The following is a 72,089-nucleotide window of genomic DNA, read 5'->3' on the forward strand; positions in this document are numbered from 1 at the left end:
TACAGGAAAATGGATTAGATAATTAGAAATTTGAAGGAGATAAGAAATTGTGACACTTTTAAAATGATATAGGGAGAAGAAGCTAAGATTAGAATTTATTAATCCCTCCACATGATTTACCTCAAAATTCATTGTTATAGGTATGGTATTTACTTTCATTTTACATCTAACATGTGTAATGAATTTAAATACCATGAGTAGCAGCTTCATGTTTAAATACATATTATAGTTGGAACAGTTATGCTAAGGCCAGAAACCAATTTGATGAAAGGAAAACGTGATGGAAAGCTAAACATTATGATGTTGAGAGATTTAGAGAGAAAGACATAATATTTCCAAAAAGGAAAACTTAATATAATGAGATGGTAAAATAAGGAAAATCTTACCTTACAAAAGGATAAGAAAAAATTGGAAGACAATGTATTATTCAAAACCAGAAAATAGTTATGCTAAGGAGATGAAAAATCTGGAAGAACTTTTTGATAAATATAGGAGGCAAATTCCCTAGACAGGGAAAAGAAAGTGGCATACATAAGGATAGAAGTATCTAGAAATACTGATTAAATAGCAAAGTTAAAAATCACTACAGAAAATTTGGGAATTTGAAATAAATAATCTACCTGCATGTGTACTACAAGGGTTAATGAGCACAGGAAGGAAATGTTTTATTCATTGTTTCATTTGAGTTATTGCATGGACAAAGTTAAGCTGGCCGACTTGATGTATAGATTTATTATTACCCACTCCATTCCAAAGAATTATGAATTGATAGAATGTTGCGATTATAAATAAGATAATTTTAAGCACATACATCATATACAGGGTAGTGCTAAAATTAATGACAATAAATTGAAACAGCATGAAAGAACCCTATGGGGAGCTGAACAAGTCAATTAGATTTAGGGTTAATGATGCCCAGTAATCAGCCACACAACAAACTATAGAATTAAATTATTTTGATTATTGAATTGCTTTCAAAAATTATTTGGTAAGTTCATAGCTTCAATAAAAACTGATAGATTTTTTAAAGTCAATGTAATGCATAAGGATGGACAGATGGCATTGGAAAAGCCTTTTATCTACAGCTAACATGCTTGGGAGAAATTTCATGACTTCCAAAAATTCTATTTTTATAAATTTCACTTTACCTGCATGTTTTATCCCAGTCTTACAAATGTTGGGTGGGTTGCAGTCAATAAAATGGACTTAAAAATATAAAAGCAAACAGTATCTCTTTTAGGAAAACCAAAATTAAACTTTTTTATGAATGAGTGTATAGGTAACGGTAAATGTGGAAATTATGGGTAAACGAGGTCAAAGACCTTACAAGTAGCTAATAAAAAATATATCATGGCCGAGTGAGAGCATATCACTGCAAGATCTTATCAGCACTTGATAGGGTTCATACCTTGCCTCTTAGGAACAGAAATAGCATGCTTGAGTAATTTCATTTAAGGAGATGAAGCAAATTGACCATAAATTTGATAATTAACCCTGTTGTGCACATTAAAAACCAGTATGAACAATATGCAATTATGATTAATCATGAGAGGATTACAATAATTAAAGAAATAGGTTTATGATAGTGGAGGAAATTTAATTTTATTTTTGAAGTTGGAAGGAATTAATGATGAAATACATAAGGGACTTTACAATATTTTGAATAAATTGGGTATAGGAGCAATGGCATCAAGAAAATATATAAAAAACTAAAAGAATCCTTTGCAAAAAATTATTGGCAAAAGCAATCCTTTACAATGGAAATAAGACATGGACAAGCTAAGCAGAGCATAGCTATGGCTATAAATGCACTATATATACACTTTACTCTATATCTAGAGCTATATACTATATAGCTATAGATACTGTGGTTATAAAATTTGGTCTGTGGGAAAGAACATTGCTTTAGATCAGAGATTCATTATATGTGAGTTGGGAGAAGAATTGACGAACTAAGCTGGGTTTACATGAAGGCATATGCAGAAGTTTTTGATGAGATAGTTAGAAGGAGTCATCAGATGAAATCCAAAGAAGGCAGAGGGTGAAGGAGATATTGTGAGGTAGGAAGTAGGAGGTGCTAAAATCCTTAAGCGAAAGAAGAGCATTGGATAAACTGGGAGAAATAATCATATAAGAAGAAGATGCTTATAGGATGGTATGGTAGGTGTGTAAATTTAGGCATGCTAAAGAAAAAATATTTAAAATAAATGAATATTTTTAGTTGGGAGGAAGTGATTTAGTTGCCCATGGTGATTCTTTTGTGGGTAATCTACCGATTGAGGTAGGTTTTTAATGAACACATGCTATCAAACAGTATAGCAATAATTTCCTTGTCCCTCTAAACAAAACACAATCCAACATCCAAACTTACCCTAGACCCTTCTTTAATTCTGCATACTTCCCCCCTTCCTTCATTTTGTCCAATATCCCTATCCTACTGCTGCCCCTTCCTCACTTGCCTAACATTCTCCCCTCAAACACAGTCTTCAACATCCTTTTCTCAATCAAAATGCTCTGCATCTATCTTTCCTGCCTCCTTTGGATTTCTATTAACAATATCCTCTTCTCCCCAATCATACTTCCTCATTTGTTTTCCTTTTAGTCCAATTCAACTTTTCCATCCCTCTCTGCACCCACAGTTCAAAAGCCTCCATTCTATGACTATCATCCCGCTTCAATGAACGTATTACCACTCCATCTGAAACCACACTCTGTATCAAAGTTCTGACGTGCCTTTTCTTGGCATTATTACTCTAAGTTCCTGTCATCAAACCTCTTATTTTTTCACCTTATTATTATATTATTATTTCTATAAGCTGTTGTTGTTGAACCAATACTGGGAGACTAGTGCAATTAGCAAGTTTATGGCCATGTGGATACCAATGGGTAAGATATTTATGGGCTATAAGAGGGTTGAGAGAATCTCTGTGTTGGAAAGCCTACTAATAATGAAAGGTGCAACAAGGTCAATAGATTAACGCCTCACAGGGCGGATGAATTATAGAACTTGGCTGTGTTCTCTACAGCATAGCCATGGATTGGAATATCGATGCAGTGCCAAGTCAACCGAGGCTGTGCAAGACAGAGGGAGGAATATAACTTCAGTGATAAAATTATTTTACCACATTGACCATAGATGCCATAACACCATTGGCATAATTGGAAAGGAAATTTGATTAGCTATCAGTATAGTGTAGGAGAATTTGTCCGTTCATCCGTTTAATACCCTTAAATTAAAAAAAAATCAAAAGAAATATTTTTGATCATCGAAGAAATTTCGAAGAATCGCAGACCAAGTCTCAAAAGATTTGGGTCATACCCAACAGAAGGTGGCGTTTTGTCGAAGATTTGTATTTATTAAAGGGCTTTGAAAATATTCAATCCTTTCTTCTAGATGTTTTTAGAAAGATTCGGGCGTTTTATCGGTCATAAAAATTGCGTTATATTCAATTTATACGTTTCCATAATAAGGGTTTCAGGCCAAATTACCCTAAGGGATAAAATGCATGAAATTAAAAAACTTACCGTCTTTCTAATTACGTATTTGCTATTACATTTCGATCAATCTCTCACCCTTGGATTTTGGTCCGAGAGATCTCCATGGGAAACTAGTACACCCACCGCACCACCATCTCTGATCTTCCCCATCAATAAAAAAATCTGACTTTGAAACGGTCGTCAAGTTTTTACCCTCGGGAGCCATGCCACGATACAATGGATCCGCGGATGATCATGTGCGGGAGAGAACGGAATAAAACCGACAGACCGAGAAAAAGGAATCCCGGTGATGGACCATCGATATCGCGCGCATTACTCCCTGGGAAAAGTCTCTTGGGAAGTCTCTATAAGGAATCGGCGGTGAGAGAGGGAGATAGTCTGGGAAAAATCTCTTTCATTGAGTGATTTGGCCATCGCCGGGACATTGGCCTGGGAAAGTTTCCCTTCTCGCCCTCGGGCAAAGAGAAATGCCTTCCCGGAGAAAGGGATAATGGCATGTGACTCTGGACGAGGAGGATGGATGGAAGCAAATTCCGAGGGATTGGCACATAGACGGAGATATACATAAGTGCGTATGTATGTGCCTTTAACGATGGGGTAGAAGAGGGCCCTGGCAAGGTTCAGTGACTTCGGGGAGGGATAGATCGCGATGGGTTGGGAATGAGACGACCCTTTCCGCTGTCGTGGGGGGGGGACTTGGGAAAGCACTCGTTGCGGTGATTAAGTTGAGGAGAGCAACGCTTTTGAGGAGGTTTTTGGAGGAAAAATCATTATTAGCCGGGCGATCGTTTCTCCGTCTCCGAAGCGACCTCTTCCTCACCCGCTAATTCCTTTCGTAAAAAGGGTTCAGACCATTGAGATAGATTGCACGGGGGCCACGGCGTTCTGCGTGTCGGGCACGAAGAAATTCGCCCCTCGGGTATGGTCCGGACCTTAGAGTGTCTAGTCAAAGTTCCTCGGCCAAGCAGTGAGGGCGATTGATCAGGCAGGAGAGGAATAATGCTGCGATCCGCATCAAAGCACAGATTAAAACGTTTGTTTTGGGAGCAACCGCCCCTCTGTCCGTCATATTAAAACAATAAAACCATTTCAGCAACTAGTTTTTTATCACATTATTTAATACAGAAAATAGGAGGAACGTAACAGTTTAAAAAAATTATGACGCAATAGCATCATGTGGCCAGTATCTACTACAGGCTAACAAATTAAACAAATTTAAACACGCATATTTTTCTGGTAAGATACGAGTCCCTTTCCATTAAAGAACATTCTGCAAATATACATGTGTGTGTTTGTGCATATGTGTATGTATGTGTATATAGATGATTTCGTCGAAGTAACACGGAAGTGTGAAATAAAAAACTTGGACAGCAACAAAAACTATAAGAACACATAAAAAGAACACTCGCACCTTATTTCTTAACAATTTCTGCGGAATTTAGCTCCGTCTTCCTCGGAAGAAACAGAAGTACTGACATATATATATATATATATATATATATATATATATATATTTATTTATTTATTTATTTATAAATCGTGTATATATATAAATCAATAAACTCATGAATTAAATTAAACCTCTGAGAAACCCACCCTAAAGATCTTTTTAACGATCATTTTTCCCGGAATCGATTGTAATGCCGCAACGTTTGATGCATAAAATACCCATATGCAAAGATCACGTATTACCATAATTAAAGAGTACTTCAACGGTTTTTTCCGACTATTAAGCGACCGAATATGATGGAAAACGTGTGTTTTACTCAGCTTCTGAGAATCAGACCGGCCTGACTGCACCCACCACTGCTTGACATTCAGTGATAAGGAAACAATGCATACAATCGCAGGGGATAATAATCCTCTCTATAGGGTAGGTGCCCTTGCACACAGAGTTCTAGAGCTTAATCTTCTCTGCAGATATTCCGTTGAGTGTCTTCTGTACTTCCGAGAACATTATTTCTCAGAGAATAAGCGATTTTCGTGAGGTATGGACTATCGCTGTTGCTTCGTTTTTTATGCGATACATTTCACTTTAGTAGACGGTACAAGAACGGACCAAGTTTCAAAGACAACCGGCGAGCGAATTTGCTTTGTTCTGGGAAATGGGCTAAAGTTATCAAAGAACTAGATAATGGCGTGGAAAGAAACTAGGGGAATTATTCAAGTGTGGCAAAATGGGAATTTGAATCTAGAAGTGATAAGAGGTCTGTTCAAAAAGTATCGCGAATTTTCAATTTCCGCGGGTTACGCATGTTTGATTTTCGATTTTTTTGTGGCGTTATGTTGGTACTTATGTCTCTCACTTATTCCGAAAAGTTCAGCCATTTTGAATGTTCAGTTAATTATTGACAGCTGTTTTACTTGGACGTGTTCTGGCCTGTCTTCGATTTTTGCCTGTTCCAAAAAATGGATCAAAGAATCTGTATCAAATGTTGTGTGACAAACGAAATTAAGTGCGCGGACGAAATCTGAATGTTGACTGTGGCATATGGAGAAGCTACTTTGGACCGAAGCAACATTTATCGGTGGTACAAAATGTTCTCAGAGGGCCGAGAAGAGGTGAAAGACGAAGAGCGTGTCGGACGCCCGAGCACGTCAACAACAGAGGAAAACATTGATGAAGTGAAGAAAATAGTTTTGAATATCACCTTTAGAGAAGTTGCTGAGGAACTAAACATATCGATTGGCTGGTGCCATTCGATTTTTACCAATGATTTGAGAATGGCACGGGTCGCCGCGAAATTCGTAATATTACTCAATTTCGAACAAAAACAGCGACGCATTAACATTGCTAATGAGATGTGGGACTCGGTCGACGACGACCAAAATTTGCTCCAGAGGGTGGTGACGAATCATGGGCTTATGTTTATGACGGGGAAACTAAAGCTCAATCATCCCAATGGAAGTTGCAGTACGAGCCAAGACCGAAAAAAGCGCGCCAAGTTCGGTCGAATGTGAAAGTTTTGCTTAGTATTTTCTTCGATTGCAGGGGCGTTGTGCATCATGAGTTCTTGCCACAGGGTAGAACGGTAAATAAGGCATATTACCTGCAAGTTATGGACAATTTTCGCGAAGTAATCCGCCACAAACGTCCGCATTTGTGGAATAACAAAAATTGGCTTTTGCACCATGAAAACGCCCCTGCTCAAACATTGTTACTTGAATTACATCGAATTTTCGGCGAAAACCAACACACTAATGATGCCGCAGCCACCGTATTCCCCAGATCTGGCCCCCAGTGACTTTTTCTTGTTCCCGAAACAGAAGAGGCCCATGAAAGGATGACGCTACGCTACGGTTGACGAGATAAAGACCGCATCGAATGAGGAGCTGAACAAGATCACAAAAAATGATTTTTTTTAAGTGCTTAGAGGATTGGGAAAAACGTTGGCGCAAGTGTATAATATCTACTGGGGATTAATTTGAAAGGGACAAAATAGATAATCATGAATAAATAAAATTTTTTTGAAAAAACACAAAAGTTGCTATACTTTTTGAACAGAACTTGTATTTTAAACGAATGATACAATGATAACTGGAACCTTGGAATGAAAAGAAGGCGTCAAGGAAAGTACGAAGAAATCGACTCGGCAATTATTGAGTGGTTTTAAGGTGCACGATCTAAGAATATTTCTCATAAATCTCAAAATTTCAGTTCTCTATGCTCTTTCCGTGAATTGAGAGACTCCCATCAAATATTCTCCAGCATCTCCGTGACGTTTACGACCTTGCCATAGCATATTTTTGTCAGAACTAGCGGATTTTCTCTGGAGGTTATATAATTATTTAATTAACGCTTTTTCCCATGGACCTCGGATATTTACCGCGTACACTAAATAATTAACTTATTTAATCTGCTCTAATATTCTTAACCCGATCCCATCCATATTATGGAATATGCTTTGGGAATCCTTTCATTTTATTCCAAAACTACAGCAATGTTCATTTTCTGATATTTAATTCTGGCTCCTATTCTTTACACCACTCGATATTTGGTCTATATTGTTAGAGAGTAGCGCGCATATTTCACCTGACTGTTTGTCTCCATTAATCTGTGTCGCCCGTATATGTTCTAAGATTACAAATAACGTGGAAACTTAGGTCGTCAATGTATAACAAGAAGAAGAGGAGCTATATTACACTTCCCTACGACACTTCTGAAGTCACGCCTGTCTCTAATGAATTCATCTACTTCTATCTACACCTAAATAATATCCCGCATGGGAGTGTGGTGGGGGTGCCGGTTCACCAGCTAGGCATGCGAAATCATTACACAGCTACAAAGATATCAATTCTATCATGCACTCGATTAAAAATTCAAGCTGTCGACGACTACATTCTCACTATTAGGTGAAAAGTCTCTAATCCAGTTCATCACTTTCTCGTTGAAACCATAAATTTCTTAGTTTAGGTATTTATTTCTAATGAGATACTTTGCCGAAGGCTTTCTTGAAATCTAAAAATACAGCATCTTCTCGGGTTTTCACATCTCTTGATTTCAGGATATCATAAATATAAAACCCCAATAATATTTCACGTGATCTGTTTTTCCTAAACCTGTCCTGGTTGCGACATTGTTCCTGCTGTCGAAAAAGGCTATTAAACTGTTATGAACGATATATTCTCGGATTTGATAGGATATTGATGCTAAAGAAATTGATCTGTAATTACTATCGTCGTAACTTTTGAAATTTTAACCATACTTGTCCTTTTCAAGGAATTAAAGTGGATGGTTTTCCCCCTATCCCTCGCCCCTTAACACCCCCATCTCCCCTATCCCTTAACCTTGAACTGATCGTACAATAGAGGGTAAAATGTTGACTACGGCAGATCAAGTTATATATAGGGGATAGTCCTAAAATCACGCCTTTCATGGGGTGCATATATCAGGAGAATGTACGGATCCGCATTAAAGAAACTCAGCTTCATCAAACGGATGGTGGAGAAATGTCATGCGATAGTTAAAAATAGGTGTTATTTCACTTTAGTTAGTACCCATCTGAAATACGACGGAAGTATTTGGGGTCCTTGTGAGATATCTTTGACAAAAAGATCAGGTTAAGTTCAGAGAATATCCACTTTATTTTTTAAAAATTGTTGCAGTAATAAGTCGAGTGTGACAGGTCTTCCATCTAAACCATCACCATCCTTCTAAACGACCCCTTTTCAGCGGAAACTTCCATAGTATCTTAATACAGGTTTCACTGTGTGTGTATATATTCTCCCAAATAACTAAAATATTAAATAATTAGTGATCACTGCTGCTAAAATACTTTGAAACAAGTCGAAGAATAAATATGTTTTCCCTAGGACGCAAAGTCAATATTGTGTTACTTTACTTTCATAATTAATGAAATTCCATTCCAAGTTTCGGCCTCAACTATTTCTAATAGCAGGCCTGGAGGCAATTTTCTGCTGGATACTTTCACCTTTCACTCAAAGTTTTCGTCTATTTGAAAGATGACTCCTGGCTAAAAAACTCGACTGAGGGAAGGACGGCTTTATTCGATATAAAAGGCCTAACTTGAGTTCCGAAATATTATTTTAAGCTAATTAATATTTCCTTCATAAAAAGGCTCAATTCGAAAAATAAATAATAATTCAATGGGTCTGCGTATATTTCTGCTTAGAATGAAAGTGTATAGAGTTCACAGTGAGTGTCTCCAAATTAATACCTGGAAATTACTAGCGAATACAGAAAATATATTTTTTAAATTATTTTACGTATTAATATCTAGAAGCTTTTGTAATATGAATTAAAAGAGTATAGTAATTGGATATCTTACTACACACCGCGTCCTCTTCGAAGAGATATAAGTACAAAAAGGTGTATCTAATTGAAATTGAATTTGAGCTATAAATTGTATCACTCATGATAATTTAATAATTTTTTTATTTGAAAAATTTCTGAATACTTTGAAGATAGTTATTCATAATTGGGAAATAAAACTACCAATGATCTCATTGCAAGTGGAAAACTAAAAAAAATAATTTTGACTCATTATTTAAATAACTTAAAGAAATCAAAATTAGGTCACATTTTACGCTTTCAACCATCTTTATGCGCCTTAAAAATAAGACATACCTCAATTTAGGCAGTTAGTTAACCCAGTTTCCCCAACATCCACTTTTTCCACATCCGAAACTGTTATGAGAAAATTCTAATCCAAGAACTGCCATTTTTGTTACCTTTATACTATTGTAATCAAATCTCTCCATCGTCAACTAGAGCAACGAAAATTCCCAAGGGTCTTATTTTTTTCTAAATGCCTATACATGGTAGGAAATTTTAGCCTTTTGATGCATCTACCAGCGAATTAAACAGAATTTTTATTACCTTGCTGTCACAGAAGGATTTAAAGCAGTTCAGACACATAAAATTACTTTGTGAATGCCAAAAAAATAATAAAATCATGATTAGATTTAGAACTAAAGTTTCTCACATTCCTAGGGAGCTCCTCTTCGGCGATTAAAATTTTTTCCCACAAGAACATATATATATATATATATATATATATATATATATATATATATATATATATATATATATATATATATATATATATATATATTCAAAAGAAATACTCAAATCTCACTAACGATTTTAATGCCCTTAAATTGAATTCTGGTATCCCTGAATGAATTTTTAACAATTTGAATTTTCGAAAAAATTTCAGTATCTGATAAATGGTCTGCGGGGAGCTACAAAAGCATTAGAGAGATTCATGCATGAACATATCTCAAAGTTTTTCAATGAAATTGACTTACTTGATCCTCTGCAATCAGGCTTTCGGTCATCTCACTGCACAGCTACCGCTCTCCTTAAAATAACAGATGATATCGACAATCCATGGATCGCAAAGAGGTGTCAATAATGACTCTCCTAGACTTAACGAAAGCCTTCGACTCTATCGACAGAGATATTTTCTTAGCAAAACTTCAAATCCTGAATTTTTCTTTCTCTTCCTTACAATGGATTCGCTCTATGGAGAATAAAAAAATTACAGAAAATAAACCCCATCAAAAGTCAGTCCATTATAAACGGATACCATTAACTAGAACTAAAATAAGTATTGATGAACTCCAACCATTAACATTGCAAGGATCTATCATACCATACCCAAGGACAGTAAATAATTTAGGCGTGACCATCAATGAAACGTTATCTTGGACTGATCATACAATTGCTATCTGAGGAAAATAAAATCATCCCTGCATTCAATGAAATGGTTGAAATACATTGCTCCCCCGTCTCTGAAGATGCTTCTTCTTTCCTCTCTTCTCATACCCCATTTTGATAACTATAATGTGGTATACTAAGACCTTCCCGGCGAACTGAAAACCAAACGCTAGAGGACCCATAATTCCTGTGTGCGGTTCATACGCTATCATAGAAAATGCGATCAAATTTCTGACTCATTTACAAGAATATCCTGGTTAAAGAAAGAAGGTTCTAGGCATTTATATATCCTTTTTGCATGCCGTCTGCGGAACTCTCTCCCAGATAGTGGGCCTAAGATGAAGTAGATGAAAGTGACCAAAGGACCAAACAGTTTAGTGAATTAGGAAGTGGAGAAATTTGAATTTCAGGTCCTTCGAACATAAGTGTAAATCATTTCAACTGCAGTGCTCTCAACGTGTGGAACGAAATATTAATGCAAAATTTCTCCGATGCCGTATTCTGATCCTCTGACCTTATATCGGAAGGTTATTGGCAAAGAGCGTCAGATTTCCGAGTAATCAAGCTTCAACTTATCAGTCACCCAAGGAGTTACCATTATTGCTAAATTCATTGGAAAATCATCAGTGTGATAGGTATGGTGTAAATATCAGTGTAAAAAACTAAGATCATTAGGTTTTCCAGGAGGAGAAAAGATAAATTAAACGTTCAAATTCTAAAGACAAATCTAGAGCAGGTAGATCAGTTTACCTATCTTGTAACTTCCTAAGATCAAGACGGTCGTAATAGTAGGGGCATAAGCATCGACAAGAAGGAGGTAGTTGATGACAGAGATGGAAGTTAGGCTTTTAGAAATGATTAGTGAATACTTTAATATGCAGCGTTGTTTTTGGCGACGCAGAAATTTGGTCATTTAAGCAAGATGATAGGCATATACTATTGGAGATTTTTGAGAAGTGGGTGTGGAGAAGAATGGAAGCAATTAATTGGAGGGAAAGGAAAGAAAATGAAGGTTGCGCATGGAGGGGGAGGAGAGAGGATTTTTTGGAGATAACCGAAGTGGGCAAGGAAGATGGAGGGAAAAAGATTAGACTGGCTGTTTACCGTTGACACTTAAAAATACTTGTAATAAATGTGTGTTCATATCCGTTTTCCTCATATCTATATATCGTACATGTGAATGAATGTGTGTTCGCCATTTGGCGGATTTTCGTATTTGAATGTGTATTTGGCCATTATAACTCGTTTCCTTCTTCTGGCTATGCTTACCACGTAACGTACTGTTCCTATACTTTATGATGTTGTATGATTGCTTTCCCTGCTATCCTTTCCTTTGGTGTCCTCGTCCTCTTCTCATTTGGTGGGTGAAATAGCTCCCGAACGCCATTTCCTGGCCAAAGAATAGGGGCATTTGGTTGCATCATCTCCCGTAGAATCCATTATAATTTACGTTTCCTCAATAGTTCAAGTGGTTAAGAGCATTGGCCCGGAAAATCGAAGATCCGTTGGTGAAGTCGTAGTCAACGAAACTTTTTGGCGCTTGTGATCGGCTCGATTCCATCTCCTGTCCCATCCCTCCTCTGTTTGTCTTTTATATCTGTTCCAATCCATTTCCTTTTATATATATATATATATATACACACACACATATATATACAACTATGTGAATGTATGTGTTATATATATATATATATATATATATATATATATATATATATATATATATATATATATATATCAAACTTATGTAAAAGTCTCACGGATGTGAATAATAATGTATGTGAAGTCAGCACTAGCAAACAAAAACATAAAAAAAGGAAACTGATACGATTTCGAATATTCAGTAGTACAAGCCACCTTTCTCATGGAAGAGAAGGAAGGAACTGAAGAAAAGGTTACAACAGAAGAGGCTGAATACGCTGGGTATCCAGCGTCTCCAACCTCCTCTTAAATACACATATATAAATATAAATAAATAAATAAATAAATAAATATATATATATATATATATATATATATATATATATATATATATATATATATATATATATATATATATATATATATATATATATATATATATATATATACAGGGTTCGTCCGGAAAATAAGTGTACTGATTTTTTCCCGCCGCTCCAGGCGCGCCAAGCACCGCTCTGACGGGCTGCGATTGGAGGGGGGTATGTTGGCAAGCGACGCTGAAAAAGGCAGTCGGCTCTGAGCTGTGGTGTAGTGAGGAGCTCTGTTAACGCGAACCTCCACGCTCGACCCACGTCACGGAACGCGATGCCGAAGTTTTTGGAGCAGCGTTATTCCATCACATTTGCGGTAAAGCTTGGGAAATCGTCTACCGAAGCTGTCGGTATGATTAACCAGGCTTACGGGGAGTCAGCCATGTCCAGAAACATGATCTTTCGGTGGCACAAGATGTTCGTGGAGGGCAGAGAAGAGGTCGACGACGAACCACGGCCTGGACGCCCATCAACGACACTCACCAACGAAAATGTGCGAAAAGTTCGCGATTTACTGAACTCTGATCGTCGTCTTAGTGTTCGGATGATAGCAGAGCAGTGTAATGTGCCAAAAACAATAGTGCACGAGATTATTAGGGAGCAATTACAGATGCGAAAAATTTGTGCAAAGTTGGTGCCGAAAGTGCTCAGTGATGATCAAAGACTCAATCGTTTGGAAATCGCGACACAACTTGCGGATCACTGCAAAAATGATCCACATTTTTTAGAGAACGTTGTTTCGGGTGACGAGACGTGGATCTTTGAGTACGACCCGGAGTCGAAGAGACAAAGTGCGGAGTGGCACACCCCATCATCACCCCGTCAAAAGAAAGCTCGCATGAGCAAATCTCGGATCAAGGCGATGCTCATTGTCTTTTTTGACAAAAGGGGAGTCGTCCACTACGAATTTTTACCTGAACCTCAAACTGTAAATGCTGCATTTTACGTCCAAGTGCTCGACAGGCTTCGAAAACGAGTCGCCCGCGTCCGGCCAGTGATCAAAAACATCTGGCGGCTGCATCACGACAATGCGCCGTCTCACAAGGCGCTTGTCGTGTCGGACTTCTTGGCCAAGCACGGCGTGGCAACGCTGCCGCACCCGCCCTACAGCCCGGACTTGGCACCACCGGACTTCTTTCTGTTCCCGAAGATAAAGAGGAGTTTGAAAGGAACGCGATACGGGACTTTGGACGCCGTCAAAGAGGCCGTGACGACGTGTCTTCGAGAGGTTCCCGAGGATGCCTTCGCGGGAGCGTTCCAGGAATGGGAACGCCGCTGGAACAAGTGTATCGACTCACAAGGGTCCTATTTTGAGGAATATTAGCTTAAGATATGTAAAAGTATAATAAATTTTTTTTCCTGAGCTCAGTACACTTATTTTCCGGACAAACCCTGTATATTAACACACACACACACACATATATATATATATATATATATATATATATATATATATATATATATATATATATATATATATATCTATATATATATATATATATATATATATATATATATATATATATATATATATAATGTATACCCACACACACGTATATGCGCACACGGTCATTAAATAAAAGTGAAGAAACAATAGGCTATAATTTAAATACGATTTATTGGATTTTTATTAAATTGGGGCTAGTTTTCAACTTAATTGCCCTCAACTCAACAAATGCACTTTCCCCATCTTTCTTTTATTTTAGCTTTCTAATTGTTTTGGCAAAGAATTCTTTCGGTTGGCCCCGAAGCCAATTTTGCGCCACTGCCTTGACTTCCTCATTGTTGGCATGGGTTGACTTCCGCATTGCTTCCACGCATGGCATATTTGAGTGGACAGTGAGCAAACAGGTAAAAATCAGACGAGGCAAGGCCTGGACTGTACGCGGGGTGAGGTAAGGCCTCCAAACCCAAATCTTAAATAATAATGGGTCAGCTAGATTATATAATGGTGGGCTATATAAAAAATTATTCGAACAGCTGATCAGAGCTCATTCCATATGTGCCAACTAACACCCTCTGAAAAATGGTACAGATTCATTGAATAGTTTTCAAATGAGAGCATTTGTCCTTATTGAATGATTCCCGTATGTATGTATGTATATATGTATATATATATAAATACATACATATATATATATATATATATATATATATATATATATATATATATATATATATATATATATATATATATATATACACACCACGATTGTACGGAAAAACTCACACGAGCGGCACAATAATGGGCTGACACAATATAACACAAATAGAATAGAATAGCAACATTTAAAAGGACACTCACACGGATAATTGTTCGAGCTTTCGGCCCTCTCAGAGGCCTTCTTCAAGAGAGACTGAAAGCAACAGCATACTATTTTCAGTCTCTCTTGAAGAAGGCCTCTGAGAGGGCCGAAAGCTCGAACAATTATCCGTGTGAGTGTCCTTTTAAATGTTGCTATTCTATTCTATTTATGTTATATTGTGTCAGCCCATTATATATATATATATATATATATATATATATATATATATATATATATGTTCATATGTATGCATAATACGATGATACTCTAAGACCCCCCAACACAAGTCTGCAAGGAGATTTGCGGGGTATTGCATTCATGCTGATATTACTTAAGGGCGGGTAATGGGATTTGGGACTTTACGAGAGAAGGAAAAAAGATTACAATTCTTTAACTTAAACGAGGTTTGGTGAGAAATATTTTGCCTGAGGTACGTCTATAATTTATTTCTAAAAGATTTAGGAAAAATAAAATCATGACATTAACCGTTTGAAAAATCAATCATTTCCGGAGTTGGAAAGGCTCTGATAAGAAAAAAATGGTCTATAAGGGGCTCAATGGGACCAGGTAAGTGTTTGCCTGAAAACTATTTTCAACCTCGGATTCCAATTCAATAGAATCACATAGCTAACTTTCATGGTGGCGTATGGCTGTAATGTTCGTGTCGGAAATAGTTCAGCTTTTTCGTGAGATGGAATGGGATATTACGAGATTGAATTTAAGATCATCCCCATGAATAGTAACACGGCGAAAGGTCTGAATTAAAAGAAGAAGAAATAAGATTCAGAGATACATGCAGAATTAGTCAAAACAGCAAATTAAATAGCTCAGGATATTTTTAAGGATATTCAAGAGTGCGAAACTAACTTTGAACATTAATTATGTATGAATCTCATCTTGAGTCCAAATCCTGTTTACATGCTCCAAACCAAATCAGCAAAACAAACATGGTTTTCGCCCCTTTCATTCGCATAAGATTAGAAAAGATATCCTGCTATCATCCGATGTTTCCTTCTTGCGTGAAATCAACTCTGGGGTGGAGTAGAGTAGTTTTGACAAATTCCAAAGAAACTGCGGGGGAATCCCAATCAAGGCGAATGATTTTTACACTCTGAAACTGTTGCATTAGAGTAGTTTTGTTGGTCCTGATTCCTGGCTGTAATTTGCGCAATAATGAGGGAGGGAGCAGGGTATTCTTGTATGTTTCAGTGGTAGTCAATTTACTGCCGGTTAAGTTATGACTTCCCCCTGAAATTCCGCAATTGAACTGATTCTTCATAATGCCTTTCTAGAATTCACTTAAACGGAATATAAATTCTGAAATATTCAGAAATGCGTCATTTATTCTCCAAAATATAATTTATTATTTACAAAAATATTGTAAACATAGTCAAAATTCAATGACATCGATTGGACAATGAAAACAGCGTAATATAGACGTAGAGACGTGTGATTGATTAAGGTATCAGTGATGCGCTTGTCGGAACAACAAGAAAGAGCATCAGACGTAATGTGGAAGTATTTTACATTCATTATGATAAATTAAAACCTCTTGGTAAATGTGTGAAATTTTAACAAATTTTATGCATAAAAATATCGACAGATCGCGTTGACGAATTTAAGCCAAGAAAAATATGCTTTACGGATTATATCGGGATTAAAAAGCAAGAGACTTAACGGGCCAATAGCTTTAATTCGGAATAAGGGGTGGAAAAAATGCTGCGGTTACTAATGAATAATTGTGATTTTTTGTGTTCGACATGGAGCAATGTTGCAAAGATACTCAAATCCGGTTAAAGCAGACTTATAGGGGGTCCTAATTTCCATGATCAAAAATATCAGGTACCCATATTTATTTTTTATTAGACTGATTGTTTTTAATACATTAATTATTTTTACAGCCTACTTGAATCGCAAATGTATCAAGTCAATGGAATTGGTATGCGGTGACCTCTAATGTCTTATATAAAATTTTCAACTTTCTGAAACATCACTGTGGCTGATTTATTTTCATATTCACAGTTTTTTGATTGAATAAAGTTTTTATGTTAGCAAAACAAAAAATTATGATCAAATGGTGATTCATGATTAAGCCTCCGTTATAGTTGGTGAACCCGGAAATCAGCCTTACTCTAAATAAAGAAAGCTTGCTATCGGAAATCTCTCAGTTCATTAACAAGTAACGAAATGAGTGAGCAAAATCTTTTCGTCGCAGACATTTTGCGTAATTACGTAACATATCCTCCAGCAATAATTCCGGTATAATTGCCACAGAGAAACATTGCTTCCAGTCATGCGGAACGGTTAAATACAGTGGACCGGCAATTTAGACGTACGGAATGGCATCCCGGTCTAGTTAAGTGACTATTTTTCTCCATGACAAATTTCCATGCAACAATGTATCATCTCTCAGCCGTTCAAACGTTTCGCCAGACGGACTTTTCATCCATATAACGCCAACGTGGGAAATAACCAATTGGTCGGACACGTCGACATATTTTTTCCCCTCTCTTTATTCCCATCTTTTTTCCTTTCGGTTTTTTTTTGCAACTCATTCCGCTTCCGTCGCAATAATTTGACCCCCATCTCTGCGAGTCCTCCAGGGGCATCGTCACTTTCCCGGTGAGGCTCGTAGTAAATGCAGATGAGGGCGTTGCAGATTGGAGTTTAGGGGCGCGCCCATCTATTCGCACGGATTGGGCGATAAATTTCAGCACACGGAGCCCTGTCACTGGTGCGGGATTGTCGCCCGCTGGGTTCCCTAACCCCCACCCCCCTTCTTTCCCCGTCCCCCCTCACCCCCGATCCATCCTTCCCCCCCTGTGGTCCCCTTCTCATCTCCCCTCCCTACGGTCTCTTTTCCCGTCCGTTTTGTCAGCGTAATTCGTTCCAAGCGGGTCTTGCATCCCCGGGCATGTGGGCGAACGAAATCTCATCCTTCTATCCATCTCCCCGCTCCTTCCTCCTGAAGCCTCTTTTCGGCCTATCGTCCGCGGGAGAGCTCGTGGGCGTCGCCCGGGGTAAGTAGGGGGAGAGGTGCGAGCGGATAAAGTGAGCACTGCTGCGATTTTCAGGGAAAATTTGTCGCGTAATAACTTCTCCTTCTACGAAAAAAGTGGAAGATGTCCCTTTTTACAAGGGCCTTAATCACGAAGCGCAATTTCGAAGGACGATCTCCGACGAAATCACCCATGCTACCACCACTAGCAGGAAGCTGTGATGATGGTAATTGGAGTTCGAAGAATTTTTAAAACTCCTTTTGCTTGGTGTCTCGCGAAAGAAAATTTCATCAAGTAATAAAAATTTTAATCAAACAGCGAGAAATTAAAAAAACTGGGATTTCTATTACAATTTGTTTCGAGTAGTCTTCATAAAAAAATAAAAACATAACATTGTATATCTAAGGCCAAAGATGAAATGGGAGAGAGAATTTATTTCCAGCATTTGTACTATACGGGAAAGAAAAATAAATTTATCCTTCTAGAAATTATTGTCATTCTGAGAAAAAATATTACTCTCGTAATCACCATTTCAAGCAAATAGTTAACTGAGAAAGATTTGAACCATTCTTGGAAAGGAGATACTCTTCAAGCATTCATTGATCTAAGGAGTCTCGAAGAGCAAACATATTTGAAAAAAGTAAAGTTAATTTAGAGCTTTACGGATAGGTTATAAAATATTAAACTATTAACCCGTAATATGTTTAAAAGGAATTAAGTGTGGCTAGATATGGACGAATTTCCGATTGAAAACTTTCCAAAGATACGAATATTAAAAGACTTTTGAGTCACCTATTTCTTTAACGCATTCGTTCATTACACATTTTCAATCAATAAAGATATTTGAAATGGTATTTCTTTTATGAGCAAATTACACATTTTCCATTTTGCTATTACTTAAGAAAATATCCTGGATAATGCTTAGTGCTTTTATCAAATGAAAGTTTTTTTCCGTAGCCTGAGCAATCTTATGCAGTGCGGTATATTTATTAATCTTTTTTGTACTCTGCAAAGTAGTTCTTATTTTAAATATTATAATAATGTACCCCTACATGTAATATTTAACCTTTGATATTTAGCTGCATCAGCTTCTTGTTCGTACCCAAAAATGTTATACTACCTTGATCAAAAATTTCCCGGAATTTATTCAGAAAATTAAAAATACAAGTTTATTCATCTAAATCTATATTGTCCCCTTCAAAGTAATCCCCATCGACTGCAACACACTTATGCCAGCGCTTGATCCAATCCTCGAAACATTTTTTATATTCGGTTTTCGGTATGTCCATCAGTGCTTCCTGCGATTTTTCCATTACTTCCTCTCGGCTGCTAAAACGCGTTCCCCGTAATGGTTTTTTAACTCGATTGAACAGAAAGAAGTCACAGGGAGCCAAATCAGGTGAATTCGGTGGCTGTTGGATGGTATTTGTTGCATTTTTCGTCAAAAAATTACGAATAATGATAGCACTGTGCGACGGTGCGTTATCATGGTGCAAAATCCACGAGTTTTCTGCCCACATTTCTGGTCTCTTTCGGCGAATTGCTTCACGCAAACGTCTCATAACGCCCAAATAATACTCTTTGTTTACTGTCTGGCCTTCTGGCAAAAATTCATGATGCACTACACCGTTGTAATCCATGAAAACTGTCAGCATTGCCTTCTTTTTTGACTGAAAACGACGTGGTTTTTTTGGTCTCGGCTCATTTGGTGAACGCCATTCACTTGCCTGATGTCTGGATTGCGTGTCGTACTCATAAACCCACGTCTCGTCTCCAGTAATGATCCTTTTGATGAATGTGGGATCGGATTCAGCCTCGCAAATCATGTCTTTTGCGACGTCAACACGGTCTCTTTTTTGCATGAAATTGAGGTCTTTTTGCTGCTACACGACGGAAACCCAAATCATTAACCACAATGTCTTGGGCGGATCCATAGGCAATGTTCAAGTCCTCCGCTATTTCTCTGATGGTTAATTTGCGGTTATTGACCAACATTTCTTTTACTTTATCAATTTTTTCACCGACTTTCGATGTCGATGGTCTGCCACTGCGTTCATCATCTTCGATTGACTCACGACCACTTCTGAACCGCTCGTGCCACTGGTAAACGACCGTTTTTTTTAGAGAATCGTTGCCGAAACACTTTTCCAACATTTCCAACGTCCGTGCGCCACTAAATCCGTTTTTTACGCAAAATTTAATACAAGTTCGTTGTTGCAAATTTAAATCCATTTCTGAAATTGTAAAAAATCGCCAACACACACAGAGATAGATGTACTCTTGGCTACGTAACTTTTGCAAATGTCAAGTTATGACACTAAGATTTAAAGGGAATATCAACAACAGATGTACCAATTTAACAAAAAAAACAGAACTCAAATCGGAACGATGGGAGCGCCACACGGTGGTTATTCCGGGAACTTTTTGATCAAGGTAGTATTTCATGGTGTGTGATACTTACTACATTGTGTTTCTGATGATGAGATGTACGAGGGTCATCCGGAAAGTAGTACCCGTTCGTGAAATAAAGACACAAAAGTAAATATTAACAAACATAAAAAATTTTATTTGAAAGAGGATACTTTAAACTACTTCTCAACATAATCTCCAAGCAAATTAAGGCATTTGTCATAACGTGTGACAAGTTTCTGTATTCCTGCTGCATAGTCCTTCGCCGCCAGCTCATTGAGATACGCGAGGGACCCATCTTGCACAAATTTTTGCATAATGCAGATGGTGTTTAACAATTTCATGAACAATTGTTCGAGAAACATTGGGAAAATGCTCACAGATGTCATCAATTGTGACGCGCTGATCGTTCCTCACGAATTCGTCAACTGAGCTCACCAGTTGGTCTGTAATGACAGACGGTCTCCCCGAACGCTCATCGTCGTGTGTGTTCCCCCTCCCCATGTTGAAGTTGCGACACCACCGCCGAACAGACGACTCGTCCATTACATTGTCTCCATACACCTCCTTTAATTGGCGATGAATATCACATGGGCGAACGTTTCTTGCATTGAGGAATTTAATCACTGCCCTCACTTCACAACTGGCGGCGTTCTCAATTTTTTTAAACATTGTAAACAATCACAGAAACAACACAGGCAATGCTAGCGTCACGCAACTTGGCTCAGAGAAGGCAGACAAGCCACTGAAGCTATCTGACCTCGTCCAGCGGCTACTCGCGTCGTCAGCACTTCATGCGGCACGAACGGGTACTACTTTCCGGATGACCTTCGTATCTCTCTTAATGTAAAAATGTTAATTCATCAACTGTATAAGTTGATTGTGGAAATTCCAGCACTGAGTATAGTGTTCTTTAAGGACCCATATCAAGATATTATTGCCCTGAAAAACATTTTTAAAGTTTTAAGTCGTACAGCTATAATACTATATTTCTACACAAAACACAGTCTCATAATATATATACATATATATATATATATATATGTATATATATACACACACATATATAAATACATACATATATATATACACACACATATATAAATACATACATACATACATATATATATATATATATATATATATATATATATATATATATATATAGTACACACATACATAAATATATACATATGTATGTATGCATATAGCATATATAAGTATATGTATACACACATAAATACATATTTATGCATGTCTGTTAACAACAATTCACCGTAATCGTTTAAAAGATATTCTCGCTACCGCAATGAAAGTTGAATTTCCGATCCTGACCATTCACCGAAAAAGGACGGATGTTCCGGCGATAGATCAAGGCATAAATCAACAGCCGGTTTTTCTCTGTCACTCAAGTTAACAAGTCACTCACCCCTTCATGGATTCACGCACTCTTTTCCCAGCCAGTGGCACACTCCATTATTCAACTTTCCAACCCGACACCCCTCAAAAGACACCGAAGTGGACCGATCTCTAATTTTAGTTCGGCGAGTGGCTCAAGAGTTATAATTTCGTGGTGACATCACACCTGATTAGCTCATGCAAACTCCTTTGTCATATCCATTCGGGCGACGGCCTCGTAAGCCCTTATAGTTGCTTTTGTGATTAACGCCCTCGACCGTTAACTGGAAGGACGCAGGTACGAATCCCGCCGTTGGCGCGGGTGTCTTTTGGCTTGTAATTGATTTCTCTGGATTGTTTATGGCGCTACATGTCTCCAACCATTGGATGGTCTTTTTTTTAATAAAAAAGAACCAAACTCTACCACTCTTGCTGCCTCGGTCCTATGTGCGTTATGTAATTTATGGACGGCCCCTAATGTCTAACTGACCGAGTTTGATCACCCAGCCTTGACGGCGCAAATTACCTCGAGAGACCAGCGATAACTTCTGCTCGGAGGGCCATTGACGTGTTGATATCGCAAAAAATCAAAAAGCTGAGCTTTTAGGGGTCAGGGTGCGAGGTGATGTCCTACCTTATCCTTCCTATTTTTAAGGTGCGACACTGATTTATATTCTGTGACGATCTGTTGATTCACCGAAATTAAGATGAGTTCTCGAAGTTTAGGGGGACATTGAATCGATGAGGTTACTCAGAAAGACCTTAAAAAAAAGTTTTTGGGCTCCCCTCAGCGAAATAAACGTATCTATGTGCGTTTGTGTACATATATATATATATATATATATATATATATATATATATATATATATATATTCTGCCCTTCCCTTTCCTTGCTCAGTCATTCGTTCTTCCCATATAGCTCCCGACCAACTCTCTACCATTTATCCGCCCCCGTTTTATCCTTCCAAACCGGGCCCTTTGCGCAAACCCTACCTCCCTTTCCTTCTTTCCCACTGTCCCGTTCATTCCCTCCCCCACCGACCCCTTACCATTTTTATTTTACGATTCACGGATCGGGAGAGTCGGACGTAAAAGGAGAAGTGCGGGAGGAGAGGGTGGGGGAGAAACGACGCCACTCACCCCATTCCTCAGGGTTGGTTGACTTCTCTGTCTCCCCCCGTTTCTTCGACGTCGTCCGCGGTCCCTCCTTTCGTCGCCGCAGACTCCGGTTCCACCTACCGGGGGGAGTTAGGTGGGGGTGTGGGTCGTCGGGCGGTGATGGCCTTGTCCCCACCAACTGTGATTGAGGGAGGCCGGGGAGCCACGCCTGTCTACTTACCTTCCCCACTTCTGCCTCGGGAAGTTTTGGGGGTTGGTAAAAGGGGTGGGAGGAGGGTGGCTAAGGGGCACTCACCGTTTTATTTCCCTGCTCTCTCGAATCTTCTAAAACCCCCTTTCCTCCCTGCCCCCTCCTCCACGTTCAAATACCCGCCAACGCCAGGGCCTCCCACTCACTTTCTCCCTCCCACCGCAGAGCGGCTACTTCCCCGCCGTTGCTACCCCACATACGCGATGACGACGGAGGAGATCTCGCCAAAGCCATCAGCCAGCGGTCCAGGTGTTCCCTTTCTACCCCTCTCCCTGAACCCTCTCTCCACCGATAAACATATACCTAATGGGATTAGGAGGGTGGGGTGAGAGTTTTTCTTTGGATTCAAAGAGGGGAAAAAATATATTCGAATTATAAGATTCAAGGCAGGATGCCAATTTGTTTAACCTCCCAAGACGTTTTCTCTCTTTCGGGGAAAAATCATTTCTGAATGTGGTTAATGTGGCAAGCGGTGAGTAAAACTCCCTCAGCCGTATACGATCGATGCCAATCGTGTTAAAAAGGGGAAGGAAATGGGGCTGGAGTTTCTCCGCAAATCACCTCTCTCTGCGGAGTGATTTGCGGGAACTCCTACTTTCTAAATCAAAAAGCAAATTTTATTGCTCTACTCCAGCACTCTCATTAATTCATGATGTGGGTAGGCTTGCATGTGTGTAGTTAAGTTCGCTTGTTTATATATACGCGAAATATATATTCATTTCTATATAAATCATTAAAAACTCATATAAATACATATATACGAGTATTTATATGAACACACTTCCACATGATACCCTAAAAGCCACCATGAAAGTATGTGGCAGGGTGTGTCCACACCAGATGGGCAGGGTGGTTCACATGCATAGCACATGAACAGATATAGTCACGTACCATGCATGAGACAAAACAGAAATAAATTTTGACATGCAAATGAATTTGCAAACACTTATCGGTGTCATGAGGTATACATAGGGTTCTAGCACAATTTCTAGTAAAGTCATGCCACCAGAAAGATATGAAAATTAATAAATTTAAACTAAACTATTTTGGACACTATGGTGACGGCTTCAAAACTGGCACAGGGTGTTTGCTTACGTAGCAGGCAGTAGCCATCCAAACGAAAGAGAGGAAGGTAAACTAATAAAACCATAAACACAATAATCAACCCGAAGGTCGGTTTGGTAGCTGATGGTAGAGTTCATCCAGCACTCCGCACGACGGCGTGTAAAATTCACACATCAAGGTTGGAGGGCCAGTTCCTTTCCCTGTGCCTGTTATGGTTTCCCAGGAAGATCTGGTACCCGAAAAATCACATAGCTTGGGTGGAGCTGCAGGTGCCCAGAGCTGCCCTAATTGTTTTCAGAAAAAACGACATCTTAAACGTATCCACTCTGATCTCTGTTTGATCTTGAACGAAGGATCATGTCTACCACAGTAGTTAGGGGTTTAAAAATGTTCTGAGCGTCTCCGGGGAACTGATCTATCTAATTTACTTCAGATATTCAGTATACATACTATCTTCATTTTCTTCTATATATATATATATATATATATATATATATATATATATATATATATATATATATATACAAACATACATATATATCACACAAATATATAAGTGAATAATTTTAATAAAAGGCTTGCATCAATATGCATTATTAACAAAAGGCCACCATTCGGGTGGCCATCATGTAATGTGTAAATATACATTAAATTAACGTGGCGCAGGGGGTCAACTCACCAGTCAACTCGTTAGGACGCACATAACCACACTTCAGTTCATCCCATAGGTTGCTTGCGGAAAAAATGATTTTCTCATCGTGAACAACCAACGGATAAACGCTTTCGACTTGTTGGTGGTTTTCTGATTGAGAATTTTCGTGGCCTCAGAAAAAGAAGAACGCTCCCCGTGGAGGGTGAACCGCTTCAGGGTTTCGGGGAAAATTAATTAGGGACCGACTTGGCAAAATCACACCTACATCACTGCGGATTCACCGAAGTGGCTTGCGAGGATGTTATTCCAGTCATCAGGGACTCGTTTCGGGAAATGAACATCCGCACAAAAAGCCTCACTCACACACGCACACAAACGCACTAACGACACTCAGAACAACTGGTGTCAGCAAACATAAAGTAACAGGGGAATTAGCAAATGCGAAAATTATAAATGAACACGCCTATTTTGTTCCCGACATGGACTAATACATTAATGAAATCTCCTGAAGTGTCCGCAATTCTCCATGAATTCATTTTAAATCACTCCGTATTATCATCCATCATTTTTCCAAAGAATTGATCATTGCAGTGAAACTCTACGGCTCTAAATACCTTTTTTCATTAAGCAAGAGGACTTCGAAACACTGCACTTCATCTAATGTTCCTCGGAAAGCATGCATGCGCGGAAAGGATTATACCGGTGTATTTTGTACATAATCAAGGTAATGCAAGCAAACAGAATACGTGTTGGCTTAACAAAGGGATGGAGTTGGGTTCAAATCCGGTTTAAATTTGGGTATATCTTGATTAACCCGAATGTACGTAATTTTCTGCGTGCCAGATTTATCTGTAAAATCCTGGTGACGCAGGGAACGGGATTAGCCTCTGACCCTAAATGACCCTGAATTTCGCGCCGGAGGGTTTAGTAGACAGTAAACCCTAGCTTCTCTCAATCATCAAAACTGAACTTCCAGTCTACTCCTATGTTCTCTTTAACGTATCAAATTGATAAACGCGTCATTTTATGTATACAGCGACGTCTTCTCTCCAAAGTGAATTCAATATGAACCGAGCGTAAATTAAATAACATAAATAGATTTCGTATGAATTTTTATATAGTATACATTTATCATTCGTATTTTCCCAAAGAATAATTCAAGGATTATGCCTATATTTTCATTAGGGTCGACTTCTGTATGACTTGACGGAATCAAAACGATTTGAAAGACAAATGATTTTGCAGAAATTAACCCAATAAAAATTATCAGATTTCGATGGTGGCACATTGTTTAGGTTTAGCCCGTTACAAAAAACAGATTCAAAGAACTGCGGGAGATGCCACGAAAGTAAATATAATAGAGTCATCCACCAATACTCATTAAAATACACCAATTACAAAGTGTAAAATACATTCTCCTTGACCGAGATTCGAACATAGTAGTCCGGCTGAGTGCTTTGGTCAGTTAAGCTCCGAAGGCATCATCTTACACACTGTTCAGCCGACATATCATAAGTTAACATTTCTTTAAGTTAAGAGTTCAATCTTATGACGATTGCAACCTTTTCTTTAAATTAAATGCCTTGCAGATTGAGTTACATAAGCTTTACTACATTTGAATCTGTGGGGGTCATGTTAGTCCGAGATTATTATTAACAGTCGTTAAGGGAGGCAACAGACTTCTATGATCATTTGTGTCATTAGATATGTGTGGGCAATTTGTTTGGGGTAGGATATTGAGGAAACGGAGATTAGGTTAAGGGAATCCCATGTGTCGGCCTTAGCCTACACTATTCACGAAAGATGCAAAGAGGTCCGCAATTCAACGTCCCAGGCGAAGGACGGACAACTCCAGTTGAAGTCGCACTCACCCCATACGGCACCTCAGTTAGGGATCGGGATGCCATTGAAAAATCTTGTCCCCTCATGAATTCGAACCCGAGCCCTCCTGGTATGAAGTCAGTACTTTGCTTCCTCTGGTAGGTTAGACCATAAAGATAAGATATGGGACGTAGACGCTAGTATATGTATATGTGTGTATATATATATATATATATATATATATATATATATATATATATATATATATATATATATATATATATATATATATATATATATATATATACATATATATTCGTCTCTTCCCAGACAATCAGGAATCATAATGGTAAAAAATCAGAGCAAGAGGAAAAATAAAAAAAATCGAATTACAATCGAGGGCAAGGTTAAACGCTGCGCAGGCATCTAGTGTATTGGTAGGTGCATGTGTTTGTTTATATCAATTCCTCGTATATGTATTTACACATGTGTAAGTTAAAATAAGCATTTTTAATGAATATATGCATCTACTTGGGTGTGCGCTAGCATGTTATTTGTTTTGCCTGTGGTTGCATTTTATTTTAGGGGTGGTGCCCAACGCCCTGCGTTACACGCAATTGTGGCGGTCTTGCGGGGTATTGCGTAGATGTACCACCCCGATAGCCCCTAGATTATTTTAAAATTCGTTTCTGCCAATATATGACACAATCTTATGGAATAGGCTTTTTGCTAAGGAATATAATGTATAATAAAAATCTCGTTTCTTCATGTTAATTTTTTAGTCACTGTAATGCATCTTTTATGAATGAAATGACACAGCGATTAAATTTACATTGAGGAGTGCCGTCAGTTTTGCGTGAATTACATAATTCCAGGTTTACCTCTCAGGAAACTTATCATCGGGCAGAAATTTTCATCAGTGATTGCAATATCAATTTTTCTTTTGTATCATATAAAGACTTGTTACAAAAAGACGATTTAGCCTAATGAATTAGTAGCAGGAGGATTTCAATGGCAGCTATTTCGATCCGATTTTTCCGCTAACACATAAACGAGCACATGTGTTCACTAACATACGTATCACGGCTTTTCAGGGATTCCAAGTGAATTCTTAATCCCCATTCCTAACCACTTAAAAAGCCTTCTTCTACCTCATCCCATAACCTTTCTGTCAGATGAAGTCAACCCCTGCCACACACCTTTTTGATGGATCGCGTCGTATTTGTGTGGATGTAGATTCCTTAACGTTCCAGGATGAAGTGACTCTTATATTCTATTAGACTTATGTTAGGGATCGGGGCAACACTGAAAATAAGCACCCCATCTTATATAGCTAGCCTAGCTCTACAATTTGATACATATATGACAGCTTTGCCACTGTAATAGGATGAAGTTCGTGATACTTTTTATATCCATATCAAATTAGAAATATTTCAGATGTATGCGAGGGGATTTAGTTCATAATTTAAATTTTAGTTCATGCATGGATCGCAGTCTGGTTCTCCCAGCAACCAAGGGTCATCATTATATACAAGTTATTCGTGTAAAGAAGAAAGCATTGTGATTATTTCCAAAAATCTAGTTCTTATCCTGTTCGAAATTTGCTCAACACAAACAATCTTGGACGATGGCGAAGACTGGAAGCAGCGTGGTATTAAAGTGAATGGGCAAAGTGAGCACGATTTGCTTGATTAATTTGGAAGATAATACAATATTTTCAGAAAAAAATATCCAGCTTAATGTTCATAAAGGGTGCGTTCCATAAATAATAAAATACTTTTTTAAAAGTGATTTATTGAATAGGTTTGCACAGACTTTTAATATTCTTCAAAGTACTGTCCTCGGGCCCATACACATTTTTTTCAGCGACTCTGCCATGCCTGGTACGCGCCTTGGAAGGCATCTTCGGGGACCTCTCGCAAGGTCTTAGTCACGGCTGACTGGATCTCTTCAATAGACGAAAAACGGGTTTCAGCGCTGCCTTAATCCAAGGGAACAGAAAGAAGTCTGTTAGGGCGACGTCTGGACTATAGGAGGGTGGGGCTGCGGTGGCACGTGGTGTTCGGTCAGGAACTCGCGGACTCGTAGCGCGTTGTGGCAAACACCATGGGCACGAGCTTGGCGCACACTTTCTTCGTCGCTAAATCTTCAGTAACAATGCAAAAGAAAACAGAAGACGACAATTTCGGTTCATTGGCAACCATCTTCACACTCATTGGATGGTTGGATCCAAGAATTGTCGAACACGAGCCACATTGTTTAGCGGTTTTGGTGGTTGACGGCCTCCCAGAGCGACGTTCGTCGTGAACCTCTTCCAGGCGCTCCTTAAAGGCCTTTAACCACCTAGAAACTTGTGAGTAGGACAGAGTAGAGTATCCGTAAACCTCACGAATCATTTTATTAGCCTCTTCAAGAGATTTTTTTCAGTTTAGCACAAAACTTAGTAATCACGTAACGTTGCTCGATCGTCGATTCCATTTTTTTCGCGACATAGCGCGCAGAGGTTTACAATAAATGACGCGTTGCCATTTCCACGGCTAAAAGAGCACTAAGATTGGTTACGCGGCAAAGTTTAGCGTCTCCCCCACCTAATCCAAGTAGTTTGATCCCACTTCAACCAATAAGCGAGGCGCGGGAAATTTAATTGCATTACTTCTGGAACGCACCCTGTTGGTTTAATTTGACGATAAATGGTTTTTAATTACTACGCTAATTGCATATTTAATCCATGTTTGTCATAAACACATTATTCCGAGTGTCATTAAGGGTGTTTTGATTTAATGGCACCACCGTAGTAATAAACTGGAAGTATGTGGGTGAGCGTGGAGTTTACCTCGAATTAAACTCAATTCGGTGTGAAATTGACACACTCATGCTCGGGAAGTAAGTTGCCTTCCCAATACCACCTTCAGTATCCCTTGAAGTTCTAATAGCCAGAAAATAGTCCCACTAAGGGTTTAAAGAAGAGTTGTCCTAAGGAATTACCTAGATTTTGAATCTCCCAGTAGTAGCCAAATGCTCTAACCACTAGGACGTTAAGCCGGCATTTATAGACGATATTTGCTAAAGCTCACAACTGCTATTACACTTCGAACGTTAATATTCGCAGAAATGATACAAAATTCGCGGTTACACAAGAAATTGTGATAGGTTTCATTGCTCTTCTTAATGCATAGGACGGTTCATAATTACCTTCCAGATTTTAAAAGTTAATCATGAAATACTATAAAATTTAGAGTAAAAAGGTGCACATCAGTATATGAAAAAAATCCAAGTATGTGTTTGTAATAAGCGGATTATAAATCCGCTGATGAGATACCTTTTACTGCATCTTTTATGGTTATTAAGTAATAAACCTTCGAATCTCCGGAGGTAATTACGAGCGTGGACACTCGTATGAATCACCCTGTACTATGACGACCTCAATTTACTGAGTAGGCAACAACATAGGATTAACTGCCGGAGACTTCGCGACATCATAATGACGTAGGTAGTATTAAATGATCTACTGGTAAACCTACAAAGACACCCCACGATCTACCAAAAAGGTGTGTGGTAGGTAGTGTAAGTACCAATTGTGGAGGCTTAGGGATAAGGGACAGGAAGGGCGTTTAAAGTGTTACGAAAAGGGAAAAAATCTACTCACAATCACTGAAAAAACTTGAATGGTGTTGCAAACCTATACATTTGCTAGCGGAAAACTTAGTTTTAAACACATGTTAATGTTACTCACTGTATGAGTTCTCTGGTTTATTAATAAGGATGGAATAAAGACGAACTATAGCTACATACTATAGAACACCCCCATACTAAGACAAGCCATTCACGACACGCAGAACAGGAACTGATGGTGGAACATACTCTATTTATTAATTTAGCAGACAATCCGGATTAGACTTTAGCCTTGAGGCTTAGAATTAACGTTTAAGAAAAAACAAGAATTAAATTTTGAAGCAAACTAAATGGTATACACGAGTTTACAAATAAAATAGATGGGATCAGATTAAGAAATTCGAAACATGCCAACTCCTCGGGAATAACTCTTGAGACCAAACTTTAAAGAGACACAAATGAAAGAATATGAGGATCCACTTTGAACAGAAGGGGTTTATCTGGGAGTTTGATGAGAAAATGTATTTGAGATAAGAGAAAAGGCATTACTTTGCCTTTGTTGGGAGCATTAGGTGTGTCTTTGTGATTCACTGGAGAAAATATTACCCAAGGGATTAGTTATGTTTCTGGGAGCATTTCATTCATCCATTAAAAAAATTGTAATTACGATATATCAAAGTAAAGTGCAAAAGGCTTAAATTAGAAACCAGGATGGGAGAGTCGCACCAAACTCGAAGAGAACCAGCGATGCTGAAACATCGTGTAAGATTGCTGGATGCTTAATCTCAACTACAATGCCGACGGGTATTATAAGGGTTCCATACTATTTCGGAAGATTAGGCTACCCGCATCTTTTGTAACTAGGCTCTTTTGTGTTTGCATGCTTCACTTTTTCGCGGCTTAGGTAAAATCTTAGGCTATATGAACTTCCATTTCTGCCTTGTGATTTCAAACTTTACTCGTTTATTCATTTAAGTTTAGAATGCATTCCAAAAAATTCATTTAACAAAAAAGGAACTTTTATAAGTGAGTGGTGTTAGCGTATGAGTAAAGGTATTAACATTTTTTAAGACCATCATTCACATCAAGTTTCATATTCATATTGACATGAAATGAAATTATTGAAATTCCACACACTTTATTTAAAACACAACCCAGTTTTAGAGATTAAAAGTCATCATCACGCGTTCGTTGAACATCACCTGATGATGACGTTCGACATCACCTTTCGACGTTGAACGTCATCATCTGACGATGGCGTTCAACGTCGAAACCTGGGTCGTGTTTTTTAAATAAAGTGTGGGGAATCACAAAGTCAATAATTTAATTTCATTTCAATATTTTATGTAAATTCCATAAAGTTACGCCGGATACAACAAATTTTACATTCATGTTTGAGTGTTCAAAAGTTGTTAAAATACATTTATATAATTAGTTTTATAGAACATTCCACTGTTTCTATGCCGAAAGTCTTTATCTTAAACACTGGATATGGCATATTTTTATTTTTGGGAACAAAAGGTAGTCCGGTGGTGCCACATTGGAGCTGTAGGCTGACTGGTAAAGCCTCCACTTGGGTAGATGACTCCTTTCTGACGCATTACACTCTATTCCGCAGCCTATCGAGGACTTTCACGTAAACAGTTGCTGTTCGCTGCGTTTCTTAGGCGCATTTGTGAATTACGCTTTTTGAGTCGAAAAAGATGACGAGAAAAAGACTACTTATTTTTGAGACAGACCCTGTAAAATTTCAGTAGTCATTGGTTGCCACTGAGAGTTAAACAATCACAATCTCAATTCGCTGATTTAACTACGAAATTTTAAAACGGATTATTTTTTTATGATAAGCATTTTTTATCCTTTTATAGTCTTCAATACTGTTTTCAATCTATTTAATTTTTTGATCTCGAGGTTTAACTGTTACTGTGAACTCTGTGCGCTATTATGAGATGCTAGAGAACTTGTTACTCCCCAAAATGGAAGAATATGGTGAGGAATATGACACAGAAGCCTTTTGGTTTCAACAGGATGGTGCCACGGCGCATACCGCCCGTCGTTAACAGCAAACTCTGCAAGAAAAATTTCTCGGCCACCTGATTACGAAGGGATATTCCATGGCCCCTTCGCTCCCCAGATATGAGCCCATGCGATTTTTTTCTTTGGGAATATCTCAAAGCTGAGGTTTACAAAGTTCGACCAAGGACTTTGGAAGCTCTTAAGGAGGCAATTACAGATGCCATCGGTGGAATAATGCAAGATATTCTGAGAAGTTTTCGAAAACGTTTTTGAACGACTTAACATGTGCATCGCTCACCAAGGTTGTCATTTGAATGTTTCAATTTTTTAAACCCTAATGAAGATAAAATGACTTTAAATTTAGTATTAAACAATAAAAAATTTTCAAATGATCTTAGTTGGTTTTTCAAAATTTACCCATCAAATCCGATTCGATTCTGTTCTACCCTGTATTTTGGTTGATTAGGAGGAAACGTTTTAATAATGAAAATGAAAACATTCAGACAAAATCCTTTAGATTCATTTTTAGGGGTTGCTACCTTGTCGAATTTAATCTAGATATAAAAAATATTGGCGGTACTTCTCCACACTTATTCATTAAAACACAACTGCCTAACCCCACCCCTCCCATATTTCTCACCTACCCCCGACTCTAATTTCACATGTATACAAGTTATACGCCACTGTACGTTACCTTGCCAGTTAAGATAATCTACATGATTAAGTATGTTAATAAATAATTATTGTTTATTTTATAAATATATTAAATTATTGGGTGTATGGGTGTATGCGTATATGGTGCATACATTTAGTGTTACCTTTGCAGCCGCCTCGCTGAGGAACAGATGCTGTGTGGATTACCTTTCGTCTGGCTCCTAACCTTCGACATATCTCACGTGGGTGACCATCCCAGGAGCAATTATCATTGCTCCCGCCAGCACAGCTCTAGGGTTCATTGGAACGCACATGCCCTTCCACCACGTCAAGCTCGTAGTCCGAAAACAAATGAGGAACTACTAGGAATGGTGGGCGTGAAGACGGGTTTGTTGGAAAAATCCTAAGGAGGCAGGAAAAATGGATGGTTGGCGTATTGATCGGCAGTGGGATGTTTAAGACTGCAATAGCGGGGAGAATTTTAGGCAAACGAGGAAAGTGGAGGAACAGAATAGGGATGTTTGATGGGTGGAAGTGAGGAAGGAATTACTCAGAGATGAAGAGGGACTTGATGTAGAGTAGGTTGCTGGATTGTGTTTTGTTAGGAGTCACAAAATATTTATTTGGTAGTTTTGTCCATCCAAAACCTACCTTAATAGGTATATTACTTAATTATATATATATATATATATATATATATATATATATATATATATATATATACACACACACACACACACACACATCAGGGAAAGGAACTGGCCCCCTATCCTAATGCGTGAATTTCACACGCCGTCGGGGTTAGTACTGGGTGAACTCTACAATCACCTACCAAATCGACCTTCGAGTTGATTACTTTGTTTGTGGTTTTTTAAACATATATACGCATATATATACATATATATTTGTAAATATGTGTGTAATGTACATGTTAATACATGTATGTGGGTATATACTGGTAGACTGATATACGCTGATAGAGGGGAGAATATTAGGCAAACGAGAAAGGGGCTAGAATAAGATAGGGATGTTGGACGAAAAGAAGGGAAAAAAGTACTCAGAGTTGAAGAGGGGTTCCTTTTAGAGAACGATGTTGGGTTGTGTTTTGTTAAGGGAGACAAAATAATTATTTGGTAGCTTTTGCCCATCCGCCTTAACCGGTAGAATTCCTATAATAATATGAGACAAGTTTCTGTATTCCTGCTGCATAGTCCTTCGCCGCCAGCTCATTGAGATACGCGAGGGACCCATCTTGCACAAATTTTTGCATAATGCAGATGGTGTTTAACAATTTCATGAACAATTGTTCGAGAAACATTGGGAAAATGCTCACAGATGTCATCAATTGTGACGCGCCGATCGTTCCTCACGAATTCGTCAACTGAGCTCACCAGTTGGTCTGTAATGACAGACGGTCTCCCCGAACGCTCATCGTCGTGTGTGTTCCCCCTCCCCATGTTGAAGTTGCGACACCACCGCCGAACAGACGACTCGTCCATTACATTGTCTCCATACACCTCCTTTAATTGGCGATGAATATCACATGGGCGAACGTTTCTTGCATTGAGGAATTTAATCACTGCCCTCACTTCACAACTGGCGGCGTTCTCAATTTTTTTAAACATTGTAAACAATCACAGAAACAACACAGGCAATGCTAGCGTCACGCAACTTGGCTCAGAGAAGGCAGACAAGCCACTGAAGCTATCTGACCTCGTCCAGCGGCTACTCGCGTCGTCAGCACTTCATGCGGCATGAACGGGTACTACTTTCCGGATGACCCTCGTACATACATATATGGATACATATGTGTGTATATACATGTATACCATTATTGGATTTTGTGTACATGCAGATTCATTGCAATAACCAGGACAGCTGAATCTCCTGTTGCATGGTACGGTCTCGTATTGGACCGTATTCTGAATTTTTTCCTTAATTATTCCCAAAAATTGAACCTACCATTTTGTGTTCTCTATTCTCCAGCAATTTGGAATTCCCTCTTAGAGCAGGTCAAATTCACTGGAAATCACATGAGAAAAAAATGGTACCATAGAACTCCTGGCCTTACGCTCTTCCGGCGGCTTGCTGGTTGTGACGCAATGCAAATGGGAATTTATTCCTTGTTCCAAAATTGTGGACAGTTATAAGGAAAAAATATATGTACAGTGGGAGCCCGTTCTTGATTTTTTATCAGTACATGATTCGGTGTCACGATATAATAGGTTATGTACTGTCGGATCGGAGCAGGTCTTTCACTCACTCCGACCGATGGACGAAACCCCAATAAGATAAGGCAGACCTTTGCAGAAAGAGGGTAGAATCGAATCCAATTGGTTTCGTTTCAACTGCCGGTATCCGGGGAGAGGGGCATGGCTTTCTTTCGTTCCTCCCAGAAACACTAGTCCCCTTGTAAACAATACCAACACCAGAAGGGGGGCACTAGAATAGTTCACCCAGGGGGGAAAAGGAGGAGTGAAGGTAGAGGCGTGGGCGGGGAAGCGGAAACTTCTTGAAACGAAAAGACCCGTTTTAAGCTTAGCGGCTCCTGTTTTTAAGGACGAACGGTGCCCTGCTTTGACCCCTCCCATAGGGCGTGGGCAAAATAGGTATATAAATGGAAGGGGAAGGTGTCGGCGGGGAAAGGGGTTGAGGAGGGGATTTGGCTGGAAGGTAACATCCAGGAGCTTTGCGGGTGTGAGCAGAGGCTTGTGGGCGTATTTCTGTATGTGAGGCAGGACGCCCGGGAACTCTAATGGAAAGAGGATGAATAGCATTCAAGGCTGTTCCCACGGGATATGGAACCGGGAGAGGAGGGAGTGGTGAGTAAGGAAGGAGTGAAACCCTGTTTTATCTTCATCCGCAGAAAGCAGCGAGAGGGGGGGAGAGAGAGAGAGGAAGGAATGAGGGGAGTTAGGGGAGATTGAAGGGGGCGAGAGAAGGGAAAGCAGTCGGTTTCCGATTGGGAGATCCGTTCCCATGGTGATACACATCCGAAACAATAACCCCAGTCCGCTCCTCTCTTTTCCTTTTATTTCGCTTCGGCGATACTCTTAACATATTTCTCTCCACCCACGGACGTCCGGGGGTATCTCTCCGACATTCTCATGCGCTCATCTCCTCTTTTCCCGCGACGCCCGGGGGATAATTACCGCTCCCGATACATGGCCTTCCGCCCGCCGTGAAATGTTATTGGGACATTAAGGGCACCCAAGCGAAGGCTTTTGCGGAGGTTATATTTCCCAGATACGCTGCTTCTATTGCGCAGCTTTTATCGGTCATTTTAATCTTTGTCTGTGTGCGTGTGTTTCGAGTGTGGGTGAGAGAAGAGGTGCAGCCGATCACGTTCTCGGTTTATATAAGGCGTGAATGGGAGGGATGATGGTCGCGAGCCTTTATTGAGACGGGCTCCGGCTGCAGGGACTGCAACATGGCATTTTGTGAATACTGCACACGTATGCTATCACAGTCATCAACCCCTAGGGCGGCTTGATAAATGTCACGGCAGAACTCACCACGTACTGACCCCCAACTGCGCGGCGCGTGAAATCACGCGGCCAGTTTGAAGAGGGGGGGGGACGGTGAGAGGTTAATGCCTTTCTCCATGCCGCATGTGATTCCATAGATAAACCTGGTAGGTACCTGCACTAAAATAAAATAAACCATTGACCGAACCGAGCGAAAGATAAAAAAGGTGAATGAAATTCCTTCCTGGAACGCCCTCGTGAAAAAGGTAGAATCAACACCTGACGCATTCCGATATAGCACCAGCTGAAGTAAACCATTTTTTAAACATTATATCGTTTACGCGAGAAATCTCAGTGTGAGAAACACTCGCCTAAATCAGGGTATTTTCTCTCTTAGACCTGCGGTACGCGTATCATCGGTTGAAACATACGCTGCTGTTTACTTGTGTGCGACGGGGAGTTGATCAAAGAATTTAAAACATGAATACGGCATGATACACCGTGGTAGTGAATTGTCGTGTATGTATATCGTATGTATGTCGTGTAATAATACATACGTGTATGCTTCTACATAATACCCTAAAAGGCACCGAACGGGCGTTTGAAGGAGGTTGAGAGAATATCAGCTGAGTAAGTATATTAGTTAAGCATACATATTCCCACGCAAAAATATATTTCACATACATCAACTCATGTAAAATGTGTACATAAATTTCTAGTGAACAAATACGTGCCCAATAATAAACAAGAATGAAATATATAGTAATAAGAGAGACTGCATCATCCCGTTAAGGTCACTAAAATTACATACTTGGTAAGGACCAAATCAGTTAGTTCATTTACATCTACACACTACACTGCAAGAGGTCGCAAGACCGAGTGGCAAGGGTTGTTAGGTTACCAGCCATACTATAACTCATCCAATACATCCACAAACATATGGCACCTCGTGATTCACTTGAAGAGCAAGTGGAAGGGGGCGTCCGGATATCATTCATGTAACATTTATTACGCATATTACAACTGTTTTAGTGTCAGGAATGCATACACTCATATATATATATATATATATATATATATATATATATATATATATATATATATATAACGTGGGAGCGAAGTGTAAGGAAAAATATTTTTGATATGATGATTCACGTTGCTCGTCGTCAATTTTCACGTTTTTAAGTGTGCGTTAGAGGATAGGCACGGAAAATGAATATTATACTAAAGCTAATTGAAATTATTCTTAACTGTATCATTCAGTACTTTCTCTCAACCCCGAGCAATCCTTCATAATGTTTGGTAATAATGGTGAACTTGAAATTTTCAGAATATAGGTAGTGGTATGAGGTTTGAGAAACAGAACGCGATCTGAATTTTAATCCTTTAATTCCGGCTGGTTACTTTTGATAATAAAGCTACTGATGCGTCTATTGCACCGTGGATTTACGAGGGATTTAGGGGAATAATATTTTTACGTATTAGCGTGACTGCGGAAAGATTTTGCCACAGTGAAATTTCTTGCATTTTTTTCTGCACATTAATGGGAAATTCCGGTAAAGTTAGTGTTGCGGGATTTTTTTGCGGCTGATTTGTTTGTTTCGTAGATGTTGAGACATCGTATGATTTTTGTGGCGATAAACCCTTCGTTACTTGCGGGAAAAGATATTTACGTCATAATATTCCATGGCTTTTCAATGCTTCCGAGTTAAAAAAAATGACAAATAGCAGTAATTGCGACGTAATTTGTGCAGAGGTCAGATCCTTTTTCAAGTGAAACATTTGGGGATTGATTTTGTGCAATGCATAATAATCGGTTGAAGCAGCTGATATATATTTGGAAAATTGCTGCAATTGCTGTTTTATTTATCTAAAATTGGTCAGTTTTTTGGGTGTTTTTTTGAGTGAATTTTTAAAAAGTGTTTGCTAACGGTACATAGTAGCGGAAGTAGTGAAAGAAAATACCTTCAAGTGATACTTGAAAGAAACTGAAAAATTATGAATCAAAAATTTATTTTTTTAAAAACAAAAACATTTGCTTTTGGCAATTATATATCCTTTACCAAAAGACATTGAAATCAGTGTTGAAATATTCCACGAGATCTCAATGTTACCTTTAGAAACGGTTTTACCACTAATAACAAACAGAATATACGAGGGCTGCTAATTAAACAGTAGTAATAACTATTTTATTCACATATCTTATCGTGCTACGATTTAATTTGATGTTATTTTGCAAGCCTAATTAGTAATACATATGCGGCACAAGTATCATTGATTTTCTTCCAGTACAGCGTCAGCGGCAGCCTTGCAATTTTCGACAGCTGCCGCACACGCAATACTGGAGTCAAATCAGTGTAACTTATACAAAATATATATTACATAGTTAGCTAACAATAAAATTTAAATTAAAATGTTTCTCAAGAAATTGCGAACGCAAATATGATCAGTCCTCATTGAACAGCGGTCGTGAAATAAATAAAAGAAAAAGTTTGTAAGCTACCAATGACAGGATTATCATTTGGCTATCTCCCGTTTTAGATGGGTTTTAGGTTAACCCAATCACCACACCTCTATACTCCTTCGCCTCCCTCAAGAGACACTCTGACTCTACACTACAACAAGCCCCTTGTTAATCCCATATACTTACTTCCTCCCTTCATTCCACCCAACATGCCTATCCTGTTCCCTGTTCCTTCCCCTTTGCTTGCTCCAAGTTCTCCCCTTTATCCCTCTGTATCCATCGTTTTTGTCTCCTTTGGATTTTTCATACAAATATTCTATCCCCACCTTCTATTCGTGTTTTATTCCCGTTTACATCCATTTTATTTTTTCCATCCTTCTCCACACCCACATCCCTGTAACCTCCAATTTATATCTATCATATGACTTCCATGACGGATTCTCACGCCGCTTAAATCCGCGTATCATATCAAAGTCATCTACATCTGTACTCTACCCCGCAAGCCGTATCAAGGACGCGTGACATGGACAACAGTCCATGTTAGGTCACATATTACATCTTATGTATTCACAAATCTTTTCTAAAATCCTTATTCAATGACCCTTCATCAATTCCCTCCTCCTTATGAAAGCATGAAAGCTTACAACTAGGATCATCTTGGTGCAAAACGGTTGAAAGATTTGTTAAATGGTCTACCAGCTCTTCTTATTGCTCTTCCGTTGGCATAGCCTTTCTCCACGAAACCCTGATTAATTTATTTTATTCATGATTATCTGAACAAGTGTGCGTACAAATAAAAAAAAAGGAGAAGGGAAGAAGAAAAAAACAGGTAGTTTGATAATGATAAAAATTTGTTTGCGTATTTTTTCAGTTCCTAAATAAAATGTTTACATTTCAATCCTATTCAAGCGAGGTTCACAATTATACTCTATCGTGATATATTTTTTTTTTATTTTACGCGGATGTTAGAAAGTATTGCGACGTCAAAGGCTATCTCATACCAAATAGAACGATCAAAACAATAAAATATCCGTAATTGGATTGAAGCCTTTTTAATGATCGGGTAAAAAGAGTAGTTATAGATGGAGTTACCTCACATGCAGTTGAAGTTACTTCAGGTATTCCTAAGGGAAGTGTTATCGGACCTCTTTCATTCCTACTTTACGTTAACGACATAGACTCCGTATTCACTGGTAAGATACGTTTATTTGCCGACGATGCAGTGGTTTACCGTGATATTCATGATCATAAGGGCGCATTAGCTTTGTTAGATGATATTTATGCTATACAACGCTGGTGCGATACTTGGTAATTAGAATTAAACTTAAAAAAGTGCGTAGTCATAAATATTTGGAGGAAGAGAGATTCCCATCCCAACGCTAACTTCATTGGGACCACCGAAATAGAATGTGTAGACTCAATTCAATACCTAGGCGTAAACCTCACTCACGACCTCTCCTGGGTGAAACACAAACGGGGAACATGTGGAAAAGCTAACAAAAAATTAGGATTTATCAGAAGAGCACTGGGTAAATGCGATGAAAAAGTAAAAGAGAAATGTTTTCTGTCGCTTCTTAGGCCTCATTTAAAATTTGCTGAAAGTATATGGGATCCTCACGAAGTTGGATTAATTGCCGAATCGGATCACGTGCAAGGTAGAGGTGCTAGATTTGTAAAATGTTGTTATGATGAACTTAGTAGCGTATCCAAAATATTAGAGCAGCTCGGCTGAGAATCACTCAATGGAGAGAAGGTTAATTCACAGTTTGAAGCTCTTGCATAAATTGGAAGGTCGTCACTTTAGCAGTGATTTTGAAAATGTATTATTAATTAATCGTACTACGGTACGTGAGATCATGTTAATAAAATTAGGGAGGTTAAGTGTAGAAGAAATATATTTAAGATGCCATTTTTTACACAAACGATAAGGGATCATAATAACATTGTCCGACCGCGGTATTGTCATATTTGGTAAAATTTCTCTGGTGTGTATTCACTCCCTGCCACTCACCCTAACGGTGGCTTGCAAGGCACAATAATAATAATAATGTAAAACAAAAATGTGATGATACCTGACAAATTTTCATAAATCAAGACAAATTTTGATTAAGTTTAAATATAGTACATACCTTTAAGTGAATACTTATGTCGCTGGTAGCGCAAACACGAACTTTGGCCCTTACCCTTAGTGTCCGAACAAGTAAGACCATCGAAGCTAAGTGTAGATGAAAGAGAAGGGCTTTCGCTTCGGGTGTCTTCGCACGGGTGCGGGGAGTCGACCGTATTAGCCGGAGACGACGGCACGTGATTGACGGTCGCGTTCGTTGTAAGATGATTTCTGCATATTTAGCATGAGTCTTGGCCAGAATGACTTAGTACGGAAAAGATTAATAGCAACACACGACAGGCACTTATAAGTAAGGAGGATCGAGCAACATGAACGGCATAACTTCTCGCGTACATATTAGCATCAGGTTATTTGCTAGTGACATAGTGATCTATTGAGATACATGAAGTCATTAATCTATCGCAGTGTAATTTTTCGCGGAGAAAACAACATTAAGGGTAATTACATCTTAAAAATGTTAAAAATTGTATCAAAAACTCAACATCACGCACGCAATTAGCTAGGTCGAAATGAAATATTCGGAACAAGTAAGGCACTTAGATGTCACCCTCACAAAAAACCTATTATGGATCGAGTACTTAAAGAAGAACATTGGGCCCGCCTTGGAGAAACTTGTGCTCATTCGACTAGTTGGAAAATGCATTGAGGAAGGAAGTCAGGGAGAGGCGTTCCTCTACCCTAGTAAGGTTACTTCGGGAATACGGGGCAGATATTTTAGGTTCATGTAAAGAAACTGTATGAGATGCCGCGACAGTACCTTAAATATAGCCATACACTGATCTGCATTGAAATGTAACACTTTCAAAGTTTAAAAACCATTCGCTTTGACCAGGATTCGAACTCTCGATATCTAGCCGAGTGCTTTAGCCAGTTTCGGTCAGTTTCGTTCAACTAGCTAGATCGGGTTTGTGTTTAAATGTTGGTTTTAACCTCTTTGACTGTGGCAATGCGCACTACTACTAGTACGCACTAATACTAATATTAGTAGCATGGTATGCACGGGACTTTAACATAATGTCTTTTTCCTTTAAAGCCCCTAAAATAAAGACACATTCCTCATTATATCGGCATATTGGAGCATTCGGTTATGATAAGGGAGCCTCGGCATCGATTGAACCAGACAACTTTTCCTTTCTCATATGATTCCCGATCACAACAGAAACAAAGCTAAACAACGCAAAAGAACTACGCCAGATGAGCTTAACTACGAACCAATAACCCCGAGGATATCCATTTACTTAATTCTATTCGGCTTTACTTAATTAACAGAAATATATGTATATATACTCACAAACTGATGATTAAATTACGGTATTCTAATTTATTGAATGAAAATATTTAGTTTGATAAAAAAATGTAAAAAGAATTAATGAGTTTATGCCTTGTACAGATCTCAGTTATTAGGAATTATTTGTAGGGCCTTGAAAACCGGATCCGTTTTAGTTTTGAAGCCAAAAGAACTGTACTCCTTGGTCAAAACCAAGAGGTATAGCATGTGCTTCTGATAATGGAAAATATTTCCATTCCACCGGTTTTTCCGCAAAACTAATGGGACTATTACTCCTCCCAAACAGTGACCTCTCCGCGAATTCAACATGAGGGCACCGTAAAACAAATTTTGCACTGCCGGGAAATATTGTTCGAAGCGAGCATAATTCCCAAACTTCAATTTTTTCTTAAATATGCCGAAGCTACTCACATTAGACGTTATTACGAAGCGTTCCTCTTCACACGTGAACATTTTCCATTCCGCCTCTGATTTAACGCAGGCCCCAGAACTTTAATATTAGCCATTACCTAAAAACGACACAACAACGTATTTAATTAAATAAAGAGCTCGTCAACTGAAATTTTCCGGGTTGAAGAACGGATGGTATTTGAAGGGTTTTGAACATCTTTAGTGCCATTTGGAAGTCCCTAGCCGAAAGGGAGGGATGTAAATGTTTCGGACGAATGGAATTCGGTCCCTTTAAGCCGGAAGGAGACTGAAACATCGGAACGGAAAGAAGGGAAGAATAAGGCATTCCCTCCGCCAGGTAGAAGCATTTAGATCAAGTTGTGGGGGTGAGACGGAACGGAAGAACGTTTAATTAAAAATTCGAGATAATTAGAGTGAGTCTTATTATGAGTTTGGAATTTAGATGGCGTGGAAATATTTCTGCTCATTTTTACGAGTAGATCCATACGTGTCTCATGAAAATACAGATCAATTCAGGTTACTCGCTCAAAAACGGTAAAGGCGTAAAGGGTAACCATCAGTTCAAAAAAACTCAACTTATTAAATTCCTTCTTTCAAAGCATTTTCACCTGGTTCTCGTCGAATATTCGCTCAAGTCTCTCTTATACGAGGGTCACCCGGAAAGTAGTACCCGTTCGTGAAATAAAGACACAAAAGTAAATATTAACAAACATAAAAAATTTTATTTGAAAGAGGATACTTTAAACTACTTCTCAACATAATCTCCAAGCAAATTAAGGCATTTGTCATAACGTGTGACAAGTTTCTGTATTCCTGCTGCATAGTCCTTCGCCGCCAGCTCATTGAGATACGCGAGGGACCCATCTTGCACAAATTTTTGCATAATGCAGATGGTGTTTAACAATTTCATGAACAATTGTTCGAGAAACATTGGGAAAATGCTCACAGATGTCATCAATTGTGACGCGCCGATCGTTCCTCACGAATTCGTCAACTGAGCTCACCAGTTGGTCTGTAATGACAGACGGTCTCCCCGAACGCTCATCGTCGTGTGTGTTCCCCCTCCCCATGTTGAAGTTGCGACACCACCGCCGAACAGACGACTCGTCCATTACATTGTCTCCATACACCTCCTTTAATTGGCGATGAATATCACATGGGCGAACGTTTCTTGCATTGAGGAATTTAATCACTGCCCTCACTTCACAACTGGCGGCGTTCTCAATTTTTTTAAACATTGTAAACAATCACAGAAACAACACAGGCAATGCTAGCGTCACGCAACTTGGCTCAGAGAAGGCAGACAAGCCACTGAAGCTATCTGACCTCGTCCAGCGGCTACTCGCGTCGTCAGCACTTCATGCGGCACGAACGGGTACTACTTTCCGGATGACCCTCGTTGCTTACCAAATCAGTTTTTCCATCCAATGTTCGAAATTACAATTTTCAAGTAGTGATATAGAATTTCCGCGGAAAATTGCTCGCTCAAATAAGTCTGTAAAATATGTGGCTGTTACAATAGCTAGTTACATGTGCTGGGGAAAACAGATTCGTGAAATTGACGGAACAGCAAATAAAAAATTAGGATTCATGAAAAGGACACTGGTGAAATGCAATGAGAGGGTCAAGGTGCTTCGTTCAGAGGTGCCACGATTGTGATTGTGTATTCATGGCAGGTGATCTTACACCCCACGCCACACGCCCTCGTGGGGTACCATGTAGATGTAGATTAAATAATTCTTCCATTTCCGGTATAAGTGTCATATCTAGAGATCATATTTAAGAATACCCTAATAGACCAGGTCACCAAAGATAAGACAATAGCTATGAATTATCTAATTTTAAAAATGACAACAGGTAGAAACCTGGTAGGTAATTGCAGATCTATCTTCCTTATACACATATCATGCAATGCCATGGATAATATCAGTTCAATGATTAGGCATCTCGATGCTGAGGGGTTATTTGACGGAAAATAATTTCGGTTTCGAAAGAGTAGATCTTGCGAGACATGGCTTGGATTTTTTGACCATTATATTTCGATTTGATAGAAAAAATGTTGAAGTTGACGTAATTTTTTTCAATTTCAAAAAAGTTGCGAAGAAATGTCTCGTAGAAAGCTACTCACAAAGCCAGAAGGTAAAGGTCCACGAGACATTTCTTCGATCGAGCCTAGGACGTTTAAACGTCCTAGGCTCGATCAAAGACTTCGAATGGTCGCGTACCAATGGGTGGTCATAGATAGTTTTAGCTCTAATTCAATATAATTCACTTCAGGTATTTCCTATCGGGCCTCTTTCACTCCTTTTTTACGTTAATGGCATTAGCACCGTGGTTAATAGTTAAATTCACCTTTTTGACGACGACTCGGTGGTTTACAGAGACATGCGTGGGCATGAGAATAACGTATCATTAGCAGATGACCTCAATGTACAATAGGTTAGGTGCGATGCATGGCGATTAGAATTAAATTTAAATTAGTGTTTACTCATAAATTTTTGTATTGGATTAGTTCTATGTCAGACGCTAAATACATTAGATATAATAACAAGTGGAGACTCGATTAAATACTTAGATCTTATTCTTGCTCACAACCTTTCCAAGTTGAGATACACGCATGTGCGAGGGATATATGGATAAATGTGTTGAGAGAGTTAAATAGCGATTATATCGTTCTCTAGTAAGATTTAATTGCCATTCTGCTAGTACATATATGGGATCGTAACGAATTCGGTTTGGCTCTACATGCATCTACATCTAAGCAATACTTCTAAACCACCGAAAGAGAGTACGGCAAGGGTGTCAGCGCACATTAATTTGAATAAAAGCTGGCTCATATACATCTCGTGCACATAAATTATTGCATAAATCATGCAATAATTTTTTCTTTGGTACAATTTATCAAATTCTAAAAATTAATTTAATTTAATTTTTTCGGGATTTGATTTTGTAATGCTTGCGTATCCAATGAAAGAATAACGATTATTTGAATCTATCCGCGACGGTGTTTCTCTCTCTTATATCATTCCATTAGCCTGATATACCAATATAATTTGGTCCATTGATGATTCCCTCAATGCAATAGGAAGATTCAGGTGCCCTGTAACTTTCATAAAGTCTAAGTCTTGCCTGCTCTGTTCGTCTATCAAGAGACTCCAACCATTATTCCTCCAGCACGCCCGGTGGCTTACTCATATCTCTTAGCAATTTTTTTATAAACCTAGAGGATTGTACATGAATCTCATTTAAAAATTGACTAGTCTAAATTGAAGCTATCTCCCACGGATCCTAAATACTTGCCACATACTCCATCGTAAATGTGGCCTAAGTAAAGCAAAGTAACAGCTCCTTTCTTACTTTCTCATGACATTTTCCTACAATCCATCTAATGAAACTTAGCTTCTTCAAAGCTGACCCGCATCGTATTCTTCTAATGTGTGCCCCTTATGAAAGTTTTATTATTTTAAACTACTTTGCTAGAAAATTTAGACAGGGATTCCCATACGCAGCGGCGTTTATAATAGAGATTAAACTTATTCAAAACATATAAAGATGGGTCTTTTTCCGATGACATCAAGAACATAATACGAATCCCAACATATTACGGTCAAAGGAATCACGAATAAAAGATTAGAGAGATATATTTCAAGACTGTCAGGCTTAAAATGTCATTTTTTCCCAGAACAATGAGAGACCAGAATGCTTGAAGTCGAAATCCCCCAGGAGTCAGTTCGACACAATAAGTATTAACCTACAAAGATATATATATATATATATATATATATATATATATATATATATATATATTATTGGTTCCCCTATCTTCCCCCACCCATTTGAAAAACCCAAACCCCCTCACCCCTTACCCTTTCCTCCTGGTGTTGCACACCCTACCACACACCTTTCTGGTGGCTCGCAGGGTATTGGTGCAGATGTAGATGTAGAAAGTTCAAAGGTCATTGCATGACGTTCAGTATTTGACCTGCTCTGGGGTATTTAACTCGATCCTATCTATTTTATAAAATATGCCTTGAATATTTTTTCTTTTATTTCAAAACTTCAGTGCTTTGCATTTTCTGTTAGTTAATTCTAACCCTCATTCCTGACGCCACTTGATATCTATAGTGTGGTAGGATTATTTATCTGTAAATCACTGAGATGTTAGGAATTAATCAAAGATTGCTGATAACGGAGGGATTCGGTCGTTAATGTTCAACAAGAAGAATATGAGCTCAATTATATTTCCCCGGGACACTTCTGAAGTTACGTCGACCGGTAATGAAGACAAATCACCGACTTCTTCCATTTTTCGGTTAGATCAGAAGCCCGCTCCAGTTTGTCACTTTCTCCTTCCTACCACATTGCCGTATCAATTAATCGTGAAAGACCTTGTCGAAGTCTTCCTTGAAATCCAAAAGTACTGCATCCACTTGGAAATTCCCTTCTCCTCGAGCACAGAATTATATAAATAAAAAGACAAGTTGTATTTCACATCATCTACTTCCTTAACCCGAGTTGGATAGCGGCAGAGTGCATTCATACCGTTGGGAAAGGCAGTTATGCAACTAAAAATGATGTGGCCTACAATTTTGCAGGATACTGATGTTATAGAAATCTACCTTTAATTACCTGGTTCCACCCTATCGCCGCCGTATTAAATAAGGTGTGATGTCTTACGCAAGTTCCTTCAATATTTTAGCGACCCGAGGCTTTTCGAGTTGGTTTTACATTTCAGAGCTCTTATTCTATCCCGTCCTGGAACAATAATATGTCCTTCATGAGTTCTTCAGATGCAAGAGGTATTTAGCTTAGTGCAGCAATACTTTTGTATAGATGTACTGAAAGAATTTATCTAGAATATTTGCTCTCTAACACTATCTGTAATAATATCGCCATTTTTTTCTTTTAAAGAATGAAAAGTTGGGCGTTTTCCATTTATTTCCCATTAGTAAGTACAAAATGATTTTGGGTTACCGACATCTATATAATACCCCGCAAGCCGTCGCTAGGGCGTGTGATGGGATTATTTTATTAATATTCGCATAACCTTTTGGTTTTAAAAGGTACGTTAGGTATTACGCTTAGTGTTTCTCGAAATTCTACGAGTTTACCATCCAACGTTTTCATTAGAGTCTCGATAATACTTTTGAAATTGTTTTTAAAATTTGAGTGCACACAGCGTACCTGTATCTTACTTTGCCCCCTTAGCGCCGCGCGATCACTCTGTTGTACCTTCGTGCTTCCTTTTTGTCGACTTGCAATTTGTGTGGAGTAAAAAATTCTATATCCAGCCAGCCACTTGTGATACTTAAAAATGTTTTCCAAATGTGCTATGTGTGAGCGCTGTGTTTTCAACTGGAATGTTCGCAATTCGAGTTTTAACTTCTCCCAAAGCCCATTTAAGTACCCTTCACTAAATAGATATACTTAACGCTTTTTCTTAATCATTTTCACGAACTTAGTTTTCAATTCTACCAAAGTAACTTTTAACCGTAGTTGTTCATGTTAGTAATAATCTCGGGGGTATTAGTAAGAAAATGTCGGGTATGCTATCACCTCGTGATTTAACTATATGTTCTAACGAACATTTGGCCAATATATTTAAAGTTTTTTTGACAGGAATATGCTTTATTATATGTTTTCCTTTACAATAACTGTCCCATTTAACTGTCGTCTGATTAAAGTTGACTGAAAATATACTGCTGTACATACAAACATATACCTTGATAAGAGTTTTGAAACTTGGTGATCAAGTTTTGAGATACCATTTATGATGGAGTCAGGTGGTCGGGAGAATGAACATAATGATAAACTTACTTGATTATAATTCTTGACGTCACAATATGTTTAAATGATGCACGTTTCCATTTAGATTATTGAAGAAACTCGGCTGGAAATCACTCCACAAGTGAACGTTAATTTACATGACATACAAGAAAAATGAATCAATTTCATAAATTGGAAGCTGGTATCTTAAGCAATGATGCAATACTCTCTCGATCGTACTACGGTAGGAGAGGCCATGAAAATAAGAATAGCGTAATCAAATGTAGAACCGACAATTGTGAAATGTAATTTTTCTGCCAATTATAAGGGATCATAATAAATGCAAATAACAGTGCGAGGGGGAATAATTATTTTTGAAATTCCAAGCAGCCTAGAATGTTATAATTTTTTAAATCTTTCACTTAATTGTTGTTCTTATTACTAGCAACTAGTTTCACGTTCACATACAAGTACTTTGCATTAAAATACAGCAATTGATACCCTTAAGTCAACACCAACATTATTAATTAAAATATTTTGTCCTTTTAATGGTAATAATACTTACGCAAATATTTAATATTCATGTTGCATGCCTGGTGTGGAATCAACACCCGTCACATACCCCAGCGGTGGCTTGCAAGGTACTATCTTGTTGCAAATGTAAATAAGTACTATTGTTGGGATAGTTTTCATCATAGACGGAATGATCTAAAGAAAGAGAACATTAGGAATTCATTGAAGCCCAAAGTTAATTTTTTTTTGAGTTTTGATATCTCATTTTTACATTCATTTCATAAATGCATTATGATGATACTAGGGTGTCACTTTACCATAATATGCTCGTCATTTTTATATAAAGGCCGTTCTAACATTATCATACTTAAAATTTATTCTGCATTTAAATGTTGGAATACATTTTTTGCCTACCTTTAAATATCTTATTCAATATTATCTGACTGAATAATTGACCGCGTGGAACTATGAAATTTTCATCGAAAAATTATGAAATATTCTTCTCATTTCGGCCGAGGTTTCACTTCAATCGGATTATTAATATACTTGAAAACTTCTGTAGTGGGCATAATCAACGCTTGATTAAAACTAAGTTTTCTACTAACCTGTACTACATACTATGTCTGCACCGCCATGTACCTCTTTTCAAGGATTTTGAGAGAATATTTTTTCTCTTTTCCTAAACCTTTAACAACCCTTCCTCTCCCTTATCCTTTAACCTTTCCACCTGATACTTGCAGCTTCTATCACACATCTGTTTTTGATGAATAGCAGGGTATTTATGAGAATGTAGATGCAGATGTTCACCCGTACTGGCTTAAGCGTAAAATCACAGTCTGGGTGGAACTAAATGATTAGCTACTCACCGAGCTACTACGAATGAAACACTATCAGTAAATATAATTTCTAATATTATAGTACAGATTTTTAACTTTTTAATTTTTAAAATAATTCGTTACGCTTTTCACTTTTCTATGGGCATTCTACTTTTCTTTCGTTTTCTACTCCCTATCTCTTTCCTCTTGCCTTTCAAGTCAATGTGCTGCCAACTGTCATCTAGCACAAAATACGTAAAGCACTACTTTTGATCTTCAGACACCTTAAAAAAGTACATTGTGGTTTCTTTGTATCAGTAGAAAAGTGTCCGTTAACATTCATTTTTTTATCTGGTGCTCTTCACATACTTACTAATCATGTACCAAAATTTCGGCTCATAGCATTTCGACACGGTAGATGATATTCATATTTACGAGAAAAAAATAATTAACGACGGAATCATAATTTTTTTCTCTCTCATTTTCGAATTACTCACTCTCCGCTATCTCCAATTCTGTGGCTTTGGCTTTCCCCTCACAGATGCTGACTTCAGTAAAATAATTTCCTTGGAACGCGTACATGAATTGATCTCCGGTGCCTCAAATGCTGATGGAAAGTTCGGAAATTACAACACCAGCAAAAAAGGAACAACAACAAACTTTTAGAGGAAACACATTTTGCTTTCCTCTTGTTTTTTTTGAGGAAATGCTCAAAAATGAAAGGCAGTTTCCGACAAATTCCACCTTACAAGTTTGAATTCGGCATATTCAAGCGAAATAGCTTATTAGGAAGCATTTAGAAATCATACTTGACCAAAGTTTTCCATCACAGGAATGCTAAAATTGGTGGAATGTGTTTACGAAGGCTAATGCATTTATGAGACAAAGTGCACAAAAATATAGTACTGGCAGTGCCTTAATTCCCTTCGAGCCAATTTAGATTTTGCATGCGCAAAGTGCAACGTACAATCCCAGGCTTAAAATTATGAAACCTTCCAATAGTTGAATTGGGAAAAAATAAGACGATTTTAATGCCAATAAGTAGCTAATCTCACTCAACTAAAAATTATTCCCTCCCTACATGTTTTACATACTTTTAAATGTGAAAATGAAAAGTACTTATAATACCAAGGTTAACTTTATGGAATATTACCATAATTGGTTTAAGAAAGGAAGAGGGGTGCAAGTATTACAATGCCAATAAATAACTAATCTTAATAAAATCAAATATTTCATCAATCAAATACCATTTTTTCATCAAAATATGATGAAAGAATAACAGAGAGATGATACTTTGATTTTGCTCATCCGAATTCGAAATACGTGGCTAATATTCCTATATCTACACAATATCCCGCTATCCGCCGCAAGGGCGTGTAGCGAGGAATATTAGGACACCACTAGTAAAATAGACAGCGACTGCAGGGTGAGTCACAATTGACCCTGATTTGATGGGTGAATTGTAAAGAAACCAGCCAAGATAATTAAAAAAGTTTTTAATCCTGAGAATTAAATTTAATGCTATTTTATTTTCATTAGGTTTTAAAAATTATTTCATCCAGGTGACGACCTTGGTGAGCGATGCACATGTTGAGTCGTTCAAAAATGTTTTCGGAAACTCTTCTCGGCATATCTTGCGTAATTCCAGCGACGAAATCTGTATTTGCCTCCTTAGGAACTTCCAAAGTCATTGTTCAAACTTTGTAAACCTCAGCTTTGAGATATTCCCAAAGAAAAAAATCACATGGGCTCATATCTGGGGAGCGAGAGGGGCAATGGAATATCCCTTCGTAATCAGGTGGCCGAGAAATTGTTCTTGCAGGATTTGGCGTGAACTACGGGCGGTAAGAGCCGTGGCACAATCCTGTTGAAACCAAAAGGCTTCTGTGCCATATTCCTCACCATACTCTTCCATTTTGGGGAGTAACAAGTTCTCCAGCACCTCATAATAGCGTACAGAGTTCACAGTAACAGTTAAACCTCTAGATTAAAAATATAGTAGTAAGGCCAAACAATGGCTATGAAGGACACAGCGCACGAAACTGTCACTTTTGGACTATGATGAGGTCATGGGTGAAGTTCGCGAGGGTTGTCAGTCGCCCCGTAACGAAAATTTAGCTTATTTACTGAGTCGGAGAGGTTAAAATGCACTTCGTCGCTAGACCACAGCGCCCTCTGCGTCGCCACCACACTATCATTGTTCTTAAAGAACGTTTCTACCTCGATGCTCACAAGACCACTGCATGGTAATTACTAAAAATGGCGTTGTGTACCCCAGCTGACGCCACTACTTGAATCTGCTAATTTATCTGCGCGCTCTTCAGCGATTTTTTGAAACTAGAATGTCCATTCTGCTTCGCCCTGTACATGCACAGCAAACAAAAGAACATGCCAATGCCCCCCCCCCCCACAGATGAATATATTCTTGCAAAACTTATTTTAACTTACTAACATGCAAATAAATATATGAAAAATTAATATTTTTAATTAGCAATTAATATTATGCCGTTTTCGTGAAAGAAAGAGGCTAAGTTAAATCTAAAAATAAGAGTTCATAAACTAGAGCAGGTTGAACAGTTGAACAGATGGAACAGTAAAGCAGGTGGGACATTAAGCAATCGGAAGTGTTCTGGACCAAGATGGTAAAATTAGAAGGGACATGTGGGGAAGAGAGAAAACAATACATGTGAACAAGTAACTGTATGTGGCATTCGTTGCCTTAGAGAAAGCATTCGACAATGTAAAATGGAAGAAGGCGTTTAGATTGCTGGAAAAACTCGGAATAGATTACAACGTTAGAAGAGTAATCTATCAGCTATACAATAAGCAAGTGGCCATAATGCGAATGAAGGAAGAAAGCCAAATAGAGACTAAAATTAACAAAGGACTTAGACCAGGGTGCAACTTCTCACCTACATTGTTCACCTTGTACCTAAAGGAGGTAATTAGAGAAGCAAAAGGTATCGGTTTAAAAGAAATTAGGATCAATAGAGAAGAGATAAACATGTTACGCTTCGCCGACGATATTACAATGATAGCAGAAAACCAGGAGGATCTTCAAAAGTCACTAAACGTATATGATCAAGTTCTACAAAGATACCACATGAGCATAAACAAGACGAAGGCTAAAATGCTAGTATGTAGAGGAGAAAAGCGGAATACAGAAGTCACACTTAAAGGATACAAATTAAAGCAAGTGGATTCATTCACCTATCTCAGAAGTACCATCATATGGGACGGAAGAAGTACTACAGAAATCGAGCGAAGAATAGCTTAAGCTAAAAGAGCATTCACAATGAAAACACAAATGCTGTGTCCAAAGAAGATAAAACTAGAGACGAGGAATCAATACGTGAAAAAATTCATATGGATACGCGTGACACTCTATGGATCAGAAGCATGGACCATCGGAAAAGTAGACCAGAAAAGATTAGAAACCTTCAAAACCTGGTGCTGGAGTAGGATGCTTAAGATCAAATGGACGGTTAAAATAAGGAAGAATAGACGAAGAACGGACCTTATGGAACACCATAGAGAAAAGAAGAACCAGATGGATTGGCCACACCTTAAGGCATAATGGATTAGTGAAGAATGAAATAGAAGGAACAATAGAGAGAATAGTCCCCAGAGGAGGGTCAAGGGATAAATACGTGACAAATGAAGAAGAGAGTATATTGCGGACAATACTAGGGAGCAAGCCAGTTAGTATCAGATAGGGTAGAATGGAGGGCTGCAGTCAACTAATCTTGGGATTGGACGACCAATAATGATGATGTATAGAGGACTTTCGTTAGGTATAGAAGCTTTCAAAAGGTGGAGGAGGAGAATATATGATGGGAATGTTGAGTTGGGGTGCTAAGAAAAGTCTCTTAAATACTATGGTGAGGAGCGTGGTTTGTACGACACGGAAAAATGGTAATTGAAGCTGGATGATATGCGTAGATTGGAAGCTTTTGAAGTGTGGGTTTGGAGAAGGATGGAAAAGGTTAAGTAGATAGAAATGAAAACAAATGAGGAAGTGCTAGATATGGTAGGGGAGGAGAGAGGATTGCTGTGAGAAATTATGAGGCAGGAAAGATGGACGCGGAAAATTCTGATAGGCAATAGGATGTTGGATGATGTGATGGAGAGGAGAATGCTAGAAAAACGAGGAATATAGAGGAATAGGATAGGGACGTTGGATGGAATGAAGTCAGAAAAGGATTATCTGGAATAAAGAGGGGCTTGTTGTAGTGTTTGATATCAGGTTGCGTTTTGTTAAGAGAGACAAAGAAATTATCGCCGTAGCGTATGGCAGCTTGTGTTCATCAAAAACCTACCTTAACCCATAGATTATTGATAATGAATAATAATAACAGGTAAATGTTTTTAAATAAATCCGCATCTTTCGAAAATCCTCCATCACACGCTATGGCGCCGGCTTGCAGAGAGTTTTGGACGTGTAAATACTTTAATTCTCACGACCTAAGTTTCAAAATATTGCGTCATTTTCAGGTAATTAAGTTGATACAAAATGTTGAAACCTAGACCGCGAAGATTAAAATATAAAGTGAAATTTCAAGAGCTCCTTTTGCTTAAATATCTAATGTGGAAATGTTAATTCAAATTCCGCTTAGAAAATTAAAATGCATAAGCTTTTTGAGAGAGAACTCCACAAAAAGCGTTTCATTAGGCAGAGTTTGTAAGATTTTGCGCCATTTAACAACACTGGGTGCCAAAAAGTAAAAAATTAAACTTTCAATAACGCTCTAACAGTCCCGAAATTAGTCCTACTTGCTATCTCTATGAAGGCAGTCCCGGAGTTTGGATCCTATCCCACACTGTGACGGCAGACGGCACATGGAAATCAGGGAAGCAGGATCCGCTGTTAAGTTCTTTTGGTGATGGTGGATTCTGGGTTGTTTCGGTAAGCCGAAGGCTAAGCATTTAAAACGCTATCTCGTCGACTAACCCGCCGAGTGATTTTGAGGCGGTTGAAATGGGTTTTACGTACGTGAAGAAATTAATTATGAAGAAGATTTCCCTTGTGAAAGATTTATTTTCCCCGGTTGAATTGACCTGTAGGATAGAATGAAGGGCACAGTACGCTAACGTAGATTCCATTGTGTAACTACTATCTAATTTCAATTTCTATTCGAAGAGGTACCTTAAAGTGGAGAGGAAAAAGTTCGTCTTCAAGTAACTCTTTATGCTGGTGATCCTAATATCGTCTTTATCTGTCCAATTCTTAGTAAGTAAAGGTGAATGAGCAAAACAGCAAATAGTGCTTCAGGTGAACTTACTGCATTGAAATTAATTCAGAAAAATGGAAAATGACTAATTATGACCACTTGTTACTAATTATTACTATTGGTTCTAATTGTTATAGTTAAAAACGTTGCGTGCTAATATTGTTGCTACTTGTTAGTGAATAATTATTACGAATAGTTTTACCTACATAAAAATTAAATTACGTAGTTTCAGACTTGACCTTATGGAATTTATTCACAAAGACAAAATTTAATTGTTTATTACATATTTCAGCTAAACTGTTGAAGAGGTCCGTAATATGATCTTCTCGGGTTATCTTTGATATGCTTATGCCAACTGGGAGAGACGTGCAATTTGCCACTAAATCGGGTGTACTCTGCTTTATGTGGAGATATTTAAGTCATACTGTTAATAAATGTGTGCTAATTACGATGTATTTCGGTGATTTTTATCCTAAAACCATTCATGGTTTATCCGAAACCCACGTATGAACCGAATGATATGGGTATGAGGCTATAATAAATATCGTAAATCAGCGAAAGATGCCAACAGTATCACAACTCTAAAATGGAACTTGAAAAAAATACTGAACTATTATTTTTATGATATTATACAAAATTAATAAATACTTAAGAAATTATTTTTCTCCTTGGAGATTTTTTTATTGATATCACATTGAAGTATTTTATACTTTTATGCATTTAATATGCATCTACATATATTGGTACCTTTTTTTACTTATACTTGTATCCATGTAAATATTGACATGAGATGATTAATATTTCTTTTATTGTCGAAATTTAATTACATTTATAAAAAATTGCAATAAATGGAATGTACTTCTCACACCACATAATGACTAATACTTTTCACAGAAAACAGGCAAAATTGATGAAACACCTCTTTGGACATTATGACCCATTCCAGTTATAAGGAACTGCGTCGATCATAAAATGTCTAGTATGGCCATGCACTTAAGCACACGTACCCTATTGACGCCACACCACAGCAATCACGAATTACATTTTATAACATATATGAAGGATTCCGTCATGCTTGTTAGTTATATACTACGTTTAAACATTCAAATCATGGCTTAGAAAAATTTTAATTGCAGGTTTGACTCAAATTTTGGCTACATTTGCCACGAAAAATTCCATTTTTAAAGTATTTTTACTTTGATTTATCCAATTTTTAAATTTTTGGATTAAATTTTTCTGTTGAAGCTTTTGCAAAAATTTAGGTTTGCAGCTTTCACATATATCTATCGCAAAAGAGGTATTTCATTACCAGCGTCATATTCTCCACTACGCTAACGCTGATCGGGCTCCGGATCACCGCCACAATTTTATGCCAAAAATCCAATTTTAACGTGAATCTGCTTTTTTCTTTGACACAAATGTGTCCACAGAGTATGCGCATCACGAAATAGCAATTAATTTCACTTTTTGATAAATGTCAACCCTCATTCCGACTCAGTATGGAGAAGGAATAATTCCGGTGGTTCATTTCGAAATCGCGATGTCGATCCGGTTGGTGTATTCAACGTCTGAATCCGGTTTTGGCATGGTAACGGAAGGAAATCGCAGAAGTTCGAAATATTTTGGGTGAAGAGAGAAATTTACCAGGGGAAATCCGAAAAAAGGGAAAGAAAGTGGAGAGAGGAAATATTAAAAGGCATTTTTGAGGACGCGATTAAAGGGAGAAAATTAGATAAGCGGAGTATAGGAAGGAAAAAAGTAGGCTTTATAGAAAGCATGAAGGCAGGTAGAAATTTTAAAGGAGTGAATAAGGAAATAATGTTGGGCAAATAAAGGAAGCCTATTGAAACGTAGAACATAGCAGTCGTTAGGGACCATCCAGCACAATCCTTACATAAGTTCAGTAACCCAATTAATCATCTTTAAACCGTATTTGTCAACGAAATTAAAAGAGATGTGTTTATTTTTTAAATTTTCTCACTACGATAGGATCGGCATATTAAATACCCTTAGTCCAATTGAGGAAACTGTAATTCTGTAATTCACCATTTCGATCTGCGGTCAAGTCATAATGCCATCCAATATTTTCCGATACGTTTAAGACAATGTTGAACTTAAAATAATATTGTGAAAACAAGACATACAGGTAAGACTGCAGTGTGTAGGGTCCGTTTGGCGCCCGATAGAGTGAGATGTGTTTTCAATAATCAACATGTCATGTTGCACAAGATCAATGTATAACCATCCGTTTTCTTCACTTGCGTGTTTTCATTCCATAGAAATTCATAAATTATTGTTTAAAATATGCGATAATTGTGTTCTGATGTGAAAAATGCATGCTTTTAATTGCGGAAGCTCAAAGAAGGTGAAACGTGGGGTGGTAATAAACCCAAGAAGAATTGGCTGCGTATCATCAGAAATTTGATAGGATAGTAAAAGGGCCCTCGACAGAAGCATTCTTGGCAGCCAAGGAGTATTGGCGTTGGCCCGAAAAATATGTACTGTTTCAGAGAGATTATGTTAAGGAAGAAGTAGAAGTTTAAACTTTCTGGAGAAATTACGAATTTGTTAACTCGTAGTTTGGAAAAAATTTGGACATCTCAAAACGTGAACGCACTTATGTTAAACGCTAAGTAACTATTTCAGGCCCAAATAAACCAAATGATAAAATAGTTCGCAAATAAGTAAATTACATTGGAACATCCATTAATAATTGCGTGCTAAATTATGCATAATATTTAGTCTCATTACGTGACATAATTTGAATATTCTAGGTCTATGGTTATATAAACCTCCATACGTAATCGTCCAAAAGGATCATCCTGTGAAGGTATTTTCCGGGGTTAAAATGAACAACGTAGCAGTTGGAGGGATAATAATAACTGGCACAGAGAGAGCTTTCACCTTAGGTAACCTCCTACAGATGGCAGTCAGGGGCGTGGATATACTACGTTTCCAGGCGCATTAAGTACCTCCTTCAAAGGACATAAAGTCCGAAATCGGAATAAATCCTTGGTTTGTCACAATCCCACCTCCCCCTCACCACTCTTTTCTGTTCGTCCTCGAGGATGAAGCGGATTTAACTCGTATCTGATATCAGTGCGTGCGGGGGGCACCACTCGCCGGCCGGACACACCTGCTGGGGACGTTAAAACTGGGTACGAGCCACGGCCGACTCCGCGGCGAAGGCTTGGGACACAAAAGGAGGGGGAGTGACCGTGCGATGGAGAGAGATGGAATCCGGAGGAATCCGGCCACTAAGGCATGCACGCTCGCTACGAATTCAATACGGAACCCAAGCCTCTACGTCGCCTATTTCAAATGATCTTTCACCCTTATCCCCGAGAGCAAACTGCTTTATTAATTACTGCCGGCCTTCTCTCATCCTAGACCCTTCATACTTCTGGGGAACTCTTGGCGGTCGGTTGCGTCGACCATCCGGAACATTCTACGCCGACCTGCCCATTCCCTCGCCCCAGATTCCTCTTCCTTCTCTCTCCTATTCCCGGAATCCCCCTTGTGTCCCCTTTGACCCCCGCAAAGGTTGTAAATTGGTCAAGCTGAAATGACCCGGATGCAGCGGACGGGGCTGTGAGTTTATTTAGTCATTGTTTGTCATCAAAATACCAATCGGATTGACCAATGTGCGTGGGTTGTGTGTGTGGGTGTGCCTGTGTTTTTAAGCCCACCTTTACGAAGTCGATGTTTTGAATGTGGGCGGGCTTCCATACGGCAGGATGATGAATAGTATTGGCTGTTTTTCTGCAAAGTTGAAGCAATAGACAAACTTTTTTCTGCGGTCTGAAGCATCACCTGAATGGAGCGGATAAACCAACCAAAATTAGTGAAAATATTATTTATTGGTGTGCCTCCTAAAGCTTCCAATAATTCTACTGCTGTATATTATATATGGAAATGACCACGTAATTGGAATGCTTTTAATGATAGTTTGATTGCATTAATTAATGGAATCTCTCGCCTGAATCAACGGAAAACCAGCGAATTATGTAGCGCATAAAATTTGCGCAAAAATAAACGTTCAAGCGTTCTATTTTCACGACAGACCAAATTGGGGCAGCCGCAAGAGTTGCAAACAATTACACATCGAATGAAAACATTTGGAAGCTGATTTCATCCGAAATATTTCAATTATAATAGAGGAATCGAGTAATGATGAAAGATCGATTGCGATGTAGGACGATGATGTTTTTATTAAATTAATGTTTAGTTCAGGCGAATAGACTTGACAACCTAGGGTAAAATATATTTAAGTAATGAAGCCTATGAAAAGTGGTTGCAAACTTCAGAAGTTCAAAGATAAATTCAAAGTAATGAAAAGAGAATAAATAAAAAAAAAATATATATATATATATATGTATATATATATATATATATATATATATATATATATATATATATATATATATATATATATATATATATATAAGATTTATGGAAAAGCAGAGTGGAATGAAATATTCTACATGCAAAAATAAACATTAATTTTGGAAGAAAAGAAAATATTATTTTTAATCTTTCTAGTTCATGCGCTTCTTTTTCTCTAGGATGAATTAGTTTCACCACAATTTGGAGCATTTTGAAGAAAAGATCCTTAATCAGTACGAGAAAAAACCTAGGATGTGGTTAAGATATGTGGATGATACATTCGTCATCTGGCAGCACGGCGCAGCAGAACTTCAGAAATTTCTTCAATTTCTCAACTCACAACATCATTCCATCAAATTTACGATGGAAGTAGAAAAGGACAACCAACTACCTTTCCTGGACGTCTTAGTCAAAAAGAAGAGTTGTGGGAAGCTGGGACATGCTGTTTACAGAAAGAAGACGCACACCGACCGTTATCTAAACGCAACCTCTCACCACCATCCGCTCCAGAAGACATCTTTGGTGGACACACTAGTTCACAGAGCGTATGAAATCTCTGACGCCGATTCTTTGCTGACTGAAAAGAAACATCTCCTGAGAGCACTAAAACAAAACGGCTATCGGAAAGATATGGTCCTAAAAAGGACCGCCAGGGAAGAAAGGCGAAGACGAGATTCTGACAAGTCAATCAAGCAGACGGAACCGGACCCAAAGGCATACGCGACTATCCCCTTCGTATCGGGAACATCCGAGAAGATAGCCAGAATCCTTAAAAAGCACGACGTGGTGACAAGATTCAACTGCACCAAGAAAATAGCGGACGCGCTCCCCGGACCGAAAGACAAAATCTCGAAAGACCTATACGAAGGGGTCTATCAAGTACCGTGTTCATGTGGGAAAGCCTACATCGGGGAAACATGCCGAGCTATGAAAGTTCGGATGAAAGAACACCTCCGGGCTACTACGAACAAACAGTTTCACCTCTCGGCCATCTCCGAGCGGAGTGAACCCGGCCATGATATTCTATTCCATGACGCTACAATCATAAGTAAAGAAAGTAGATATTACCCACGCCTAATCAGAGAAGCTATTGAGATAGCCAAAAACCCGGCGAATTTCAATAGAGATGAAGGCTACCATCTCCACAACGCGTGGAAGAGAGTCTTCCGAAAAAGGACCAATCAGAGAGCAGCACCTGGACGGGACCACCTATATAAGGACGGCCAAAATCTGAGTCCCTCATCTTCGACCTGAAGACGCCGGATGAAACTTCGGCGAAACTGTTGTCGGCTTCAAACAACAACGCGGTGAAAACCCGGACATGCAGAATTCTTCAAGCCACCGCCGCGAAAATCTACGCAGCCATATACTTGCTCCTTCTTCATGAATGCCTTCCTAGCTTGAGTTATTCTTCATTTAATACCGATTGAACTTCTTAAATCGATCGGTGAACAGTTATACATAAATACTTTTACTGTAATTGTAATACTGTATTTTAATACTATAATATTTAAAAGCCAATCAAGTCACACATTAGAACAGTAGTGGATCAATAAATTATTTAAACAGGGTATTTTCAGAATGAGGAAAAATAATTTTATAGTATTAATTTTCTAAACAGAAAGCTGAAAATAATATTAAATTGGGAAATAATAGTATAGATTCAGAGACCGCAATGCGGTAGACACTTTTAAGCTAGTAGAAAAAATATATATTCAAAAGTAACGTCGGACGTATATGTTATATTAAAGTTGAATTTTATTAAAGCCACAAATATTCATGAATGGGAGATTATGGCTCCCAAGCCTCCAATCCTGCAGAGTAGTTCCTTTCTTCTCGCCTGCCTGTAGTTTTTCCAGCAAATATTAAGAAAAAAAACTAAAATGGGTGTGCACGCTTGGATGAACATTTGCTAATTAATATAAAGTTAGGGTCCCTTGCTTATTTGCGCAAAAAATGTAATGGAGTCAATTTATTTCTCTCACTAGTTGAATAATTTAATTATTTATAGATGAAGCCACTGTAATTAACCCGAAGGCTGGTTTGATAGATGAGGGTATAGCTCATCAAATACGGCGTGTTAAATTCACACATCAGGGTAGTGGGGACAGTTCTTTTCCCTTGCGTCGCCTGTGGTTTCCTGGGAAGATGCGTCACACGAAAAATCACATGGATTGGGTGAAGCTGAGGGTGCCCGCATTCCAGATTAGAACCTGGCCCCTCCGGTCATTTGCCGAACGCACTGCCCGCTGGGTTGCTCCGTCCTCTGATGTCCCAACGGGTTTAATCACTCCCTTCCTTCCCACGCACGGAGTTACGACGACGACATAAACTGTGTATAAGGATGGCCTGAGGCCATTATTGGCTGTTATTGAGGACTTTACTCTCGTTTGAGGTTTCATTTTCGCGTACTCGGGCGGCGGTTGTAGGTATTGGTGGATTAAAGAGAGGAGATGGCGGTGGTCATGAAACTTCACAAAATTGGCTTACTGATCTTCTATTTCCACACATTCATACATATTTCATCTCGATACTGAAGCAGTTATCAGCTAATTTTGGAAGAGGAAGACGAGAGATCCAGGTCTTGTGTCGTAAATAAGTTAAAACAATGATTAATTAATGTTAATGAATTAATGTTATTCGGTAGTCTACCGTAAAAGATAGATTTGGGTTGGGCACAAACTTACAACCACTGCATTTCTTAGCCTCGCCCAAGATAACCTAAGACCACTCTATAATAAACTCATCTGCACATCCGCATGTATTCTATATCCCTTCATCATTTAATTATTAATGACTAAATTTATTCCGACATATTCTTTGAGGGTCTTATATTATTCCCACTATCATAGCCTTCAAAATCCATTCCCAATTAATTTGATCGGTGGCCGCGTTTTCCGTTATCATTGGAGTTATCCTAAAAAAAAACCTCTATCCTCCCACACCTTTTCCCAGGATTTCGTCGTTTGTTTTTATTTTTGTCCATCTCGCATTTTTAAATTAACTTTATCACTCACCTCTCAAAAACTGTCTACATCTTTCATCTTGTTTCAGCGACCGAATTTCCGATACAAACAAGACAATACTCTATATTAAAGTATTGACCAGCTTTTTCTAAATATTCTTCCCCAACGTTCCACTTATCAATTGCCTCCTCCTGAAAGCTTCCTTGCCTTAAACAATTCTTCTTATGATGTCCCTACTACTTTAACCATCTTGATCCAAAAAAATTCTAAGATAGTTTAAATGTTCTACCTGATTTCTTTTTTGCCCTAGCATTTAAACGTTTAACTTAGCCCTCCTAAACAATCTCATGACCTTTTTTTTGTCTATATAGATCTTCATTCTATGCCTATTACGCTGATTTTTTGAGCGCACAGGAATGATTGAAACGTACTTTTTTACATCCCTCTTTGTAACACAGTTCCCTTCTAGTCTTTTTCGTTGGAAAAATAGTTCTCACATATTAATCACCAATATAGTAAGTTTACGGAGTCGCAAAGTCCATCTGTTCTGACACTTTCATCTTGAACTCCACTTGCCCGTAAATAAAATGTTCATCTTCTGCATCATTCAAAAAACCGGAACGGTGTCCGGGGTCACTGGAGGAATACACTCAACATTTGAGTTAAATTAACAATTTTTCCCCAAAAATTATTCACGTAGTATGTACGACCCAGTTTTGTTACGTCATAACGTCTTCACGGGTTGCGTCATGTTGTGACAACTGAAGGTGTTACGACTTGAAGAAACCCGTGGGCACAAATTATTTGTGAAATACGGACTCGTTAATCAAACTTTAATTCGGTATAATCAATTCATCGCTTCTTACTTCACTCTTCAAATTGCTTTTCAGCATCCGCCGCCAATACTATATTTTTAAGGTATTTTATCGTATTTACCTTCGGTTTGTTATCAAAATGGCTCTTTTATTTGAGAATCAAATACCTTTTTAACGTACACCATAGCTTTACACCATAAACAGAAATCGAGAGAAACGTTCCATAAAACTAATTTTTACCTTATAAATTGATTGTATGGAAATAATTGCTAGAAATGAGTTTCCTTATTTTTAGATCATAGTTTACGCTGAAATACCGATATAGTTACCCAAGTTTTTACGTGATGCTTTGAAATTTGGCTGTGGAGAATGATGGAAAAGGTGAAGTGGTCTAAAAGGAAAACCTATGAGGAAGTTAGAATCATGGTGGGGCAGGATAGGGGTGTTGGGAGAACCCCAAAGGCTGTAAGAAGGATGCAAAGAATTTTGAATGGTATTGGGCTGCTGAAGACTGTGATCGAGGGAGAATGTTAGGCAAACGAGGTATCGGATCAGAGGTCAGCCAGCTGCGGTGAACACGGGGAATTTTCCATTCCCGGCGTAACCGATTACTCTGAAATCCTTCCGCGGAATCTTCACCCGACACTCTTGCCATTCACGACATCGACCCGACCCACTTACTCCCACACAATCTAACTCCTGATTCCTTCCATACCCCCTTCCCTCTCGCCACACACACACGTACACCACCCCCACCCCTGTACGAATGGCTTGTCACCTACTACCAGTCCCATTCTTGATTACGACACTATCGCGACCACCACCCTTCTTCAGCCAACAGAACCGGGAGTGTTCCGTCACGCGTCGGGCCGATTTGTGGGGTAGGCGGGGCTCCCACGGGGGTCGAGGGGCGTACACTCGACCTCGGTTTGCAGAACTTCGTGGAGCCTACAGCTGGGGGCACTGGCTAAAGTGGTAATTATTGTTAAAATTCGTTCAGACCGGCCGGAAGGCCACACAAGCTTCCGCGGACTCCTCCAACAACATCGGCAAGGAGGAAAATTTTTCGAATTCGCGACGCCGCCGTGCGTGAATGACCTCACGCACAGTAAAGGGGCTGGCGGGGAGTTTTTGGGCGATGTTAACGAATGAAACGGAATGGAGGGTATGTCCATCCACAAACATTAAAATGATATGCATAAAAGTAATATATTCTCTTCATGCATATTCTAAGTTACACGGAAAACCAAGTAAATCCTCCAATGTTTGCAATTTCCATTTATTATTGTAATTATATTTAAGTACATGCTATACCTTTATACAGAAGTCTCTGTCATTTATTGTATTTCATGTTCTTTAATTTATTATACTCCTCGAGAATATAAAAAAAAATAATGAAGACTCGTTTCATGCTCAAATGAGTGTAGTTTTAAGGGTCATTGACGCCGAAAATTGCAATTAATTGTTAGAGTACAACCTAGTAATAGGAAGGCAGGATATATGCTTTAAACTTTTAGATAACAGATAACATTTCGTTGAACGACTTGAATTGAAGAATGAAAAGTCATCATGTAGTTCCTTATAATTAGATTCTATGAGCTAAAGAAGGACATCTTAAAAGACTGCTTAACGTTTAAAAAAGTTTTTTTCTTCTCATATGAAGGGATGTTTATATTGGACTTATCTCAGAAGAAGAGAGGACCTTATAGGACATTTATTTAGACGCAATGACCTTCAGAAGATATTCGCCGAGGGAAAGGTGAAAGGGAAGAACCGCAGACGAAGTATTTGGGTGAATATATAAATCAAATAATGACAGCCGTCAGAGAGAATACATGAAGAGGTTAGCCGTTTGAGCAATGGTGTCAAAAGCTGCGTCAAACAAATCTTGGGATTGAAATAAAGAGGCGTGAGCTTTTGGATGGTGAACGTCGAAAAGAGAGATGATCCGATAGCGAGCAATAAAAGTCATCGGAAAGAGAAGATAAAACTCCTATTTCGATATTTTCGTCAAAAAGACGTCCATCAAAAAGAAGAAGTGTGCAATGGGCTTGTCATAGGAAATGTGTCAATGTAGCAAAAACTTGTAAAGAACTTGCAAAGAACTTCTACATACATCCCAACATCCTGCATCCAAAAAACACTTTTTCCTGATAATACTCAACTCACTAACCAAAATAATTTAATACTTCAACATGAAACAAAGGCCTAAAGGGTAGAATCCTTTACGGCTATATAAATATAGTTAGTCTAAAATTAGGACGTAAGGGGGACGCAATTTATCCTTTCCATGAAATGAAAGGAAAAATCCAAAGAAGGTAGAACAATGTAGATGTAGGGCATTTTGAATAGAGAAACAATCACACATCTGACTCAGGACTCAACCTTTGCACTATCTTCTTCCCCGAATGTCATTGACAAGAACTCTTTCTTAAAGAAGTTTCCTATCTTAACCGAAAATGACGTTATGTCATCCTTTCTACCACAATGCCCCTTTCTCGCATACAGACAACCCGCCAACCTCAGAAACCTTCTGAGATCCACCAACCCTTTGGCTCACCCCGAAAAATTTCCTCATATTTCCCTTATTTACGACCGCCCCCGATGTAAAATTTATCTGCTAATCAGATCTGCTCCCCTTTCCCCACATCCCTTCATTGCCCCTTCACCTCATTCACTCGGTAATTAACTCTCGAAAAACGATATCTATCTTTTTTTTCATGCAAACAATGCACTTCATTTTACATAGGAGAATGTAATACCCCTTTGACCACTAGAATGAAATGTTACCGCTCCTACTGTAATTCTGCCTCGCTCTCCTCTCTTCCTATCCCGGCACACGCAAATTCCCACAACCTTCCCTTCGACCAATGCTTCTCCCTAACTATGCTAGAATCCCTACTCGATTCGGCCACCAATATAGAGGTGAGACCCCCAAATCCGCGTATATATTAGCTTTCCCATCGTTTAAAATTCTCACCCTTAACCGCCATCTTTAATTCCCTTCCCAGCATACCCTGAATCTCCCCCCCCCAGACTCCGTAATCCCCGTACGAGACCTTCCAGTCTGACCTTAAAATGTCTCCTTTAACGAGTAATGTATTTTATTTTTGTCTTCTATTGTGTCGTCCAAATGTTATAAATAAATATATATATACATACATATATATTTATATGTGTATCTATGTATATATATGCATATATTATAAATATATAAATGTATATATATATATATATATATATATATATATATATATATATATATATATATATATATATATATATATATATATATATATATGCTTTCGTAGACGTAACACGGAAGTGCCGAATAGTACAATACACAGTAACACACAATATAGAAACACAAAAAAAGAAGAACACTCACACGTTATTTCTTGATATTTCGACGGAAACAATCCGTCTTCCTCTTACATTACTTCTATATCTTCAGAGGAAGACGGATTGTTTCCGTCGAAATATCAAGAAATAACGTGTGAGTGTTCTTCTTTTTTTGTGTTTCTATATTGTGTGTTACTGTGTATTGTACTATATATATATATATATATATATATATATATATATATATATATATATATATATATATATACACATTTATATATACATTTATATATTTATAATATATGCATATATTTTTCTATAGCAACCTGGGTTTCGTTGCAGCGTAACATCTCCAGGTAAAATACTTTTTTTTACCATGAGATGTTACGCAGTAATGAAACCTAGGTCGCAATAAAAAAATCTATGTGGAAAAGAAAGTGTCTCCTTTCATCATGAAGGATTTTCTTCATGCTACGCCTGAAACTGTATCATTTATATTGTTGAATATTATTATTATATTTATTATCATAAATATGCGAATAATTGCAATCACATGCCAAAAATAAAAGAAGGGTAGTCATAGAGAAATATTTTATATTAAATATTGGTATACGAGAGTATTGTTCTCATTGGTTTTCTTCCTCATCTTTCTTCAGCTACTATTTTTTATACATACTCGTATAGGATTATATTCCTATTCTGCAGTCTTAATAGAAACCTAGGATGATGTAGAAAACCTCACTTGAAAGGAAATAGTCGTTGAAAGTTTTGGTTAAGTGATATGAACTAAAACTCTTAGAATGAAAATTATGATAAATGAGTCCAAGAAAACCGTTTAAGTTTACAATTAAATACTTATCGATCAAATGGGACTGTCAGTGCTTGTAGTGATGCCTTATTTTCTCACTGCAATACTCCGATCTCCGAAAAGGGAAGGCTAATTGCAGGCGAAGGGGATTCCCTAAAATTTGGCCCAAGTTCAAGGTAATGGAATCCTAGGGAGAATGCTTGATCTCATTAAAAATATTATGAAAAGACTGACTTTTAAGTATGTCTACCAATAGATATAATACTTGCTTTGTTCATAAGTACATTTTGATAGTACCTTACCATATTTACCTATGAATGGTTGCACGTTTCATAATTCAATTTTTCACAATTGATTTTAATATGATAGTAAATAATTATGAACATTCGCGTAGTTTGGACTGCTAAGATCAAAAGAAAGATCATTTATTTGACGGCGATGAGTATTATGTTACAGGAAAAATATTACTGGATGAGCACGAGGGGATCGAGATGGTGCGGGGGCTAACGTACTGGCTTCCCACCCTGAGGGCGCGGGTTCAAATCCCGGCGGTGTTGAATATGTTTCAGAGGTATCTCGATCCCTACTTGAGGTGCTTTGTGGAGGGCACTTTAAGTGAGTACGCCGTCCGTCGGATGGGACGTTAAGCCGCGGACCCCTTGGCGCCTTTCGTAAAGAGTAGGCTAATGCCGACGCCGGGTTTCTCTCCACCCTTCATCCTTTCCTGTCATTTCCCTATGGCGCAAATGACCTTAGCTGTCGGTCGCCTCCCCTCAAAACTACTACTACCATGAGCACGAGTGATTTCTGAGAATGAAAAACTAAATTAACAGAGCCTTTTAAATATCCTAACTTCAAATACGAAGGAAAACTTGGGCCATAAATTAACGCCATAGAGACTTGGGACAGTACCGTGGGTTTTACAGCCTTCAAATAAATTTGACCTCGTTGCTCCTGGAATATGCCTCGGGTGGATGAGGACGGGACTAAAACGACAACTTAGCAGTGTTGAACTGGAGGAAACGGAAATGTAAAAAAATGTGCAATGCCAATCTCTGGAGGTTCAAGGACTTTTAAGAGTCCTCCTATGGAAGTGGAAGGTGAGGAATTTTACCCCAACGTTTGCTTTGACGAGAGCGGTGAAAATTGTTTACCGAACAAACATTAATCACCGAATTTCCGCCGTGCGTGCTGACAGTTTTTGTTTACAGCTTTGAGAAATAAGTGGAGCTTACATGTTTATTTGGATAAAAAACAATTATTTCCATTTAGAGGAACAGATTTTTTCCCCCTTCCGTGTTTTACGACCGGATTTATTTTGATACGGACGTGGTTACGATGGAACATCATGGGTAAAATGTATTATTTGACAAAGTATAAAAATGTTAAATTAATGAATGAATATCCGGAAGACATCTTCCACCTAATTTGAACATATTAGAAGACTGGGAAAAATGTGGGATTAAGGTCTAGTTGAAGAATTGTGAGGCAAGTTCTTTGTTATAAGGTCACTAAGTTGAATATTTCAGTGTTTACCACATGAGGTTGTACTTACATCGCTATTTGACAAATTTATTATTGATGTTTCCAAAATTGTCTCCGATCTTTCTCCAATGAAAGTGCCTTGATATATCAGTCACACGATTTTACATAGGTTTTATTTAGACTGAGGCAATTAAAAAGAAAAACTGCTTCAACACTAAAAGAAGAATATGAGAAGAACACCCCCTGAATTATAATATAGTACGAAAAAGTAAGCATAAAGCTCGTTGTCATTTTGTAAAAGGTTGGGATAAACTTTAAAAGTAAGATGATTCTGATTACTCGAACATCTTAGATTTAATCATAAAACGACGATTATTCGAATATATTAATATCGATGTTTTACCGTTTTGAGGTACGTTTTGGATGAACATACATGGATAAATTAAGGGTTTGAAAAGCACATATAAGAAAACTACGAAGTAAACTTTCTTTTAGGAAATTATTTCATGGGCACTGCCAAATAAATTGTTCACGATAGTATATATCAGCAAGAACAAAACCCGTGCAGTTGTTTTTGAAATATTTTCCAGTCGACCAAGGACTTACAAGCATTGGAAAATCATAGTTATAGACATGGGACGAGAATCAATGTAAAGAAAACAACGGTTATGAGATTTATAATAAATTTGAAACTCCAAAGGCCGTAAACAGTTTACCTTTCTAAACCAAGTGAAAATGAAATTAATTGGCTAGCGCCACAAGTCAAAAAGGGTAAAGGTAAAAAAGGATAATGAGGTAGGTAAAAGGGGTAAAAGGTAAAAAAGGAGAGGATAAGAAAGGTGAATACGAATACGCGTATTTCGGCCACTAAGTAGCCCTCTTCAGCGTACTGAAGGGTAATCGTCACTACAACACAAGTCGAAGTGAGAAGGGGTAAGGGCAATCCGAAGAATATATAGTGTTACATGTGTGGGGGAGGGGGGGGGTTGTGAAAAAGACAAGAGCCAATGGACGAGGCTGATAGTGGAGGAGTTTGAAACGATAGGTTATGTAGTGAGGGGGAGGGGGAATTACACGGTCAAAGAAATGACCGTTGCAAAGAAGGGGAAAAAATGAAAGGGAAGCTTTACACAACCGTTAAGCGAACGTAGAAGGGGGAGGGAAAAGTGAAAGGCAACCTACAACAAATAACCGTTGAAGATGTGGGACAACCGTAACAGAGGAAGGGAATACCACAAGAACGGAAAAATGACGGTTAGTGAAGGGAAAGGAAAAGAAGCACAAACGTTGAAGAGACTGTAGGTTTACAAAGAACTAAGAGCATTTTAAATTTAACAGGGAGAAAAGAGAGGAATATGATATAGGTCCTGTGTCACTGTTTAGGAGATTGTCTCTGTTTTTGAAAATTAAAATGCTCTCGTAAGCGTCAAGTAAATTATTCTTAGTTTGTTTTAGGAGATTTAAATTGTCTTTTGTCATGTGGTGTCCTGTTTCAATTAAATGCTGTGCCATACTGGATTTGTCTCGTTTATTGTGTTTGTAGTGGGCGTAGTGTTCTTTATATCTCGTAAGAATGTTTCTGCGTGTTTGGCCTATGTAAGAAGCTTGGCAAGTCCCACAGTTGATTTGGTAAATGCCAGACTTCTCTGTTGTAGGTATTTTGTCTTTGGTGTTTCCTAGGAGCTGTTTTAGTTTGCTGTTGTTGGTGTAAGAAATTTTCGTGTCAACAGTCTTGAAAATTTTTTCAATGCCTCTGGTTAACTGAGGATAGAAGGGTAATTTAATGTATTTCTTTGTTGCGTCTTTTTTGTGTGTGGTGGCCGTGGAAATTAATTTCTTTAATTTGTGTTTCTTTAATATGTTGTCAATCAGTGATTCTTGGAAACCATTAAGTTTGGCAATATTTTTAATGTATTCTAATTCTTTATTGTAAGCCATGGTTTCCAAAGGGACATTTAACATTCTGTGTATGAGAGAATGGTAGACAGCGTATTTGTGGCTAGGATGGTTAAAAGAATGTTTATGGATGTAGTTGTTTGTGTGTGTGGTTTTCCGGTATATGTCAAAAAGTAATTTATCATTCGATCTATTGAGGGACAGGTCTAGGAAAGGGAGGATGTTATTCTTTTCGGTTTCAACCGTGAATTTGATGGAAGGGAAAAGACTATTGAGATTGTTCACAAAGTCATTAAGTTCACACTTAGTCGTATCGAATACAGAGAAGATGTCGTCAACATATCGTAAATAAACCGCGGGGAAGTAGCTGAATTTTTCTTTAAAAGTGCACTCAAAGTGAGACATGAACACATTGGCCAAGAAGGGAGAAAGTGAGTTGCCCATAGCAGTTCCAAAATCTTGTCTGTAAAATTTACCTTGGAACGTAAAATAATTTTGGTTCATCACCAAATGGGTGAGTCTGACATATTCGTCAACTGTTTTGGAATCTAAGTGAAGCGATTTAAGCCAGTGCGAGAATTACACCTACGAAAGGTGTAATTGCGAGCAAGGAAGACAAACGAGGAAGTGAAAGGTATTGTGGGGAAAGAGAGGAGGAGTTTCTTCGAAAGACCCATAAAGTAGGGAGGAAAGATGGATGAAGAGAATTTTGATCAGCGATGGAATGTTGAAAACTAAGAAAATATGGAGGTGACATTAGATAAGCGAGGTAGGGGGAGGAAAAGGGTCAGAACGTTGCAATAAATGAAGGGAAAAAAGATTATTTGAAAATGACGGAAATCATATTCCAGTGTGGTTTGTCAGGTAGTGTTTTTTTAGGGAAGGCAAAGATATTTAATGCTATTCATTCTTTAGCCATACAAAATTTCCCTTAGTGTTTGAATACTAATAATAACATATGTGTGATACAAGTCATAGTCTTCAAATTCATGCCACTATCTATTTGATGGCAGTAGTCTTTAGCTGAAAGTCTTCCATCACCCGCTTCAGTGCCGCGAAATTGAATTTTTTCCTCCCGAGAAAATACTGTTCATTAACTCGTCCATTCAGTTCATTTATTTAATTGAACCCCATTTCGTAAATGGACCTGCGAGGTCTAAAGATAGTTCCTTGATTTATTCGTTCAAAGGGAATGAAATTCACTCAAATTTAATCGAGTTTGAAAGACGGCAATTAACTCAAAAAAAATACTATTACATATTAATTTATTTAATTTCCATTTTTCAAACTCCACAAAATTTTAAAGTTAGCAGG

The sequence above is a fragment of the Hetaerina americana genome, unplaced genomic scaffold, assembly GCF_022747635.1.
Source record: "Hetaerina americana unplaced genomic scaffold, ioHetAmer1.1.p SCAF_6, whole genome shotgun sequence".
Classification (NCBI taxonomy): Eukaryota; Metazoa; Arthropoda; class Insecta; order Odonata; family Calopterygidae; genus Hetaerina; species Hetaerina americana.